Raw genomic sequence first — 72,089 nt, 5'->3', positions numbered from 1 at the left:
ATGTATAGAAAATTCCACTTGACAATGGTGTGTTACCCATTTCTTTGGGTGGTGCAAGGAATATGGTAGTCGATCTGCAACAACAACAATAGCAGCAACAACATCATCAACAACAACAACAACAACAGCAACCACAACAACATCAGCAACAACAACAACAACAACAACAACATCATCAACAATAGCAACAACGTCAAGGCATGAGTAGCCTTGAACAAAAAATGATGAGCATGCAACTTGGCATGCAAAGCCTGATAGAGAACCAACAGGGTATGTTTATGCAAACCCAAACTCTCTATGGTGCGGCCGTGGATAGGGGTGAGGTCACCTCCCGATAAATTACCCTTATTGGCCACCCCAACAAGGCCCGGTCCCTCAGTGGCAGGGATCGCAACCTACTTGGCCCTATTGGCAAGGGCCCTCCTCTCACGGTGTTTGTTGGGTAGACTACATGACGGAAACCGGGTACGATTATCGTGCCCCGGGGGGGAGCGATTTTAGGGGTGACCCCAACTATCCATATGTCGACCCTACCCACCCTTCCCCTCTTCAGCTTGTCGCCCCTTTCGTCCCGTTGCCTCAATGGCAACAAGACCTCTTCCAAGGTCACTATGGTTGGCCTCCGGGTTTCACCGGTGGTTGGGATCCACACGGCATCCCTCTGGACGGTTTCTCTTATGACACCGAAGATGATAGAGATGATGACGAAGCCGGCCCTAGTGGCCACTATTCCCCCTTTTTCTTTATTTCTCCCCTCCCAATGTTTTAATTTGGCGCACCGCGAACGGTGCATTGTTTTAGTGTGGGGGGGGTGTGTAAGAAGCAAAGGGATGTTTTTTGATAGTGTGTGGGAAGGCTTGTCATCATGCTAGTGTGGGGGGGGGACTTCATTTTAGGTAGTAGAGCTTACATGGTTCGGGTTGCTTTATCATTTTTTGATGTTGACTTATCTTCTTGATTGTGATGATGATGTCTCTGGGTGATTTTGATAAGCTTTTTCTAATGAATTTTCAAGTGTTTGTGTAGGTGATGGCGCTCCTATGAAGAAAAATCCAAACTCTTTATAATCCAAATTTCCCTTAATCCAAATTTTTTTTTTAAGATTGTTCTATTTTATTTCTATTTCTTCATTTTGTTTAAAGTTGTAGTTTCCTTCTTTGATTTTTAACTTTTTTATTTATTTTTGTTTTATCTCAATCGTTTCTTTCGTTTTGGCTCACTTTTCAAGCTTGGAAATGGAGATAAAGGAAGTTAAGGGGCAAATCGAGCCCCCTCGGTGAGATTGCATAATTTATCTTGTCTTCATTTCAAGCGGCGTTTGGTGAGACCTTTTCTCTCTTTTATTTTCTTTTTCTTTGGGAGTTTAGCTTAGGTTTAGCTTAGGAAATAGTTGAATGATTCGAGGATGTTTGCTTTTGGTTCTATGGAACCTGGGATCGTTGATGTTGTTACCGAACGATCACTTGTATGACGATTGGGATTTAATTGGATTATATGCCTCGTATGTGAACCTTTTTTATTTCTTCCTCTTTCTTTTGTTTTGTTTTCCCCTTTTTGTGTTACAAACATAATTATGACAATTTGAAATTATTTTTGATTTGTAGTTTGCTCACTCTTTTGGATTGATTTGCCTCTCTTGACGATGTGTCTTTGAATGCTTATCTTCCTAGTTGATGAGGGTTTACACAAATTGAGAATGCTTTGGGTTGAATTAGACACATTGTAAGTTAAGGTAGCCCAATTTAGAACTTTTGAGGACGTTTAAACCCCTAGTTCACGGGAAAGTGGTAAGATGGTGTTGCTCTCTATGGTGGATAGGATTCCCTTTGTTGGTATTTGCTATATTTCTTATCCCGTGTGAGTGTCATTTGTTTTAGCCTTCATCTTTCTTGTGAGCGGCATTTAGGATCCTTAACTATGCATATCTTAATCTTTGTGTTGGCGTCTAGCTCCCAAGATCGTGACCATATAACTCTAAAGGAGGAAGAGGGAATTTCTTCTCATTTTTCTTTGTTTTCTTTGTGTTTTGTTACAAATTTGGTTTTCATTTTTACATTCACCCACTTGCTAACCAATTTGAGCCTTATTTCCCCTTTCTTGACTTATCCATATTACAAACCTATCGGCCTATGTTCTACCAACCCTTGTAGTTAGTGAAGCATTGGCTTGTGAGGTTCGAGTTTGATAATGTTGAAATTGAGCAAGAAAGAATTGAAGTAATGTGGTGTGGTTTGTTTTGAAAGGTTGTAAGTTCGAGAATAGGTTCAATTCTTAGGATGTTCTTGAGAGATGGCCACTCTTATGCTTCACTTAGGAATTGCCACCAAAATTTTCAAATTGTTTCCCAACCTTAACCTCTAGCCATGACATTACAACCCTTGGATTTTAGAGGGGCGTGGTCAAAGAATGGTGGAGGGAGATAGATTTCAACCCTATGGAGAGAGTATGCATAGTTGAGATGTCGGGATGACCTTATGATTCCACATAAAAATTTCTTTTTCCGGTTCCCTCGAGGAATCATGAGGAGCTAGCTAGGGGATGAATTGAAGCTAGTGGAGAGAACGCGGACCGTTTTGGTTGGGGTTAGGGCGGAGAATGAAATCATTAGTTCTCTATGCTTAGCTTAGGTTTGTCTTTTTCAACCTTGAGCATCTTGGAATGTGTTTTCCCTCTTTGAATTGAGAAAGATAAGTATCTTTGGTGCATTTATTTGCGTGTGAGTCCAAATGGAGCATTTCATTACCTTGAGACTTGATTGGTTTTGCTAAAACCTTGTCATGTTATGTTTGTTGTGTTTGTCTTTTTGTTCTAGTTTTCCTTGCTTGAGGAAAAGTAAGACGCAAGTGTAGGGGATTTTGATGAGTGGCATTTATACCACTCTTTTATCCTTTTTCTCTAAGGATTCTCCCCTCATTTTCACTTGTTTGGCCCTTTTTCTAAGCATTTTTACCTAGTTTTGTTTCCTCTTTTCGTTTCTCCTTTATCTTCCATTTTCTTAGTCTTCTCGCCTTCTTTTTATTTTGATTTCCATGCTTTTGTTTTGTAGGTATTTTGTGCAGAAAGAAAAAGGATTTAAAGGAGCCAAGCAAACTGTTCTACGCGGGATGCTATGCGGCTATTGCGCAGGCGCACACCCTTGGCTGTGCGGGCGCGCAGCCCTGTCAGAACCCGCGCAGCCAGGCTGAAGAAACAAAGCCAAACTAGAGAGCTAGCACGACCTATTCTACGGCTTCCGTGCGGGCGCGCGACCTTCTGCGCGGGCGCGCAGGTTTACTGTGTGTGCGCGCTTGATTTTCCCGTATCCTCAAAGTTGCGGCCGCGCACTATGCTGAGAGGGCAAACACTTCTACTTTGTTGGTGCGCATGTGTCGTGTGCGGGCCCGCACCGCTGGGTTTCTGATTTCTTTGTGCCTTGTATCCCAAGTTTATTTCTTTTGGGTGAGCCACATATATATAGACGGGACTCTTTGTAATAGAGGACACTAAGTACTAAATCCATAGAACATTAGCCTAATCTAGAGAGAGAAAGTAGATTGTTATTCAAGCATCCTTTATTGTATTCAACTTTGCTCAAGTTTTAATCTTCAATCAATCAAGCAAGAATCCAAGTTTTCATCTTTCATTTATCCTTTCTTTAGTAATCTCTTCTCCTTTCTTTTAGATATATTTATTTGTTTTATTGTTACTTATTCTTCTTAATCTTATTAGTTCATCTAGTTGTTATTGATTTCATTAATTTTAATCATGTTTTGTTTTGAGTGTCTTGAGTTTATTTCTAGTTTTGATATCATGTTTAATCTCCCTTCTCTAGGCTAAACTTGTAGCTAGGGGAAGGGGGTGAAAGATATGAGTTGAAATTGGATGAATGATGATGGTTGGATTGAACTTATGCCGTAAATTGATGGAAGACATGATTTTTATTAGCTTGAGATTATTGTTGCAGTCTATTTGATGTTTTCTAATTTAAATGCATGAAAGTGAGTTGAACTAGATTAAGATCATCTCTATTTTATTGATTGCATGAGAATGAGTTATTAAAGTGGAGTTTTTATGGATTATGCTTCTTTATTCTCTTGATTTAATTGTAACTAATAGGATGCATGAGAATGATCCTTATTAGTGTAGACCTCTTTCATTGATTTTCCTAGACTATTGCATGAGAATGAATTGTGTAGGTAGAATCTTGTGTTCTTTGGCATGCGTTTCATGATAATCACCATTGTTGGACACCCCCGTATCCCTGGCGTCATTTTCCCTTGATTTTAATCATCATTTTCTTGCTTAGTTGTAGTTTTAGTGTTCTTACTCAACAAAACCAACAAAAAAAATCCCTTTTTCACTCTTGCATTAGTGATTATTGATGTTGAATTAGTGTGCTTCCCTAGTGGTTCGACCCTTTACTTGCCACTAACTAGTTTAGTGTAGGTTTAGGTATTATAAATGATTAATTTGATTAAGGTAGTAGCTTAACGACCTATCTTTCCGTTAATCATATAGTATCCTTGTGATTCCATAGGGATCAATTTTTTACCATACAATTTCATTAACTTAACCACAGCCGACACTTTACCAAAAAAGACATGTTTTTGAAACATGGAGCCATTATACCGTTGGAGGCTCAGATTTGAATCTTGGTATGAGATTTGCATTTATTTTCAGGACCCCTAAAAAGTTATGTAATCAAAAGATATCACCAAGTCCGAAGAGGGATATGTATAAGGAGGAAACTAATATTATTGGCTCATAATAATGTTCATATTTAAGAGGTATGTGCTAACAAATCAAAACTTGGTTTGGTGCATATAAATGTGAAGGGCATTCGTTGGCAGATTGTATTACTATTGTTGCCATTAATTTTAGCTTGAATTCTCAATTGCATGAGATAATTTATAATGTTCTCATTAATTTTATGCTTACAGTTTGCTGTAAAACTGCACTTGACACAACAATTTTGGTTCTGATTCATCTAGGATATGAATAATCAAGTAGTGAAGGAAATATTGTTGAGCGGCAATATAGCTCAGACTGCTTGTACACTTGTATATTGTGTGGTAGCTGCCCTGCTGTAGGAGATTGTATACAGATGGTTTTTCTTGACCTCTCTTTCATCCTGTATGGAATGGTATAAGGCAGTAATGATAAGTTCACTCATCTTCAGTGCATCACATCTCTCTGCTGAGAATTTCATCCAACTAGTTTTGGTGGGAATGGTGCTTGGGTGCTCTTATTGTTGGACCGGAGACTTGAGATCTTCCATTCTTTTGCACTATATGTAAAATGTTGTGACTGTTGATAACTATTTTAGATTGATTTTGAAAGAGAATTGAAGTTCCATTTTCACAACTCTTATATGAACTTTTGTCATTTTGCAATTTTGCTTGAGCACCTCTTTGGACGATTATTGTTTTTTTGTTTTTTTTTTTTAAACATTGACCTGAGCTTAATAAAACTATCAAACTAAACTTTATTGGGAGATTTCTCTGGAGTGTAACTAATTTTCATTTCAAATATTTGTTTGCATGATTTACTGTTATTTGGATTCTCCTTAACATAGAATAAAAATGCAGTATTCGTCGCGATCGCGGAAACGGTCAAAGTATCACGGTATCCGAATTGATGCGTTTGTCACAGGATAGGTCGCGGTTGTAACGGAAAAATTTTGTTTAAAAAAAAATATTTTATGATTTTATTTTATTTTATATATATATATTTTATAATTATTAATTAAATTTAAGGCAACTAAATTAGAATTTCACTAAAATAAATACGATTTATACGAAGTATTTATGCTCACACTATACATGGTACACAACTGTACAAGAGTAGTAAATTAAGGAGAGAGGAGAGGTCTAAAAAAGTATCACGTGGTGGTGTTCAATATTTTTGATAAAATACTGCCCCTTTATCCCCACCTATCCAAAAGAAGATTATTTAAATAAAAAAATCCCTTAAAAGCAAGTACTTCATTGGAAATTAACCAATTGTGAGTTAATATCGGTCAATGCGGGCGAAATTTAGTTCGTATCAGTTGAATTGGCCGAAAACTCGGCATTTTAATAAACACCGCATCAATCGGGTCCACAGAGACCCAGACTTATGTTGGAGTTTATAGGTACTACGCAGCGGAAAACATGAATCATATTCTATCTAGCATCTAATCACAAGATCGCATGCATAACACACAAGACACATAATAAATACCTTTAAAGCGTGAATTCCACATAGCAAATGATTGACAAATCAAGGAGAGAACAGAGCTCCAAGCGTTGCTCCTCTACTTAGTCCACGAGCTTCGAATGAGTCGTCCAACAATACTAGTTTGATCGAGTGATTGAGGAAAACCGCGATCACCACCTTTAATATACAAAGCCGACAACCACGAACTACCAAACTGGTGCCAAGGGAGGAGAGTGAGCCGTGAGAGAGAGGAGTATGAGTGGGGGTTGGTCTTGTATTTGCTAACTCGGGTTTTGATCTTACTAATCAAGTGAATTACTATGTCATGCAAACTCTAGGCACCTAGTCTATTTAAAATCACATTATAATTAGACTAGGGTTTAGAAGCCTAAAACCCTCCAATCCTCTTCTTATGGCCGGCCATACTAGGGGATGAGGCCCATCATGGGCCTCTTCCTCTCGTGATCGATCTAGTCCCTTTGTGTGACCTTATAGGATCCGCCCAATTGGGCTTTAGGCTATTTCACTAGCCCAAAGATTGTTAGTACCTCTAGTTATGATAAAACGACGACCCAGATTTCCAAACTTAATTATGTCAATAATTTGATCCATTTATATATCTAGTATTTGCACACGACAAAGACATAAATCCTTCAATCTCCCACTTGTTTGAGACAAGTGTGCAATATTCAAATTCCTTAAGTCAATATGTGTCGATTTGTTAATATGATTGTATCACATGTTGAGATCATATTAATCTACAAATCGTTTCTTGAAATCAGAGTTAGAATTACAAAACCAAATGATTATTGAGTAATGCATTTTAACGCGGCCACGTATTTTCTTAATTCTCCCTCTTCAAGCGGCCATGACATATTTCCTAATTTAATAGGTAGACTCAATTAAATCTTGTGGCAACAAGGCTCCCTTTCAACTTTTGAAATAACCAGGAAACACCCTTTATAATCTCCAGTTACGGGTAGCCGTTTGAGTGTACCACAATCATAACATCCATTATATGAAATCATTGTTCCACTCATGTCAAAGGAATCCACTAATATATTCGGAATTTCTATACTTGAATTTCAAAGTTGGTCATTAGTTCGATCATGAATCATTCATGCATATCCAAGTGATTGACCGAGCATCACTATGCCCCTATAGCCCATGAAACTGCGCTATCTAATCAATCTTACACGCTAATCCATTTATTGAAATTATATATGTCCACTTTAATGATTTCGAACTAGGAACTTAAATAATATATGAACTTTGTTCACCTATGGGGTTTCATTCACCAGGTCATCAACCTGATGAGCCCATCAATTCATAATAATTTTAGACATTTTATTTAATTTCCAAAACCATAATTAAATAAGAGAAATAATAATTTCTATTTTAAACATAATTCTTCAAATTGATGCATTCCTTATGTAATATGTATTCTCAAAATATATACAACTTAAATTACATAATTTGCTTCAATCCAAGTCTTTGATATGACTCTCATATCTTAGTCTATGAAGGGGGTTTAATAATTTCTCACTCATAATAAAACTTTACAGATCACGACATCCCGCTTGTCATTGATCTCATAAACGAGGTAATATCTCATATCTATTTGTTTGGATTTGTGATGTGACCCTGGCTCCTTTGTTTTTTACAAAGGTATCCTTTAGTCATAGGACAATTTAATCCAAACTTTCTCCTTAACTACTTTTACTGTAGCTATAAAACACATATTCTAATATTGCGTATGCAACAGCATTTTGCTTTGAACTCTTTAAGCTTACTGTCCTTCATCACCAGACATAAATGTGCATCTAGATCAACATCTAGAATCATCTTGCCTGCTTGAAAACTTGCATTCGAATAACCTTTTGACAACTTATTCACTTTTAACACCATATACCAGAAACATTCCTTTAATCCTTCTCAAGTACTCAAGGATTTTCTCTTTGCAACTTTCGGTATGCTTATTATGAATTTACTTTAAACCTACTACACATGCACAAGTCATATGTAACATCTTACTTTCTACATATCATGGCACATATAATGGACGTTTTGCAAAAGCATAAGGTACACTATCCAAACAACTTAACTCTACTAGCTTTTGAAAGGCACTAAGTTTTACTGAGCGTAATACCATGAAACATGGGAATATATCCTCTCATAGAGTCTTGCTTCATGAACTTGTTAAGATTCTTATCAACATAAGTCTCTCGATGTTGTCGAATCATTCTTCAAGATTCACTTCGTTGATCTTGATTCTCGATAAGTATTTAACATCTCCTAAGCCTCTCATATAGAAACAACTCCTTAACCACTACTTCACTTATTCAAGCATTGATATGTCATTTCATATGAACTGTATGTCATCTACATACGTGACCAAGAAGACCAATTTCTCCCACTAAACTTTTTGTCTCTACAAGATTCCTTATCGTTCTTTTAGGAAATAAAAATGTTTGATTGCCTAATCGAAATGAATGTTTTAACTCCCTTATGCTTACTTCAATCAATTAAATGAATTTCTAAAGTTTGCAAAACTTTCTAGGATTTCCGGATTTTAAAATTCTTAGGTTGTATCATATACATATCCTCCATCAAGAACATTTCAAGAAGGTGATAATTGATATCCAATGCTAAACTTCGTAATCGAGATCAACAATCACTAGAAGAATCCGAATAGGTTTACACAACTAATAGGTTTTACCTCATTTGTAAGACTATCATGGACTAACACCTCTTTAAAGACAGTCGAGTCCATTTTGGATTTCATGGCTTTACGCCATTTCCTGAGTTGATACTTATCCAAAGATTACCTGTAGGGCATGGATTCCAACCATTCCAATAGGAAAATTTTAGAATCCATCTTTTATAAGAATTTCAACAAACTGTTTGTTTTGATCCCAAGTAACCTACAATAGGTATGAGCAAAAATAAAATTATTTTCTTCAACTCTTTGAAGCCTTTCATTCAAGTGGGTCGATAGAAGCCTTGCTAGTGGAATTAGCTCGCTTCGACATATGGTTTATTAAATTAGCTGATTTCATATGCTTTCGTCTCTGATGTGGTGTTATTTACATCCATTTGTTGCTCGTCTAAGAATCTCATCTAGATATAACTGTACTCCCACTTGGCTTTGTAGGAAGAGATTTATTTATATAAAGACACTATCACAAACACTTTGTTATCTATGCGATTGTAGGAATAATACCTCTTAGTTTCCATGAAAAACTCGTGAATAACTATTTGTTTGATCTAGGGTGCATTATGTCATCTTTGTAAACATTGTACATTGATTTCATTACCCTTAATCCTGTTTTGAAAAGATAAGTTATAGAACATTTCCAAAATCATAACTCTTATGACATCTTTTCTACTGCTTTGGTTAAGTTTCATGTTTAGTATATTCGCAATTGTTGTTGTATCCTCAAAATGATATTTGTAAATCATTAAATCTTGGATCGAACAATGGCAAGAAAAGTTTGATTCCTTCTTTATACATTTTAATTGTAATGTTTTTGGATTGTGAATTAATTCAACAAGTCCCTTTTAGATGATCATTGATTTTGAGTTAAATATTTATCACAACAATCATATTGTGGTGTTCAATTGTTTATCTCAAACTGATTTTACATTTCATTTTTGAATTTTGAACATTTCAATGATCCCAAACTTTACTTCATTAAGTAATTATCAATATAGTTACTTAAATCGTAAGTAAAAGCAATGAAATAGTTAAATCTTTTTGCTAATTCTTGAACTTATCGGTTCACACACATCATATGTTTGTGTTCAAAAAGGTCATTTTAGCTCTTTTACCCTTTCAACTAAAAAGCAACTTGGTCATCTTACCTTATTAAGCATGACTTCTAATTCTCAAGTGATTCATAATCATATGAGAATCAGAGTCCATCCAATTGTTACTTTGGATCTGCAAAATCGTTATGTGACCTAACCTTACTTTGTTGTAAGTAAGTTTATTTTGAATCAACTAATATTACTTTTGTGATCTACTTATATCATTGTCATAAAACAAAATAACTCATATCTAGCAAAATGAAAATAATTTATTACCTTGGTCATGGATCAACACTTGTCCAAACCAAGTAAAAAAGAATCAGTATTTAAACTAACATTGTAAATTGTCTCATCAAAACTTGAAATTGTTCTAAAAACATGATAAACTGATTAGAAAATAAAACTATGAATCTATCTCTGGCCACTCAGAAACCGCTAGTACACCTTCAAGCTCCATTTCCTTTGCTAGCCTCACTTATTTGCAGTTCCTTTGCAACATTGGTAATGTTAAGCACTGCAACTTGGTATCACATACCTTAGTGAAAGTTAAAATGTTTATAACAAGAGTGTTAGGTAACTCTTACCGGTCACTTCATCCTAGTGAGGACATTCTTTTTCAAGCTCTGGCTTATTCTCCTTTCAGGTAATTCTCTGCGTGATTCTAGAGTAAATCAACTAGCTTGACTGCAGAATCATTATCATCTAATGAAAGTTTCTCAAGATCAAAACAATCACGTAGAGAATGCAGAATTATATCACGAACCTGATGGTCTTTGTATGGTCTCCCTAACATACTCATGCGGTTAAATAGTTTAACCATCATATCCACATGAATCTGTACTGAGTGGCTTGACAATAGTTTTCTCGAAATTATCTCGCCACCTTGATCTTATAGGTTTCAAACCTAATATTTCCAGTCCAGGAGTTGTCGTTCTTGGGAACCATATTAATGATTTCCTCGACGTTTCCATCCAATTTCCCATCAACATGGGAATTCAGTATTCCATTGCGAACATCACGTAAGCACTTGAATAATAGATAAGGTTCATAGTCCATGAATCTTCTAGCCCAATCCTCTAGAATAGAATACAACATTACATATGCGACTATTAGAATTTGATCATTTCTCAAATGCTTCTCAAAAGTCATGCCTGGACTAAATCTGCCCTCAATTGGTAAGTCTAAACGAAATTCGAGATTTTCGTTCCTTGGAACACTTCTAAGTTCGCTTTCCCATGAACTTGAGAAAATTAAGCATTGTTTTCATAGTTGGTAGTAAAGAATTACTATCATCATTGTTACGGCTACCCATCTATGTAAAAATAAAGCAAAGTTTAATAATTATGTTTAATTAAACATTAAAATACCATATACGAATTAAATGGGTAACTTTAAAGGACTTTATTCAATATTAGTTGATCCCAATTGAATTTTAAGTAAATCCAAGACCCTTTATTTGTGTAATAGTTGACCTAACTGAGGCCCTACCATCAAGCATTACATTTTCAAGGTGAGTAAACTCTTTACTGATTTCAACTGTTGTTACTTTTAGTTGAATAATTAACCATCATATACTTAATTATTACCCTTTGCTTCAAGGTTCTAAACGCTTTAGGTAACATTGTTGAGCATAACCAATTAAATATGTAGAACATGATCCACCCCACAATGTCTAAAATAACAAGTGACACTCTGCGGAGGCCGACCTATCACTCACTATCCAAGGATTGTTGGGTATCTAATTGGAAAAGCATTCTCAATATTAGTAGGACCTAGATTCATCATGTTGTGATTATTTAGTGAACTCTAGCGCATCATCAATCAACATAAATAAAATCTAATCATGCATAATCTACTAATGCAATAAAACATGACATAATAAGGCCCCTTAATCCTAAGAAAACTAGAAATGAAAAGCTCCAACTTGAATCATCATGGATCTCCATCCACCTTGCTCCTTTGTGCCTTTATTTCATGGGCTTCTTTGGACTAACACTATTTAATTAACTAATCTATTTACTTTAAATAAAAGTTACAAAAATACTTAATGGTACGCATACCGTATTTAGATTACAAAAATACATCACGATGCGCAGATCGTATTTTAGAATCTATGAATCATACTAGTCTATATATACATCAACATAATATAATATATTATATAAATGCCATATAATAAATCACTCAACATGCTTGTCTAAACTACAACATCAAATGTTCATAATTAAGGTAACGCATTTCCTAAAATATCTTATATTTTAAATCATAATTAGATAACATCATATATTATTCATGACTAATTGTAAAATATCATATACTTTAATTTATGCATGAGATAGAATCAAATCTTATTTTAATGCAGAAAGATAAATCATATTTAATCTTCCATGATTATCCTAACAACTTTAGGAGATTCTATCCTAATTATTAGCCAATCAAATAATTTTAAAATCATTTATATCCTTATCTAATTATGGGATAATCACATTATTTAAATCAATTATTATCCTTTTGGAATATGCTCTGAATATCCGAATCAATCTTATCCAAAATTAACCACTTTAACTATGGATAATTACCAATTTACTCCCTCCGTCCTAGTTTACTAGCAACATTTTGACTGAACACGCTTGCCGATGTAAATGTTTGACCGTTGATATCTTTTTTATTATATATTTATATAAGTTATGAAAAGTTTATATTAAGTAACTGTACATTAAAATAGACCCAAAAACATCTTACATGATTACATTGACTTTCATATAACAGTTAAAAAAGATGGTCAGAAGGAGATGTGTGAATAGTGCAAAAAGTCAAACTGTTGCAAGTAATTTGGGACGGAGGGAGTAACAACTTTAAATATGGACAACATCAAATATAACAAATTTTGAATATTTGATTTTATCCTAAATAAAAGATTTTGTCTAAAATAAACCAATTTTATCCCAAACTAATTTTGTAATTATCTTTAAATATTTTTCAAAACAGAAATTTTTTATTTGAAAACCGTGACTACATGGTGCGGGCCACCATGATTGGCTAGCTGAGGCTAGCCACAATGGCTGGCTGCTTCACAGCAGCCACTACCATAAGGCACCAGCACCCCGTAGCAGTGGCAGCCACGGCACAGTAGTGGAAAAAATCTCATTCGTAAAAGGCTATTTGTAACGGGCAAAGTTTTGCCCGTTACAATTAAGATATTTGTAACAGGCAAAATAGTGTCCGTTACGAATACTTATTTATTTGTAACGGGCCAAATAGTGCCTGTTATGAATACGTATGTATTTGTAACGGACAAATTAGTGCCCGTTACAAATAAATAAGTATTTGCAACGTACACTATTTTGCCTGTTACAAATTCTTGGCCCAACTTATAGAGGAGCCCATTAGGTTTTTTATTAGGGTTTCACGGCTTTCACCTCTTACCCTCATTTCACGCCCGTCATTCACTCCCTTTCTCTCTCCTCTCATTTCGGTCGTCATTCACCCCCTTTCCCTCCTCTCATTTCACGGCCGTCATTCATCTCTTTTCCTCATTTCGAACTCAGTCCTTCTCTCCTCTCCTCCATCAATCGTAGAGAAAAAATGGTTAAATTAGGGGTTTTTATTTGCTTTATAGATCCAAGGGTTTATTAACAGGGGTTGCGCCGGATCCTTCTCAAGGTCTTTCCTCAATGCAACCAGAAGAGACGGGTGTTTCAAATTTGCGCCACAAGTTCTGGGCAACGTTTTGTTGTTGTTCGTTGCGAAGAGATCACACTTTCTGGTGGTCTTGTTCGGTATAAGATTAAGTACCTTCGTAAGAGGATGAACACCAAACCTTCTCATGGTCCTATTCATTTCGTGCTCTGGATTTTCTGCTTTTCTCTGGATTTTTTTTTTTCGATCTATTTTATTTGGTATTTTATATGTTTGATTGATACATTATAATATAGGATTGCTTCTTTGTTTGAGAAATGTAATTTGTTTCATGAACTTTTTGCGATTTTTCACTTAATTTATTTATGCTTGAAAATTGGATGTGAATTTATTTAGCTAAGTGTGATATTTAGAGGATAGAGTACTTATTTATACCTGTTTTTGACTAAATCATAGTGAATTTAAAGATGAAGTTTAATAATTAGGAGAAAATAGAAACAAAGGAAATTTAAAAGATACATATGCTTGTCAATTTGAATCAGCTCAAGACTTCAAGTTTATTATTTAGTGAGCTCATCAGACATTCTTTATCATGAAAATGAAAGATGCAAAGCAACTCTGTGCTGAAGCATTATAACATTGCTTGCTTAATCTCACGCAACTAACCTGACAACTTTATGTATAAGATGTTGATTATTATAATCTTTCCAATAACTCGAGGCATCACTCGGACCCAAAAATCAGTCCCTATTATTAATTGTCATTTGTATAGTAAGTAAATGATACAGATACACAATTTGATAAATAAACTGTTGTATTTAATCTTTATAAGTATGTGCAATTTGTGCTTTAACATGACAACAATGGAATCACATATGTGTGCCTCATCACAGTCAGTTAATGTGGTGTTGTTATTGACTGGCGTTTTTGTTGAATTAATCTAGTTGGAATCTAAGAGCTATGGATGATTGATGTTTTGCTTGTGAATTTCAGAATCTCATGGAGGTAGCTTATCAGATAATGGTGTTTGATTGACTGAAAGGCTAAAGTCGTATCACCTAATCAAAAGTAATTACTAAATCCTCTAACTAATGCACATAGGGAAGTAGGGTCGAATCCACAGGGAAACTGGTTTTTTTATTCCTAATTAATTAAAGCAATAAAAATTATTAAGTAACAAAAAAATATTATGGTGAAAGGAAACTAAACTACGGAAAGTAAAAGAAGAGAAGAATAAGAATAGAAAAATCAATGAATAAAAGACCTAGGGCATAGGTTCACCAATAAATAACATTCCAGGATAAAACATAATAATCAAACATAAATGCATCAATTAATCAGATCATAAAGGGATTTCACTACGTATTACAATCACAGAATTAATCTACCGATATTAAATCTCATCTCTCGAATCTCGACTTAATATTTTACAAATTAACCTGCCTATTGAAACTAGACCTAAACATCAATTCTCATCTCTCGAATCTCGAATTAATATTGTAAAACTCATGCATAAAAGATCAGGCCTAATCTAGTCACAGAGCATTAAACAATCAATAGGAAATTAATCTAGCATTGATAATCAACAACAATAAATTACCCCTTCATATTATTTATGGATCTCCACAAACCCTAGAAAGGAAACTAGTTAGACATAATTAAATATAAACTAAACAAAATAATTAAAGGAGACATGATGAAAGAAATAAAGTAAATAACTGAGATTAAAGTAGAAGAAATCGTTACCAAAATATTCAGAATTAAGGAGTTATATTAAGAACAAAGTAGAAAACAAAAGTTGTAGAGAGAAGAAAGTCTAAGAGAAGTAGTACGAATCGAAAGCATTAAAATCGTATTTTTATCTAAAACAATTACTCCTAATTAAAACTAAAATAAATTGCCGAATCAGCACTCTAAATATCTCGCGCCCGATCGGGCCCGCCTTTTCTTCAATAGGAGCGTCTCTCGCGTCCAAACTCGGGTGCAAACTACTCTTCCTCGCCCGGCCGGGCGCGCCTTTAGGCGGTAGCTTTTTGGCCAGGCTCGGGCACTAGGGCTAGCTTGGACTTATTGATTGGGCTCCGATTCTTCGGCCCAATTCGGATTTCCTCTTCGGGTCTTGAATACTCGGTCCCAAATGCCTCGGAATCTCAAATGCTAAGCCCTAAATCACCGGTTCGATGACTCTTACCGGCCCTGGGCAATAAAAACTGGTCGTGCTCCTCCAATGCTCGTAGTCACTCCATAATATCTCGGGAAAATGCTCCAAAAGTGCAAATCCCTACAAAAGTCAACCAAAACTACGAAAACACCAACTAGTAATAAAAATGGCTCTTAAGAGCCAATAACACTACCAATTATGACCAAGGGACGGGGGTAAAATGCTATATAAAAATAGACATGTCATTGACTGACTGTTAAACCAGCAAGCAAGCTATCATATGGGAAATCAGCAATGATATTTCTATTTGGTAGGTAGGTACACCTCATCCAACCGTTTTTGATATTGTCTGGGCACTTCCTGATTATTGCTTTTTTGCTAGATGTTGGTGGCTGATTGGTGATTTATTTTTCTGATTCATGTGTCCATGCTTCCTTTATTTAATTTTTCACCAAATACCACTGAGTTTAAGCTTAATTCATCGTATACCACCAAAAACTTTCTAATACACCATATAATCTTTAGTTTTATGGAAATGTCACAACATGCCATTAATGACCAACGGAGGTTAACACCGTTAGTCATTAAGGTTAATAATGCCACGTGGCACTCAATAATTGGTCCAAATAAAAAAAGTTAAAACAAAAACAAAAATATGTAAAAAAAAAAATGAAAAAAACCCACCACCCACCCCCAACCCCCCAAGCCACCGCGAAACCCTAACCCTTACCCTAGGCCCACCTAAAACTGGCTGGCCGCCACCCTAAACCCTCGAAATCGGCCGGCTGGAACCCCCCAATACAAACAACCACCCTGACGATCTAAGTCCAACTTCGAAATCACCCCTTGACCCAAATCCTACCCCCGAAATCACCATAACCACCACCCTTAAAACACCAGACAACCTCGAAAAACCCCTCTAACCTTCGCAAATCACCGAAAACCTCCATCCCGGCCTCGATTAACCCCTCTAACCTTCGCAAAACGGCCGAAAACCTCCATCCCATCCCCGATTAACCCCTCTAACCTTCACCACGAAACTTGCCGAAAACCACCACCACGAAACCCCAAAACACAAAAATCGAAACCCTAGATTTTGGTTTTAGGGTTTCGGCATACGTGGTGGTTCAATGGGGTGGAGATGGCATCGGGACAAGGCAAATTCGTTCGCCGACGCGGGGGAGGGGGGTTTCGACGTCGGCCGGTGTGTAGGGGACGGTTTTTCGAGTGAGGTAGGGGGTTTTTGAGGTGATTCAATGGGGTTTTCGAGGGAGGCACGACAGTTCAGGGGAAGAGGAGAAGCGCCGGCGGAGGTCCTGGTCGGATTCCGCACCGGCGAGGGGGTTCGTTTGTGGTGGCTGACAGGGGGTGTCGTTGGTGGTGGCTCGCTGGGGGAACGTTGGTGGTGGTAGGTTTTTTTCTTTTTTTTTAAAAAATTTTTTCAATAATTAATTAAATAATTATTTTAAAATTAAATTATTTAGAAGGTCATATTATTTAATGTAGTGTGGTATGTCTATTTAATTTTCCCTGAAAAATGTCATATTATTTAATGTAGTGTGTTGCATTTGATTTATAAAAGGATTTGCTATAGATCCTGTGTTCCAAGTTTTCATCCAAATTACTCCAAGGATTGTATTTCTAGATCTTATTCATTCATATAAGATAAGAAGTATGCCACATATGCCTCATTAAAACTGGTAGATCTATCTTGGTACTCTACATTTCTACATAGTTCTCCGTGATTTTCTTACATGTTCAATTTGATTGGTTTGGTTCTATTACATACTTGAGATTTTTTCAAAGCATGCAAGAAAAGAGATTTCTTACTAATCAGTGGAATATATCTTATTAAGTAAGGTATAGAAACACAGATTTAAATGATCCGAGCTGAAAATCTCACTTAGACCTTCTGGGAACTCAACGATAACTGCATGCAAATCATGTTTAGCTGTGGCCATTTCATTGTAAAATCATATATAAAGGTATGGCATGCACTATTCCAGAACCATGGCTCCATAGTATGTTATTATAGGTCCAAATTAAAATGGCAAATCTAATACTTTACTAATTACTAAGACTTAAAGCTTTATACGAGGACACAAAATTCTTGGAAATTCCTTAGTGTCATAGTCCGGGTGTTTTTGTATCGGATCATGCAGAGAACTCTTGCCTTCAACACCCAGACCGTGAAAATTAGTGTCTTAGCCTAACAAAAAGTGTAATGTTTAGTTTTGACGATTCATGTCAAGCTTGGTTCTTAATTGGCAGGTCAAGGGGACAAGGAAGGAGATACTTCATAACAGGGACATTTTTAATCATACAATGTGATGGGTTTATGAGCAGTTCTAGAGATATAATGTTGTATTCAGTGTATGTGTTATATTTGAATTTATTTTTATCGGAATTAAAACCAATACATATTAAGTGTAAATATAAATTTATCATATTATTTGATATAAGCATGTGAAAGCTAGCTGTACAAAATGTGGTAGACATTTTTTTTAATTGGATCAAAACCTATTTGTAACGGGTAAATGTAATGCCCATTACGAATAACGGGGCTATTCGTAACGGACACTTGTTTTGCCAGTTACATATAACTAGTTATTCGTAACGGGCAATTGTTTTGCCCATTACAAATAACAACTTATTCGTAATGGGCACTTGTTTTTCCCGTTAAAAATAACTACTTATTTGTAACGGACACTGCCCGTTACAAATAACATTTTCAATCTGTAACTGCCGCAAACGTAACACCCGTTGCCCATTACGGATAGGCTGTTTTTGCCCGTTACGGATAGTGATTATTCCACTAGTGGCAGCAGCGTGCAACGCTTGCACAGCTGCTGCCTCAACCACCCTAGACCGCCACCCTCCCTTCCCCTCCCTCTTGGACAAACCACCAAGTCGGTAACCGCCGTGGTTGCGCCACCCAGTCGCGGCTACCGGCCTTAAAAAATATTTTTTTTTTGGTTTTTAATTTAATTAAAATAAATCAAAATTAAAATAAATTAGTCCAAAAATTAAAATTAAATGAACATTCAACTCTAAAATTAGGGTTCATCATAAAATTAATCCCAATTTTATTCTAACTCTTAAAATTAAATCGATGATCATACACATAACATTTTTATGTAAAATCAATCCGATTATCATGAAACATAAAACAATTTGAATTAAATCAAACTTAATCAAAAAAATAAAAATTAAAATCATAATTTAGGGCTATGAATTTTCGAAAAAATTCATAATTTAGGGTTCGGGGTTTGAAAATTTCGAACATTTTAGGGCTAAATTTTGGCCCTCTTCATGGGTAGTTGAACATATTTAAATCGCATTTAATCAATTCCAAAAGTTTAATCACATTAAATATAACAATTGAACCATAATTCAATTAATTTCTCCCTCTTAATTGATTATAAAATTAACATGGACTTCAAATTAATTGTATTAATATGATCAAGCGCGTTCATGCAAGAGGCTAAGTGATACCACCGTAGGATTTTATAGGTACTACGCAACGGAAAATAATAAATCATATTCAATCTAGCACCTAATCCCAAGATAGCATGCATAACACACAAGACAGATAATCATACCTTTGAAGCGTGAATTCCACGTAGCAAACACTTGACAAATTAAGCAGAGAATAGAGCCCCAAGCGTTGCTCCTCTACTTAGTCCACGAGCTTCAAACAAGCTGTCCAACAATACTAGATTGGTCGAGTGATTGAGAAATACCTCGATCACAACCTTTAATGGACTAAGCCGAGCACCATAATCCACTACCGCCACGAACCACCACACTGGCGCTGAGGGAGGAAAGAGAGCCGTGAGAGAGAGGAGTATGAGAGGGGGTTGGTCTTGTGTTTGCTAACTCGGGTTTTGATCTTACTGATCAACTGAATTACTGTGTCATGCAAACCCTAGGCACCTTTCTATTTATAATCACATTATAATTAGAATAGGGTTAGGAATCCCAAAACCCTTTAATCCTCTTCATATGGTCTGCCGTAGTAGGGGATGAGGCCCATCATAGGCTTCGTCCTCTCTTGCCCGATTAAAACCCTTTGTGTGACCTTATAGGATCCGTTTATCTAGCCCAAAGATCATTAATTACTCTAGCTATGATAAAACGACGATCCAAATGTCCGAACTTAATTATCTCCATAATTTGATCCATTTATATATCTAGTAATTACACACGACAAAGACATAAATCCTTTAACCCAGACCCGAATTTTTAAGGAGGACCCAGACCCAAACCCAGATCCATCGTGTCTAGCGGGTCTTGGGTCAAAAACAGGTCTAACTATGATTTTTATTAATATATATATACATATATACATACATATACATACATATATATACATCTATACATACATATACATACATACATATATATACATTTATATATGTATATATATATATATATATATATATATATACATATATATATGTATGTATATATATATATATATATATACATATATATATATATATGTATATATATATATATATATATATATATGATAAATTTATAATTATACTACTACTTCAGAATAGTAAAAAAAGCATTAAAAAAATGTGTTCATATTTTTTACACACTAATAATTTTTTCATTAACACGTAAAGAAAATGCAAGAAAATAAAAATCGTACTATGCAAAAACTAGATTGCATTGTAAATGATTAATGGAAGTTTGCATGTGCTAAGTTTGATTAAGCCTTGATGACTAAGCTTGATTGCATTGTAAATCCTTTTGACATGTCCATTTGATTTATAATTTGCAATTGTTGGACGGTTAGAATTGTGATTCTCCTAGTTTGTCTTTGATAATGGAGACGTAGCTTGATGATTAGGCGATAACTCTTCGATTCTTATTGATAGCTCTTACTACTAGTCCTTTTAACTATTGATTAGCTTGACTTTCCCCTAATGTGTGCAATTATCATGATACATGTTGATCCCTATTTCCTAGTGTTTTATTATTATTATTATTATTATTATTATTATTATTATTATTATTATTATTATTATTATTATTATTATTATTATTAATAAAATAAGGATACAAAGTTCTAAGAGAAAGAAGAAAAGCATGAAAATAAATAGCAAGTACACAAAATAAATATTACCTACAGAGGGATAAGCCGAGGCATAGCCACACCTCTATTATCCTTCTCTAAAAGACGACTAAGTTCTACCTGAACATTATATTATTATCATAGACTTCCAATTGAAAATCCTTAATGACTCCACGATTTACTAACCAATCCGTCGCTCTATTCCCTTCTCTGAAAATGTGAGCTACAGTCACTTGCCAACGATCAACGCAAATAAGATTTAAGCATTGTTGTATATCATGAACACATTCACCTCTTCTAGCGTCTTTGTTCTGCATTTCTTGGACCACAACCAAATCATCAAATTGAATTTCTAGCTTCTCAATTTGGAGGGTTAGGGCCAGCTCTAAACCTCTTACCAAGGAAAAAACCTCCGCTCTATAAGCAGAGCAATACCCATAGCTTGCTAGAAAAAGCCATCACAAAGCTACTAGCATAGTCTTTAATAATTCCACAAACCCCAGCTAGCCCAAGGCTGCCCTTAGCCGCACCATCGCAATTTAGAACATACTACCCAAAAGAAGGAGCATGCCAATTGATGTTGGCAGGTATCTTATATTTGTTTTGTGCTAATTCATCAACTGAAGCATCCCAAATTGCTCTCCTCGCTTCATCATACATGACTTGAAGAAAAGATCCAAAATCTAAAGGGATTTTATTCCTTTGATTGTACACAAAACAATTTCTCTAACGCCAAATCCACCAAATCGTGACTCCAAAATAAATAGGTCAAGATTCTTTACCTTCAATGTCGTCATCTCTTGCACTTTTAGTAATCAACTCTTTAAAATTTCCTCGAAAGAACCGGTGCATTATCGATTCATCCATCGTTTTTCTCCACACCATTTTTGCAGCTAGGAAGTCACGAATTATGTGCAATGTGCTTTCTTCAAAAGCCCCACAAATGTAGCTGACAGGGTAAAGTCGTATCCCCTAATCAAAAATAAATACCTAAATCCTCTAACTAAAGTAGATAGGGAAGTAGGGTCGATCTCCATAGGGAAACAAGTCTTTTTACTCCTAATTAATTATTATAATCTAAATTATCTAAGTAACCAATATTTATGTTTGAGTATGAAACTAAACTACAAAGAATAGGAATAGGGAGAAAACAATATATAAAAGGATCTAGGGCATAGGTTCACCAATAAATAATACTCCAGGGTAAAACATAGTAATCAATCATTGACATTGCATAAATAACATGATTAACAGGCTCTCGCAATTTATTAATCAACATAGATCTAACAGGCTCTCGCAATTTACTAGATCTAAGTTCTTATTGAAAATAGCCTTTAATATCAAATTAACATCTGCTCGATTCATCAATTCAATATTGCTATACTTTTACAAGCCGCAATTGTAAAACATTAAAACAATTCAACAAGAAATTATCATGCAATATCAAAAATCAATAGTAGTCAATCATCAATGCATCAATTAACCAGATTGTAAAGGGCTTTCGCTACGTATTACAATCACACAATTAATTTACCGGTATTAAATCTCATCTCTCGAATCTTGACTTAACCATTTATAAATTAACCTGCCTATTGAAACTAGACCTAAACATCAATTCTCATCCCTCGAATCTTGAATCAATATTGTCAAACTCATGCATAAAAGATAGGCCTAATCTAGTCACAGAGCATTAAATCAATCAATAGGAAATTAATCTAGCATTGATAATTAACAACGACAATTTACCCCTTCATATTATTTATTAGATCCCCATAAACCCTAGAAATTAAACTACTCTCAAATCATCATGACTAAACTAATCAAATAAATAAATAAAAGCATAATCAAGGGAGTAAATAAAATAACTGAAATTAAAGGGGAAGAAATTGTTACCAAAAAGTAATCTGGAATTAATGGAAGAATTAAGAACAAAAGTTTAGAGAGAGAATTCTAAGAGAATAGTTAAGAGAGTAAAGAAAGAGTAAAGAGGAGAAGAAGATATCCTAAAAACGTATTACGGAGGAGTATTTATACTCCGTACAAAAATCCTAAACTAAAAAAAATTAAAACTACGTTAAACATCAACTAATAAAACACGCGCCCCATCAGGCGAGGCACCGCCCGATTGGGCGCGCCTTTTTTATCATAGTACAAATCTCGCGCCCGGCCGGGCGCGTCACCGGGCGCCAGACTAAGCTTCTCCCGCCCAGCCGGGCGCGCCTCTGGGCGCCAGCCTTTTTGGTCGGGCGACTCATTTGGGCCACTATTTGGACTTCGATTGGGCTCCAATTCTTCGGGCCAATCTGGGTTTTCTCTTTGGGTCTTGAATACTCGGTCCAAATGCCCCGGTATCACCTATACCGAGCCCTTAATCACCGGTTCGATGGCTCTAACCGGCCCTGGGCTATAAACTCTGGTCGTGCTTCTCCAATGTTCGTGATTGCTCCAAAATATCTCGGGAAAATACTCCAAAAGCATAAATCCCTACAAAAGTCAACCAAATCTACGAAAACACTAGAAAACACCAATTAGTAATAAAAGTGGCTCTAAAGAGCCAAAAACACTACTAATTACGACCAAGGGACGGGGGTAAAATACTATATAAAATAGACACATCAAACTCCCCCAAGCCAAACCTTTGCTGGTCCCTAAACAAAGATCTCATCAATGAATCAATAAATATACTTCACCCCAAAAAGTAAAAATCAAGCGCAAACGATTCATGATAAATCAAATAAACATGCTTCAGAGTCAACCAATCAAATCCATTTAATTACCAATCTTCCCTAACAATTTCCAAACAGAGCAAACCACAAGAGCATATAGAATTCAAGACTAGTGCTCACACACTCAACTCTCATTTATGTGGCGAGTAAAAGATGTACTCGATCGCTCTCCATCCAACCCCTTTATGTGAACAATGCCCTCCCAACTCACACTCTCGTGTGTATAAAAAACATTGAGCGCTCATCCTACTAGTCGACTCGAAATATGTCAAATCATAACTTGCATTGATAAACAACACTTTCACATTCATACAACTCTATGCACAACGGTCGGAAGGTCTTTAAAGCTTGTAATGTAAGGCTAGGGTAAAGGGTAGGAATCATTTGGGAACAAGTGAGAGAAAAACTATGCTTAAGGGAGCAAATCCTAGTAAAACCAAAGTCAAAAATAAATAATGACTAATCATCTCCAACATACTCAACTCCAACAAAAATTCACCAAATACAACTCCAAACAATATAAATAATCCCAACTCTTACAATTTCACTCATAAGATATAATAATGAAGAAGTGGAGTGAATAAACAAACTTTATTTTCCAAACTTGAATTTTTCATTGAAGCTCTATTATTTTTTTCCTTTCCTTTTGACTAACCTCCAACTAGAACATTTGAACACTGAACACTTTTTTTTTTTTTCTTTTGATTGAAGTTCACTTAATTTTTTTTCACATTTTTTTTCTTTGAACTTCTATTTTTTTCATAACATCATGCTTTATTTTTCCAAGAAAATATAACTCTCAAACTCATTAAAAAAAAACATGATTAACAACAAAACAACTTCTCAAATCCCACCCAAATTGTGCAAATAATAAGCACACTACAAACTCCCTCACCTCACTCACTAATAGCTTTCCCAAGCCAAGCTTGGGACTAGTAACCAATGGGGAAAAATAGGCTTGTAATGTGGCTAATAAACAACAAAAAGTCAAGGCAACAACATGGGTAGCAAGAAGGGAAACAAATGTATCTACAATCATCTGGAGGCTACCTAAAAGAACAATGCCTTCGTCCTCCATAATGTGCATAATAATGAATCATATAAACATTACTAATAGTTGCAAACCAATACTCAAATTCATTGACATACCAGGAACTATTACACATTTCCTAACCAAATCAACTAGTCAAGCACTATATTCACAAGTAGTTGGACAAAATTGACGCATGTTAAGGTTTCAAGGAAATCAAACATCAAATCATGATCAACTAATCCACAATGCTTATCATCAAATACCAGGAATCAAAACAATTTTCTCAAGTAAGGGGCACAGGGAACCATAATTTATAATTCATTGGAACGTATTTTTGGATTTTTTTATTTTTCAAATTTTTTATTTTTTTATTTTTCTATATAAAGAAACCAATAAAACTAACCTAGAAAGCAAGAAAACTAACCTAATAAAACACACCAGAAATAAAAGAAAAGTGAAAAAGAAATATACCAAACCAAAATCTCCCCCAAGCCAGAATCAGACAATGTCCTCATTGGCTCGGAAACTAGCCCAGCATAGCTAGTCCTCGTCATCCTCATCCATCGAGCCGAAACCCGCACCTCCACTGCCACCTGCACCACCTGCACCACCTGCACCAGAAGAGCTACCACCAAAATAATCAGCGTGAAAAAGCCCCCCCGCCGGTCCCTAGAAAGGAATGTCTTGCCCGTACCCGAAGAAAGAAGAATAGTTAGTGTAAATACTACGGGCAGTGGGATCCCTATCGTATCCCTGGGGTGGTGGCTGAAACCAGTCAGGGTGAATAGCGTCGTCGGGAATGTTGCCCCGACGAGCATAATCATCGTACATAGGGTAGAGAGCTCTACCCTGGTTCCTCTCTAGATACCTTAACCTTTAGTCCAAGGAACCTGAAGTGGTACTGGTTGTGGCATGCCTACTCAAATGGTGAAATATAAACCTACCAATGTTCAATTTTCCGTACCCGTACACAAAATGTCCTATGACAGCTAGTTCGTTAGTTTGAGCGTTATGAGGCTCGGCCCTACCTAAAAAACACAAACCGGCAAATCTTTGCCAGATTTTTGGGACAGGGTGGTGAATAGGTTTGGTACTAGCATGTTGGGGGTCGGGGGTAGGTAAACCAGTCAAAGCATAATATAAGTCACCCATTTTATAGTCTGCATGCCACTGGTGAGATAATTCAGAATTTAATTAAAAATTTTTACAAAATTCTACAAAAGTTAAACTAATATTTCTATTATTTAACCTGAAAAATAAATTAGGCCCATTTCTACTACTAACAACATGAAAAGTGGACAGGAATTCACAAGTAAGTTCTCGTTATGTAGGGTAGTGCATGTCAACAAATTTTCTCATGCTAATGTCATTCAAAAATCGTTTAACAAAATCATACAAACCAAATTATTCTAGGGTAGGGCGGTGTAACCACCGAGAAGGAATTACCTCACAACCGACCAAATGCTCTAGCCGTTCCTTTTGTTCCCGACTCACAATCCGGATCGTCGGCCAATACGGGAGTTGTAAGTCCGGGTCGTATTCCTCCCTCGAACTGGAGCTCCTACAAAAAATGGACCTAGCCCTCTTTGATGCCATGTTCAAAAAATGGGTTTGAAAATTTATTGAATTAAAACTGAAAAAAATTTTATATGAAAGTGAAGAGGATGAAGAGAGGATCACAAATATGTAAAGAGTTTTGAATTTGGGTTTGTAATGGAGGATAAATCTTAGAGACAAGTTAGAGAAAATTTGAGTTTTAGATAGAGAAAGTAATGGAAGAAAGAAGAAATGGAGAAAGAAAGAAGAAAAGAAGGAAGAAGAAGACGCGGAACAACTCGCGCCCGGTCGGGCGGTGGGTCGCCCGGTCGGGCGATCTGGGATATTTCCTATGCTGGTTCTCGCGCCCGGTCGGGCGGACTTTGCCGGGTCGGGCGATCTGATGTGTTTAAATTCGTAACCTTTCGCGCCCGGTCGGGCGATCTATCGTCCTGATATTCTTCTAGCCCTCGCGCCCGGTCGGACGCCATTCGCCCGGTCGGGCAATTTTTAAGTCATTATTTTCGCCCTTCTCGCGCCCGATCGGGCGAGGCTAGCCCGATCGGGCGAGGCTAGCCCGATCGGGCGAGGCTAGCCCGATCGGGCGGACAATTAAGTTCGTAAACGTCAAGTTTCGTGCCCGATCAGGCGCCACTCGCCTAGTCCGGCGAAATTTCTTATTTTTAGATCATTGCTCTCGCGCCCGATCGGGCGAGCTTCGCCCGGTCGGGCCCGAGACTAAATCGGCGAAATATTAATTTTCTTCTCTTCTCGAAAATTTGGCTAACTCTTTTTCTTCAAACCTGTACAAACACTCATAGAACTCGTTAAATTCCCTCATTTCTCCTCTCATAAGAAAAAGAAAAGAAAAACTCGTTTAAAAAGCATTAAAAATACGGTTTGCCTCCCGCAAAGCGCTGGTTTATCTAGGTCCCGCACGACCTTCTTACCAACTACAATTTCTAGGACCCTTGGCCTAACGATTGATCGGGCGGTTTCTCACCCGGTCTAGCGGTGTTCAGGCTGCGATTCAGCTTTCTGACATACCCTGTTGGACGCCAAATCACCTTATCTGGTGGATCCTCCTTGACTTGGACTGGGGGATCTTCAATGCTACGCACTAAAAATCCTTCTTCGATCGGATGTGGTTTCAAAGTGTCATTGCGTTCAACACTTGCAAATCGATCTGGCGGAACACTTACCATAGGCTCGATTTGTACAACTTGCTCGATCGGTTCCACTTGTTCATCCTCGAAACCAAGACCAACATTGTAGAGTGCTCTTTCTATTGCATCGACTTCCTTCTGCCATTTGTCTATCTCATATGAAAAGGATGCAACACAAGATACCGCCTCCAAGGGATCTTTTTCAAGAGCTTAGGACTTGTTAGAATAATTTACAACCACATTAACACTGAAACATTTCTCCTCAGTCATGGAGCTTTTAGGGGCATTATTCAGATTAAAAACAACTTTATCATCCCCTACTGATAGTGTTAACTTACCACTTCTTACATCTATGACTGCTCTTGCAGTGTTAAGGAATGGTCTACCCAAAATAATTGGGGTTTGCGTATCCTCAGCCATATCAAGAACAACAAAATCTACAGGTATATAAAATTTACCTACTCTAACGGGGACATCCTCTAAAACACCTAGGGGGTATTTGAAAGAACGGTCGGCCATTTGCAGAGTTATATTGGTAGCTTTTAACTTACCCATATTCAACTTAGAACACACAGATAATGGCATGACGCTAACACTAGCACCCAAATCACATAATGCATTATCAATCAAGAGATTGCCAATATGACAAGGGATAGAAAAACTAGCCGGATCTTTGAATTTAGGTGGAGACTTATTCTGAAGTACGGCACTACACTCTGCAGTGAAAGCTACTATCTCTACCTCACTAATAGACTTTTTTCTCGTCAATATTTCTTTCATAAATTTTGCATATGAGGGGATTTGCGTGATCAATTCAGTAAAGGGAACTGTTACCTTCAAATCTTTTGCCACCTCTAGGAACTTACCAAACTGCTTATCCAAGTTTGTCTTCAATTGATGATTGGGGAAAGGAAGTTTGATAATTGGCTTTGGAGCATTATTATTCTTGTCTGGAGTATCCACCTTCTCTTGAGTTGTACCCTGCAATGTAGAATTAGACATGTTAGTATTATCCTTTAGCCCTGCAGGGCTATCAACTACATTGTTTGGTTTAACGGAATCAAGATTAGCATTATTTAATAAAACAGGTTCATCAACTCTGGGCTTAGAGGGCCCTTCATAGTTTTAACCACTCCTTAGAGTAATTGCAAATGCTTGATCCGTAGGCCTATTCGGCTGTGCTGGTAGAGCTCCCTGTTGGCGGGCTTGTAGAGTAGCGGAGAGTTGCGCAATTTGATTATCCATAATTTTATTATGCGCTAGAATTTGATCAATTGTCGCGTCTCTGCTCTCCATGTGCTTTTGCATATTAGCCAACATTGCTCTAATTTCCACCAGAGAAGGGTCAGAAGATGGGGAGGGTTGTTGTGGCTGGTTCTTCTGGCTAGCATTGGGATGATAATATTTTTGCTGCTGTGGCGCCTGTGGTTCTTTTGGTGGTGGATTTTGAACATTAGTGCTCCGGTAGGAAAGGTACGGATGATTCCGATACCCAGGATTGTAGGTGTTAGAGTATGGGTTATTCTGCCTATAAGCTTGGAAGGCATTAACTTGCTCCACGGAACTCCTGCAATCTTACTCCCAATGACCTACAATACCACAATTTTCACAGAAAACCTCATTAGAATTATTATTAATTGCAGAAACATTAGCTACATTAGCAGTGCTCAGATTATCTAATTTTTGGCAAATAGAGGTTAGTTGAGCTTGCAAAAAGGATACAGAGTCGACACTATGCTTCCCCTTGTTAGCAAATCCTCTGGGATTCCCATATTGGGAATTGTGTATCGCCATATCTTCAATAACCTGACCTGCATCATCAACATTAAGATTCATGAATCTCCCACTAGCTGCAGAGTCTAAAATTATTCTAGAGGAATTTCCAATGTCGTTATAAAAGGCTTGGATTAACTGCCATTGTGCTAAATTATGGTGAGGGCATTCTCTTTGTAAGTCCTTGAACCTCTCCCAAGCCTCATATAAAGATTCATCGGCTTCTTGGGCAAAGTTCTGAATCGCACTCCGTAGTACTGCTGTTCTCTCTGCAGGATAATACTTGTTATAGAAATTCAAAACAAGAGTTTCCCAGTAAGTTATACCAAGTGTAGTTCTATTTAAGCCATTAAACCACAATATAGCTTTTCTAGTTAAAGAGAAGGGAAAAAGAATCTCCCTGATTTGGTCTTGAGTAACCCCGGCTTGCCTGATGGTGTTGCAATATTGATAATAGTCGGCAATGTGAAGATTTGGGTCTTCACCCTTGGCTCCACTGAATTGCTTCCTCTCTATCATCGTTATAAATTGAGGTTTGATTTCGAATTGAACCCCATCAAGAGCCGGAGTAGGGGTGAGATGTCGAAAATCCGTAAGCTTTGGTTGTGAATAATCACTAAGCTTCTTTGGAGCCGTCATCTCTGATTCTACGTCTGATGATACCTCTAAATCGCTAGAATCAGTTGGAGGATCGCGGTGATTATTGTTATTATCACCAGAATCCGCCAGGATTTACTTGTAGAAATTTTTCTGTCTATGGAAGGAACGTTCGATCTCAGGATCGAATGGGATGTAACCTGATCTGGAACACCTGGGCATAAACAAAAACTAGAAGCAAATATGAGATTTGTCTCAGAGAACTATCGCTCTGTGAGACAAAAAGGGAAATAATCTAGACTACAAAAACAATCAGAAATAAAAATAAGACCGTTTCCCCGGCAACGGCGCCAAATTTTGACAGGGTAAAGTCGTATCCCCTAATCAAAAGTAAATACCTAAATCCTCTAACTAAAGTAGATAAGGAAGTAGGGTCGATCTCCACAGGGAAACAAGTCTTTTTACTCCTAATTAATTATTATAATCTAAATTATGTAAGTAACCAATATTTATGTTTGAGTATGAAACTAAACTACAAAGAATAGGAATAGGGAGAAAACAATATATAAAAGGATCAAGGGCATAGGTTCACCAATAAATAATATTCCAGGGTAAAACATAGTAATCAATCATTGACATTGCATAAATAACATGATTAACAGGCTCTCGCAATTTATTAATCAACATAGATCTAACAGGCTCTCACAATTTACTAGATCTAAGTTCTTATTGAAAATAGCCTTTAATATCAAATTAACATCTGCTCGATTCATCAATTCAATATTGCTATACTTTTACAAGCCGCAATTGTAAAACATTAAAACAATTCAACAAGAAATTATCATGCAATATCAAAAATCAATAGTAGTCAATCATCAATGCATCAATTAACCAGATTGTAAAGGGCTTTCGCTACGTATTACAATCACACAATTAATTTACCGGTATTAAATCTCATCTCTCGAATCTTGACTTAACCATTTATAAATTAACCTGCCTATTGAAACTAGACCTAAACATCAATTCTCATTCCTCGAATCTTGAATCAATATTGTCAAACTCATGCATAAAAGATAGGCCTAATCTAGTCACAGAGAATTAAATCAATCAATAGGAAATTAATCTAGCATTGATAATTAACAACGACAATTTACCCCTTCATATTATTTATTAGATCCCCATAAACCCTAGAAATTAAACTACTCACAAATCATCATGACTAAACTAATCAAATAAATAAATAAAAGCATAATCAAGGGAGTAAATAAAATAACTGAAATTAAAGGGGAAGAAATTGTTACCAAAAAGTAATCTGGAATTAATGGAAGAATTAAGAACAAAAGTTTAGAGAGAGAATTCTAAGAGAATAATTAAGAAAGTAAAGAAAGAGTAAAGAGGAGAAGAAGAGATCCTAAAAACGTATTACGGAGGATTATTTATACTCCGTACAAAAATCCTAAACTAAAACAAATTAAAACTACGTTAAACATCAACTAATAAAACACGCGCCCGATCGGGCGCGCCTTTTTTATCATAGTACAAATCTCGCGCCCGGCCGGGCGCGTCACCGGGAGCCAGACTAAGCTTCTCCCGCCCAGCCGGGCGCGCCTCCGGGCGCCAGCCTTTTTGGCCGGGCGGCTCATTTGGGCCACTGTTTGGACTTCGATTGGGCTCCAATTCTTCGGGCCAATCTAGGTTTCCTCTTTGGGTCTTGAATACTCGGTCCAAATGCCCCGGTATCACCTATACCGAGCCCTTAATCACCGGTTCGATGGCTCTAACCGGCCCTGGGCTATAAACTCTGGTCGTGCTTCACCAATGTTCGTGATTGCTCCAAAATATCTCGGGAAAATACTCCAAAAGCATAAATCCCTGCAAAAGTCAACTAAATCTACGAAAACACTAGAAAACACCAATTAGTAATAAAAGTGGCTCTAAAGAGCCAAAAATACTACTAATTACGACCAAGGGACGGGGGTAAAATACTATATAAAATAGACACATCAGTAGCACTTGGGGCTATCCGTCATCTTTAGCTTTAAAAGGTTCAAATTTCCTAGCACTCTATCATGACAAGCCAGCCACATGAAGGCTTTAATACATTGTTACACGGGTAAATTCCTAACAAAGGGGAAACTAGGTCGTTAACTAATCCTCCCTAAGCTAAACACAATTTATAATCACTTAACAAACCTAAATACAAGTATAGAGGTAAGTCAAGTATCGAAACCCTAGAAACGGTTATTTTCAAATGCTTTCAATTGTGCGCCTTGGCTAGGTCGAAATTAAGGGTGAAGAATACAATAACTAAGACTAATGAACTAACAAAACAAAGAATCAAACAAATAAAACACTAAGGAGTAGGGATCAACAATTGATCATGACAATTGCAACGACTTAGGAAGAACATGCCAATTAGTGGTTGTGAAGACTAATAATAAGAGCTATCAATTGGAATCACTGAGCTATCTCCTAATCGTTAAGCTAGTAGTCTCGCCGAATAACAAACTGGGAGAATAACAATCCAAACCAATGGACAATTGCAATTCCTAAAACAAAGGGTCGTGTCAATAGAAATCACAATGCAATCTAGCATAATTCTCAAGGCCTAATCAAATTACACACATGCAAATTTACACTAATCACTTTAATCTCAACAATCAATCAGCATAGTTCCTAAATTAACAAAAATAAATCAATCATAGAAGTTTCACCCAATCCCTAGTCAAACAACTACTTAAGAATCATCATCTAATGAACAAGCAACTAAGAAATTAAGAATCAACAAAATGTAAAGAACAATTACACTAGTCAAGAATCAAACATAAAAATCAAATCAAACAAACATGAAATTAAACAAAGCAATAAAATGAGATAGAGTTAGAAATCCTCATTAATTGATTATGGAGATCTTTAATACAATTGTCACCTTGAATCTTCAATATCTCAAATCCCCAGTGAAATCTCCAACTTTCTCTCTGTAAATCTACTTCTAAATTAACCCTAAAACTAGAGGGGGAAACTCTCAACTAAGCTAAAATTATTATCAAAATTATTTCAAAAACTTCCTACAAAAGTTGGGTTGAAAAACCATTTATAAGAGGCGTGAGAACGAAACTGAACAAAAACGAAAACCCGAACTGGCGCGCCCTTGCACGAATCTGCAAGCCCAAGCGTGTGGCCTCGCGCATTTGGGTTTCTTCGACTTCTTCCTAGCCTCGTGCACTCGCAAATTGGTTTTCGTGAGTGCACGCAATATGTTCATGATAGTCACTAAGCATGGAAGATTCAAACAGAGGAAAGGGTGGGTTCAACATCGCGATTTCATGAGAGTGCAGCTTGAGAGCGCAAGAGCTAGAACTTGGAGCATCCACTTTATTGCATCATGTGCTTTCCCAATGTTGTGAGCTTGCTCCAAAAGCATCTTTTAACTTAGAAAACTAACAATATCAAGACCCGAACCTCATACAATACCTACAACCATAAAAAGAGAAGAAACAAAGGAGAAAATACTAGATTCCTAGCCTTCTCTCTTAGCGGAGTCACTTCACCAGCCATTGTATCCCTCTTTGAGCGAGCCTGCTGAATCTCCTTATCCTTTTGAATAAGGGCCAAACCTTGATTCTAATACTCCTTCTCCACCGTAAGCAAGGCATTGGACAAGTCACCAACAGACTTAACGAGCTGCAAACAAGAAAGAAGACGAAAATAAGCTAAGGTAAAAGCCAAAAAGCGAGAAAAATAATCCAAGCCACAAATAAAAGAATAAGCTAGAGAAGGAAACTAAAACTATAAAAAAAAAATAAAAAGAAAGGTTAAGAGCAAAGGCTGACCTTCTACAGATCATGGCACGCAGTGGCCACAGGGAGACTGATTGAGCTACTGGTAGAATCAGCGGGGAGACAAACCCCCTAAGTAAGGCGGTATCCCATAGTGCCGCCATCTTGAGGTTTGTCAACAAACAAGGACTCATAAACCCTAACATTCATTAATGGACGGAATGGAGCATTCTCAGCTCCAGTAAGGAACAATAGGGGTCAGAGCATAACATTAATGGCACTTTAGAGAACCCTATGGGTCCAGTAGGACGAAAGGTGCTTCAAGCAGAGAGTGATCTGAGGTCGCGGAAGGCATATTCTCAAAAGCATCACCTAAGAACTGGTGAACACAATGGTTAAGCTCGCTGGAGTTTTGAGTGCCAACCTTCCTACCATCATTCTCACCCGGAAGCCCAGTGTTGGAAAAATGAGAGGCAAAAGGATCAAGGGCAGAAAAAGTCAAAGCCTTGTTAGTAGTGGGCCATTCGGTGTCAACAATGGGAGAGGTCATAGGATCATCCTCTAAATCTATGCCTAATTGATCCTGCTTGTGGGTAATCCCGGGTTGAGAATGCCCGCCCCTGTTAGCACTCCACAAGTGACCTCCCAGCCCTGAAGGGTGAGGTGGAATTATGAGAAGCTCCATAATAGTTTCATCGGGGAGCTAAAAATCAAAGGCATCAGTAGAAGGACAAGTAGTGTCCTTAGTAACAACAGTAGCATCGGCATCAATACAAAAGAGCAGAACATGCTCATAAAAAGTTATTTGCTTCATACCCGCAGCAGCAGTAGTCTCAACCTCCTTAGAGGGAAACTTAAAAACACAATCCGCAAAATTGTCAACATTATTTTTTGAACTATTTAAAGCGTGATTAAGTGGCTCCTTTGGTATAGAAGTCTGAGGTGCCACTTGGCCGAAAGTCGCAGCAGGCTGCTTCTCAGGAGAAGCACCCTACACCACTAACGCCTCAGACCTTGAAGCAACTTCCTTGGGTGCTGCATGAATCTCATGCCGAATCCTTATAGTGGAAGAGGAAGGCTCAGCCTCAGCACGGCTAGACCCTGCATGGTCAGCAACTATCACAATACCAAAGACAACCCGCAGTTCAACTGGAGCCAAGCGCACCTCCTTCTTCAGAGAGCCAACATAAACCTATAAGGTCTCAAAAAGATCTCGGGGATTATAAGGAGTGGCACTAAGGGGGTCCTTCCAGTTGGAAGCCAACCCAAGAATTTGCCTTTCTAGCTTATCGTAACCTGAAAATCAAGTGGCCAAGAAACAAAAAGCATAACGTAATAAGGTAGAAATAAGAAAACAAGAAGAGTACTCATAAAATGCGCAAAAAAGAAAAACAAAACTTAGCATAGTCATGTGTAGAGCATAAACGCATCAAAGACTTCTATCTCTTGAACAAGCTCAGCTGGGGAAACAGTAACCCTATCCATGTGATGGGTGTCATAAATGGCACTTATTTGATGAGCATTAAGGTTTTTTTTAACTTCTTTTCATAGCTTTTCCTCTTAATAAATTCTTAGTTTTATGATTTTCCTCTTTATTTTACCTTTTCTCTTTTATTTTATGGTTTTCTACATTTTGATTGTTTTTCTAGTCTTTTCTCCTTTATTTTCTCTCTTTTTGTGGTTATAGGTATTTTACAAGGTTCGGGTGTTGATATGGATGGATTACAAAGGTGGAAGATGCTTTTGGAGCAAGCTCGGTAATAGGAAAGATCAAGATGCAAGGAAGTGGGTTCTCCAAGTTCTAGCTCTTGTGCACTCAAGCCGTGCTCTCATGAAGATGGGTGTTGAACCCACTGTCAAGTGCATTTTGGGACTGCCACTCTTGGTGTCCATCATTATTCGGTGTGCTCATTCGAATCCATTATCGAACGCACGAACCCTCGAGAAGAACCAAAGAAACCGAGGGGAACGCGGGTGAGCAGCACAGTGGTGCAAGCACACAACACAGTGGCACTGGCGCACCCCTCTAGGTCCCCGTTTTGCTCGTCTTTTTTTTGCGCCTCTTATAAATACCTATTTGTAACCCAATTTTTTTAGGTAATTAAAGATTGAAATTAGATCATAATTTTACCTTAGTTGAGGGCTTCAATGGTGATTGAAATTAGAAAGCGAGGAATTTCAATGGTGATTGAGGGATTGAAGATTCAATGGTAAAAAAAGTGTTGAAGATCTTCTCTATTATAAATGAGCATCTCTAACTCTATCTCATTTTATTGTTTGGTTTAATATTCAAGTTTGTTTGGATTGATTTTGATGTTTGATGCTTGATTAGTGTAGTTGTTCTTCATATATTTTTTATTCTTGATTGCCTTAGTTGTTTGTTGATTAGAGGATGATGTTAGAGTAGTTTTTTAGCTAGGGATTGGGTGAAACTTGTATGAATAATTGATTGTGCTTAATTTGGGAATTCTGTTGATTGATTGTTGAGATTAAAGTGATTAATGGAAATTGCACATGTGTGTAATTAAATAGGCCTTGATAATTACGCTAGATTGCATTGTGAGTCTACATTGATATGGACCATTGATTTTTAGCCTACAATTATCGATTGAGTTTGATTTGAGAAGTTCCTGGTTACTGTCTCTCGTAGTTGGCGCTAGTTAGACCTCTAGGAGATAGCTTGTGGATCTCTTTTAATTGCTCTTACCATTAGTTTTTGCAACCATTCCTACAATTGTCATGATTACTTCTTGATCCCCGTTCCTAGTGCGTTATTTGTTTGGTTCTTCGTTTTGTTAGTTGGTTAGTGTTTACCATTTATCATTAGACTTCGACCTAGCTTAGGTGCATAATTAAGAGCGCTTGAACATTACCATTCCTTTGGATTCAACCCTTTACTTGCCTAGTTTCCTCTATACTTGAATTTAGGTTTCTTAAGTGTTATAAATTTGGTTTGACCGAGGGAGAATTAGTTTCAATGACCTAGTTCACCCATAGTCAAAATGGCGTCGTTCCCGAGGGATTGGAACGTTGTCTATGTTTGAGATTTAATTTTTTTTGCTTGAGTCTAGGTCTTTGTATATACTTTTCTTTTAGGAAAAATTGCTACCATTAATCTGAAATTTGCCTCGTTCGCCCAAATTAATCCCAACTTTCGTTTATTATCTGTCACTCCCAACTTCAGGGGGTATTAAATTCTATTGCACCCAACAGGTAATCTAACCTGATATTGTAGGTTACGTAGACACGTGTCCACACGTGATAGGTCCAAAAAAAAAAAAATAAAAAAAAAATTACAAAAAAATAACAAAAAAAAACTAAAACCAAAATACCAGCCACCCTCTCCCCACCCCCTAACTCACCGGAACCCTAACCCAAGCCTCCAAACTCGCCAGAAACCGGCCCACAAATCCCCTTAAACCACCAAAAAAAATTGGTCGTTCTCTCCCTATTTACCCCCGCAGCACCACGACAACCACTGCGCACCAGCGACGCACCACCACACAACCGTACCACGACCAAGCATCTCACTTCCCCAGTTCCCCCGCTATTTTCACCCTCTTTACCGCCGTTTTCTCCCCTTCCCTGCCAGATTTCGCCTACCAATCCCTTTTCCCGTCGAATTCCACCCCTTTTCTCGTCGAATTCATCCCCCTTCCGTTCCCCGATTTCCTTTCCTCGGTTTTGGTGCGCGAGAGGAGAGACATGGGGCTGTGGTTGTGGTCGTGGTCGTGGAGAGTGAAGGAGCATGGGAGGGTGGGTGGTGGTCGTGGCGCCGACACCAGGGCGAGAAAGGGGGTCTGGGCGGTGGTCGGTGCTCTAGGGGAAGGTGTTTGTGGCTGTGGGTGGATGGGTGGGGCGGGTTGTTGCTGTCATGGGGAAAGTTTTGGTTTTTTTTTAATCTTTAATTTTTTTTTTATTTTAAGCAATCATTATGTGACACGTGTGAAACTAATCACAAGTCAACAAAATTTACCTCTTCAACTTGGTGCAATAGAAATTAATACCCTCTAAATTGGGAGTGATAGATAATAAACGAAAGTTGGATTAATTTAGGCGGACGAGGCAAAGTTCAGAATAATGGGAGCAATTTTGCCTTTCTTTTATTTGATTTTTGTTACTTTTTTGAAAAAAAAAATGGCATGGCTATCATTTCCTCGATATGACAATGAGCCTTTTTGTGAATATTTTCATAGACTTAAGGAATTTCTAGATTATAATTTTTTTAATCTTTGGGAAGCTTATGAGATTTGTTATTTTGGTTTGAATGTGCAAACTAGGAACGAAGTTGAAAGCATGCATAAGTGTGAATGTAGAGCAGTGTCAATTGATGATTCTTGGGATTTCTATGTTTGGTTTGGTAGGGATGCTTATAATAGGAGTAGTCATGATTCTAATGTTGATGTGCATTGTCTTGATTCTTCTAATTTTAGCATGATTTTCCATGATTTGTCCATAATCCCATTGGTGAACCTAGAACAAATGCTTCCAATTCTATTTCCCCTTTTGTTCATGATGATGTGGTGCATGCTCAAGTTGATGCTAATGGTGTGTTTCAATTTTCTCCATTATTTATCATGTCTCCTTGTGATGTGCTTTGTTCACTTAATAATGAATCTCATGTGTTTGATTGTGCCCCCCCACTCCCCAATATGATGAGTATGCTCAAGATTTTAATGTTGATTCTTCCAATCATGGTTGTACTTCTTCTTCTCTTTTTGAGCCTAAACCTTCGACACCTTCTCAATCTCTTGTTGATATATTTGAGTCTCAAATTAGGTGCATTGATCTTAGTAACGAGCTTGGTCCTAGTAAGGGGTCGATTCTTAATTCTATGAGAAGCCAATTAGAGATAATGAAAAAGAATGAGCGTATTGAGGAGTAAAAGAGAAGAAGAGATGAGTTAGAAAGCTAATGGTCATCCTTGATTCTTATTTGCAAAAAATCCCTATCTAATGTGTGTTTTGAGGATGATGATGATGATTTTAAACAACCAAGAGAGTGTGAGGATCCCTTTTGTGAGCATTTGAGTGATGGTGAAGGAGTTGTGTATGAATAGAGTGTCAATATCGAAAACCCCAACCCTCCTTCCCATCTTCAAGAGTCTCATGTGTATGTTTGTGACCCTTCAATCTATAAGTATAAAGACTCTTTCGAGGAAATGTCCCATTTGTTTTTTGAGAGTCATATGAGGACTTATAGATTTTTAGATGATTTCATTAAGAACGCTTCTTGGGACTTAGATGAGTTTGAGATGAATCTACCTCCATTCATGCATAGTTTTGAGGCCTTGGGTTTTGAGATAGTTAAATGAAAGGTTGTTTATTGTGGTGGAAAGGAGCTTGGGGTTGATCCCCTTGGAGTTTTTGAACTTGAGAATGGTGTAGGTTGTGAGAGTTCATCATTTGAGGACTCTATGATTGATTTTCATGCCCTCTTTGGCGATGTGAGACCTTGTGTAGAGGGAGTAGCTACCCCTTTTCCCATTTCTCATACCTCTTTTTCTTAAAGGTTTGACCACATCCCTTCTTGCCCTATTTTTATCCCTTTCAATCTCAAAGAGCCTATTGGGGAGCCCTTTTTTATGGGAGATTTTCATGTCCCTCATTCATCATTGTTGTGGAAGAAAGGAAATATGCCAACCAAATCTTTAGTGAGGAGGAATTGCCTTTTTATTTTTCTTTCCATTATTCTTTCCCCCCTTCTACTTCTTATTTGCTTGAATTTTATTTTGATCCCTCTTCTTCTTTCTTTTGGCATCTCCCATCTCACTTGCGTGCAATAATCTTGTTGCACGTTCTTATCCCGTCATTTGCCTATCATTTATCTTATGAAATGATTAGTAGTGCATTTGGCAAGCTCTTGCGTGCGTTGAATTATTATTTTCTTGAGCGGTCAAGCTTGGACCTTATGCAAGCCTTTCTCGGGAAGTAACCCGTGTTTTATTGCTTTCATTTTCTTTTCTTTTTAGAGTAGATTTTCTCTAATACGAATGTTTGTGTGCCTTTTTCTAGGTACAAGACTTGATATACTATGGTTCATTGCTTTAGATCAAGAATCGAGGAAGTAAACTCCACAAATGCTAGCATATGGAAAACAAGACTCAATTCTAGACGAATTTGGCTTTGAAAGGTTAAATTTGGTCATTTGCGGGTATTCACACCCACCTAACATCCGGTAATATCTTTCATTGCTCTTTCTCTAATGGTTAATGCCGTGTTGGACATGTGTTAGCATTGTTGGGTTGTTCTCTTTGTTTACCTCCTCCCATACATGGATCCTTTGATCTATGTTTGAGCATGTTATTTCATTCAAGCTTGGGGGAGGGTATTCTATCATGTTTGGTGGAATTTTGATTCATATATGCCACTCACATTTGTATATGCATTCCCATGTTCTATATCTCGAAAAACTCCTAATATATTTTTGTTTCTTTCAAGAGAAATTCGTAATGTGCTTTATTCTGTTCTTGCTTTGGACATAAAACTTTTTAACATTAACTCACTTTCGTAGGAATCACGGTCAATTTTAACCTCCTCCCATACTTTTTAACCTCCTCCCATACTTTTTGACCGTGATTCCTATGAAAGTGAGTTAATGTTAAAAAGTATTATGTCCAAAGCAAGAACATAATAAAGACACATTACGAATTTCTCTTGAAAGAAACAAAAACCTTTTTGGAGTTTTTCGAGATATAGAACATGGGAATGCATATACAAATGTGAGTGGCATATATGAATCAAAATTCCACCAAACATGATAGAATACCCTCCCCCAAGCTTGAATGAAACAACACGCTCAAACATAGATCAAAGGATCCATGTATGGGAGGAGGAAAACAAAGAGAACAACCCAACAATGCGAACACATATCCAACACGGCATTAACCATTAGAGAAAGAACAATGAAAGATATTACCGGATGTTAGGTGGGTGTAAATACCCGCAAATGACCCAATTCAACCTTTCAAAGCCAAATTCATCTAGAATTGAGTCTTGTTTTCCATATGCTAGCATTTGTGGAGTTTACTTCCTCGATTCTTGATCTAAAGCAATGCACCATAGTATATCAAGTCTTGTACCTAGAAAAAGGCACACAAACATTCGTATTAGTGAAAATCTACTCTAAAAAGAAAAGAAAATGAAAGCAATAAAACACGGGTTACTTCCCGAGAAAGGCTTACATAAGGTCCAAGCTTGACCGCTCTAGAAAATAATAATTCAAAGCACTCAACAGCTTGCCAAATGTACTACTAATCATTTCATAAGATAAACGATAGGCAAATGATGGGATAAGAACGTGCAACAAGATTATTGCACGCAAGTGAGAAGGGAGACGCCAAAAGAAAGAAGAAGAGGGATCAAAAGAAAATTCAAGCAAATAAGAAGTAGAAGGGGGGAAAGAAGAATGGAAAGAAAAAGAAAAAGGCAATTCCTTCTCACTAAATATTTGGTTGCCATATTTCCTCCCTTCCTCAACAATGATGAATGAGGGACATGAAAATCTCCCATAAAAAAGGGCTCCCTAATAGGCTCTTTGAGATAGGAAGGGAGAAAAATAGGGCAAGAAGGGATGTGGTCAAACCTTTGAGAAAAAGAGGTATGAGAAATGGGAAAAGGGATAGCAACTCCCTCAACACAAGGTCTCACATCACCAAAGAGGGCATGAAAATCAATCATAGAGTCCTCAAATGATGAACTCTCACAATCTACACCATTCTCAAGCTCAAAAACTCCAAGGGGATCAACCCCAAGCTCGTTTCCACCAAAATAAACAACCTTTCCTTCAACTATCTTAAAACACAAGGCCTCAAAACCATACATGAATGGAGGTAGATTCATCTCAAACTCATCTAAGTCCCAAGAAGCGTTCTCAATGAAATAATCTAAAAATCTATAAGTCCTCATATGACTCTCAATAAACAAATGGGACATTTCCTCGAAAGAGTCTTTATACTCATAGATTGAAGGGTCACAAACATACACTTGATATTCATGAAGATGGGAAGGAGGGTTGGGGTTTTCGACATTGACACTCTATTCATACACAACTCCTTCACCATCACTCAAATGCTCACAAAAAGGATCCTCACACTCTCTTGGTTGTTTAAAATTATCATCATCATCCTCAAAACACACATTAGATATAGATTTTTTGCAAACAAGCATCAAGGATGACAATTGGCTTTCTGAAGAGTGACATTTGTATCACTCTTAGGGAGTAGTTTTAGAGTCATTTTCGTGTTTATTTATCTTATTTTCCCTTTCTTTCTCTTGTTTTCTCTTTCATAACATTTCTTGTTTATTTGGTAATTTTGTCGTGTTTTAGTTCTTTTCGTAGTTTTTATTAGAATTAGTTTATTTTCGTATTTTATTTGTTTTCGATTTATTTTATTTCGCTCCTTTCCTTTGTTACTTTCACAGTTTTAATTAGTTTTAAGTTTATTTTATTTAATTGTATAGTTTTATGTCTTCATTAGTTTTAGTTTTAGTTTTAGTTTTATTTCTCTTATTTCTATTTTACTTTTATTTATTTTTATTAGTTTAGTGTTACTTCTCTTTTTTTTATTTTATTTTATTTATTTCCATTTTATTTATTTTATTTTATTTGTCTCGGTTTCACCCTCGGGTTTGTTTGTGTGTAGGCTCGAGTTCAAAGTCTAAGCCGAGGCTTTTCAATTGCCACCCAACATCAAGCCCCTGTTGCCTCCTATCCGTCTCCCACCTTCCTTATCCTCCACCACACGAAAACAAACCAAAACCCTCTGCTCTCACCACCTCACACGACCACAACCAGACCCCCACATCTCACAACCAGCGCTCACCCTTCACCAATAACCCCTCACTTCTAGTCGCCAACAACAACAGCAATCACCACCGCAACAGCTACTATAGCATCAGCCCGCAGCAGTTGTTGCGCTTCCCACGCCTGCCACTATCTCCACCGCTGCAACTCTCACCACCAAAAGAGCAGCGGCGCATCTCCACTAGCCCAAACCGCAGCAACCAACTTCACCACCGCCCTAATTTAAACCCACAATCAGCCGCACTCGCAACAATCACCAGCAGCAGCTCTTTGCGCCACATCAAACCACTAATTCGCACAAGTAACGACCAAAAATCAGAGCAAATGGCAAATTAATCAAGTTCGAGCAAACCGTTGAGAGTTCGGTCGAAGCACGAGTTAGAGACTTTCAAGTTCTGTAAATTGAAGAGGTGTGGTCGAATACACCCACGGTTTGACCGAACCAACCCCGTAGTTCGGCCGCACCAACTCATGGTTCGACCGAACCACTTCACGAGCCTCGCACATGATATTTAATGAGGATCGAACGATTGAATCTTGGTGATGGCCGTTGATCTTTGATTTGCGATGATGATGTGTAGTGATGATGGATTTTGATGAATGGTGAAGATGATAATTGAAGCAGCCAATTTTGAAGAAGAGAGTCTGGTTGTGTTTTGTGGGAATCGATTTTGGTTTGTTTTCTTTTTAATTTTATTTCTTTCTTTTCTTTTCCCTTTTTTCTTATTGCTTTCTTTTACTTTTATATTAGTTTTCTTATTTTACTTTTCCTTTTTAATTTAATTTCTTTTCTTTTCTTTTATTTTTCTATTTTTCCTAGCTTAGTATAAATACCCATTTTGGGGGTAATTAGAAGGGAGGAAAAAATTAATCAATAACCATCTATTCCATTCTCTAATTAGTTTTAGGAGAGCTTCTCTCTCTAGGTTTAGTTTAGAATTAGGATAGTTTAGAGAGAGAAAGTGAGGGTTTCACCATTGTTGAGCTTGGATATTGAAGAAGAAGATTGACTATCTTGTTTGTAGATTTTCACATTCAATCAATGAGAATCTCTAACTCTCTCTGCTCTATTTTTATTTGCTTTATTTTGATTATTATTTTAGTTATTGGTATTGCTTGTTAATCATGTTTATCCTTGATTTTTTGTTAATTAATCTTGATATTAGCATGATTAGTAAGTAATTTCCCCATTAAGGGGATGGTTGTTGTGTAGTTGGATCTGGATCATGTTCTAGGGTTTAGAATTGATTTATTTGTGATTAAAGTCCTTATATGCTTGATATTCTTTAATCTTCTTGCAAGTGCACATTGTTGTTTGATTAAAGGTGAATCTTTGCTAACAAGAAACGGAAGTTGACTTAGTTAAGGTTCATTACTATCGATTGTTATTTAATAGTACCTCCTAGTATATGATTCTAATGTGGAAACATAGAGGCTATGTTAGGAAAAGCCAATTGACCCCAGAAGGCGGCTAGATTGGATCCTTTATTTCGATATTCGAGCATGTATAGTTCATAATTAATTCAATTTCTATGCCTTTGTTTATGTTCAAGTGAATGCTATACCTAAACCATTTCCCTTAGTGTTTTATTTCTTGTTTTAGCATATTTAGACTTTAGTTTATTTATCTCCTATTCCGGACTAGCTTAATTGTCGATAACATTTAGTGGTGTTTATCCGTTCTCTGTGGTTCGACCCCTATGCTTGCCTTATACTCGTATTAGGTTTGTTTAGGTTGTATAAATTGTATTTGATCTAGGGATAGACAATTGACGATGCGTTTATTCCCTTGTCAAATTGGCGCCGTTGCCGAGGAACAACTTCTATTACCATTGTGTTATCTTATTGAGACTAGTCCATTTTTTATAATTTTCTTTTGATTTGTTGGTTTTTATTTGTGTTGCTTTATTGGAAAAAATGGCTTATATTTCTATTCCTCAATTTGATAATGAACCGTTTTGGGTGTATTTCAATAGACTTGAGGATTTCCAAGATGGTTTTAAAGGTTTAACCAAGGTTGATTATTGTGAAATCATCAATTTGGGATTAAATGAGAATTTTAGAGGAGTAGTTGAAAATATGTTAAATGGTAAATTTCAAGACATGTCTTCGGATGAAGCTTGGGATTTCTATTCATGGTTAGCTAGGGATAATTATGATTGGGAGAGGGCCAATCATAAGACTTTATGTTCGGGATTCTCATGCTTTTAATGTTGATGCTAATTGTCATGATTTGTCTAATATGAATCCCCATGATGTGCTTGATGCTCCCCATAGTGACCATGTAATGCATGATTTCAACTCCCCTCCCTGTATAGCTCAATGTAATGAGGTAAATTCTAATGATGATGAAGTGCATGTTCTTTCTCATATTGCATCCGATTTTTGCATGAATTCTAAAGGTGTGCCCCATAGTCCCCTAGGTGATTCCAATGAGCAAGCTTTTGACTCGTCTATCCATGATGGTTTGGACTCATTTGAGATTATGGCCCAAATATTTCTTGAGTTTCAAACGGTAGCCCATAACCTTATGAGAGAGTTCATTGATAATGCTTCATTAGAAAGAGATGAGTTTGAGAGAAATTTGCCCCCATTCACTCTTGATTTTGAGATGGTAGGCCTTGATAAATTTAAGGGAGATGTTGTTCAAGGTTGTGAAGAGGAGGTTGAGGTTGAATTGCTTGGAGTTTTTGAGCTTGAGGGAGATGTAGAACGTGAGGGTTCTTCATTTGAGGATTCCATGATTGATTTTCATTCCCTCATTAGTGATGTGAGATCTTTTGATGAGGGATTAGCTACCCCTTTTTGCCTTTCTCATACACCTTTTTCCCAAAGGTTTAACCATATCTCCTATTATCCTATGTTCCTCCCTTCTTTTCTCAAAGAACCTCTTAGGGATCCTCTTCTTATTCATGATTCCGAAGCCCCCAATTATTTCATTGTTGATGAGGAAAAGAGTTATAATGCCGACCAAAAAGATTTTTGTGAGGATTTTTCTTTTTCTTCTTCTACTTTTTCTTCTTATTTTCTTGATTTTTCTTTTGATTCTTTTACTTTTTCTTTTCTCCCTTCTCTCAAGCATAAAGTCTCCTTGTACTTTATGTTTGCTTGTCATATGAGCATCGTGTATGCTCTATTTCTTGATATGTTTGCCTGTGCATATGACAAGCTTTTGTGTTCTTTGTCGGATTAATTAGATTGGTCATGCTTGGACGTTAAGCAAGCCTTTCTCGGGAAGTAACCCGTGTTTTATTGCTTTCTTTTTCTCTCTTTTGTGTTTCTCATTTTTGTTTACTCTCTTGCTATGTGTATAGGTACTCGATGCATATACTCATGTGCAAGGATTTTGGATTGAGCTCCTTGAGAAGAAGCACACCAATGATTGCTTGCATTTGGAAAAGCAACAAAGATGAGGAATTAGATTAAATTGTGGACAATGTGCTCAATTGCGGGTTTCAATACCCACCTCACATTTGGTTTACTCTTTCCTTATTCCCTCATCTTTGCTTTATTATATGCATTTGGATTGAATGAATTATGAATTGTTGTGTGAATGTGTTTTCTTTCTTCCCCTCACACCCACCCTTTGTGCCTTTATTTTGAGCATTGAGGACAATGCTCCATTCTAGCTTGGGGGAGTAGCTATTCGCTAGCTTGGGTGGTTATCTATATCTCTTCGTTGTTTCTTAATCCATAGTCTCATGATTGCTTGATTTATTTCTCTCATACTTGCCAAAGTCTATTATTGAGATTGGTTTTCTATGTTTGGATGGCCATGAGCGCCTTATAGAGTTGACTTTTGGTATTTGTAGCTTTGATTGATCATGCTTTCATCTTGCACAATTGTATATGCATTCTTGAGTATTGTTGGTTTTGTGAATATTTGTGTGTATAGTGTCTTTCCATGGCATTCAAGGCAAAGTTTCAAAATGTTTTGTTTTAAACTTGGAAATAATTGGGCTTTAGCACCTAGAATACCCTCTTTGCTAGTTGTTAGAGGTTTTCATGCACTTGAATGTCGAGGTTGGTTCACACATATAGCGTTGCCAAGGTAGTAGAACTTAAGGGCTTTGCGACCTTAGCTCACTTGGTTTGTGGTAAGATGGTTGTCGCTCTCTAGCTAGTTGAAGCTTTAAAGGTGATTTTTGCTACTCCACTACCGTCATTCTTGTAAGGATGTGTCTATATTGTTCTAGCCTTCTACATTTCTTGCATGTGTGGCGTTTGGATCCTTGGCATTGCTAGCTTATATCGAGAATTTGTCTTAATCTACCCAAGATCGAGACCGAACCAACCTAGGGGAAGACGAAGGCAATTAGGATCTTTGTTTTGTTTTATTATTTTCTATTCTTTTATTTTTATTTTGCATTTGCTCATTTAGTAACCCAATTTGAGCCATTTTCCCTTCTTTGGCATAACCACACTACAAACCAATGGACCTTTGCTTTATTTTCAACTTTATTAGTTTTTGTGAAGCATTCTTGGGACTTGATTTGTATTTTTGGTTAATGAAAGTGAGAAAAAGAGAATGAAAAAGAAGTGAAAAACTCAAATTTTGGTACTTGTGTTTATATTTGTTATGTGGAATGGTTTGAGCAAATGAGAAGAAAATAAAGGAAATAAAAGAAAAAGTCGCTCAAAGTTAAAAGAGGCGAGAGCAAAGAATAAAAAGAAATGAAAAAAAAAGGTGAGAAAATACAAAAATATTTGTTGTTTGGTTGAAAAAGAATAAGCTTGGGGGAGGAGTTGCTAGAATTTTTTATTTGAAAGTTGGTAGTTTATTGAGTTTGAATTGAGGAATGATCAACCTTGCTTCACTTCTAAGTTTACCACCAATTCCCAAATTTATTTCCACACCCTTCACCCTAGCCTAAACGTTTCAACCCTTTTAAGACCTTTTGACCTTAGTAAGGTTTAGTTACTACCGGTGGAGGGTAATCAAGCCAAGCCTATTGAGCGAGCTATCGATGCCAAGATGTCGGGTAGCCTAAATGTTTATCATTGCTTATTTCTTCTGGTTCCTTCGAGGAATCTCGAGATATCACCTTAAAAGTGGAAGCAAAACTAGAGAGGATGCGGAAGTTTGGTTGGAGATAAGGAGGAATGTAAGTCCCTCTAAGTTTTCTACCCTTTGCATGCTTTATGTGTGCATCAACCTTAGATATTCTTTTGCTTGGCTACCTTTAATGTCTAGAAAGGATTGTATTCTTGTGCATTTAGCCCATTGTTTGTGTTTGGTTTGAAATATCAAAACTCGAGTTTTCTTGATTTCACCTTTGCCTTGAATGTTATGTGTTGCCAAGAGTTGTGGGTTAAACCTCTTAGGAAACCCTCACGAGAGCTTACTCGTCCTGTTTGGCGACATAGGGGTTTAAAGGGCTTGATGCATACGCTAAATGCATCCGTGATTCCTACGGCAGTGAGTTACCGTACATTCTTTCTCTTTAATTCTATTTTATTTCTTTTGCTTTCAATAATTCCTTCTTGTTCTCTTTTGCCTTAGCTTTGCTCGAGGACGAGTAAAGGTTTAGCTTGGGGGAATTTGATAAGTTACATTTGTGTCACTCTTAAGGAGTAGTTTTAGAGTCATTTTCGTGTTTGTTTTATCTTATTTTCCCTTTCGTTCTCTTGTTTTCTCTTTAATAACATTTCTTGTTTATTTGGTAATTTTGTCGTGTTTTAGTTCTTTTCGTAGTTTTTATTATAATTAGTTTATTTTCGTATTTTATTTGTTTTCGATTTATTTTATTTCGCTCCTTTCCTTTGTTACTTTCATAGTTTTAATTAGTTTTAAGTTTATTTTATTTAATTGTGTAGTTATATGACTTTATTAGTTTTAGTTTTATTTTTCTTATTTCTATTTTACTTTTATTTATTTTTATTAGTTTAGTGTTACTTCTCTTTTTCTATTTTATTTTATTTATTTCCATTTTATTTATTTTATTTTATTTGTCTCGGTTTCACCCTCGGGTTTGTTTGTGTATAGGCTCGAGTTCAAAGTCCAAGCCGAGGCTTTTCAATTGCCACCCAACATCAAGCCCCTGCTGCCTCCTATCTGTCACCCCACCTTCCTTAACCTCCACCACACCAAAACAAACCAAAACCCCCTGCTCTCACCACCGCACACGACCACAACCAGACCCCCACATCTCACAACCAGCGCTCACCCTTCACCAATAACTCCTCACTTCCAGTCGCCAACAACTACAGCAATCACCACCGCAACAGCTACTATAGCAGCAGCCCGCAGCAGTTGTTGCGCCTCCCACGCCTGCCACCATCTCTACCGCTGCAACTCTCACCACCAAAAGAGCAGCGGCGCATCTCCACTAGCCCAAACCGCAGCAACCAACTTCACCACCGCACCAATTTACACCCACAATCAGCCGCACTCGCAACAATCAACAGCAGCAAAACTTTGCGCCACATCAAACCACCAATTTGCACAAGCAACGGCCAAAAATCAGAGCAAATGGCAAATTAATCAAGTTCGAGCAAACCGTTGAGAGTTCGGTCGAAGCAAAAGTCAGACACTTTCAAGTTCTGTAAATTAAAGAGTTGTGGTCGAACACACCTACGGTTCGACCGAACCAACCCCGTAGTTTGGCTACACAAACCCATGGTTCGACCGAACCACTCCACGAGCCTCACACATGATATTTAATGAGGATCGAACGATTGAAGCTTGGTGATGGCCGTTGATCTTTGATTTGCGATGATGATGTGCGGTGATGATGGATTTTGATGAATGGTGAAGATGATAATTGAAGCAGCCAATTTCGAAGAAGAGAGTCTGGTTGTGTTTTGTGGGAATCGATTTTGGTTTAGTTTCTTTTTAATTTTATTTCTTTCTTTTCTTTTACCTTTTTTCTTATTTCTTTCTTTTACTTTTATATTAGTTTTCTTATTTTACTTTTCCTTTTTAATTTATTTTATTTTCTTTTCTTTTATTTTTCTATTTTTCCTAGCTTAGTATAAATACCCATTTTGGGGGTAATTAGAAGGGAGGAAAAAATTATTCAATAACCATCTATTCCATTCTCTAATTAGTTTTAGGAGAGCTTCTCTCTCTAGGTTTAGGTTAGAATTAGGATAGTTTAGAGAGAGAAAGTGAGGGTTTCACCATTGTTGAGCTTGGATATTGAAGAAGAAGATTGACTATCTTGTTTGTAGATTTTCACATTCAATCAATGAGAATCTCTAACTCTCTTTGCTCTATTTTTATTTGCTTTATTTTGATTATTATTTTAGTTGTTGGTATTGCTTGTTAATCATGTTTATCCTTGATTGTTTGTTAATTAATCTTGATATTAGCATGATTAGTGAGTAATTTCCCCATTCAGGGGATGGTTGTGGTGTAGTTGGATCTTGAGCATGTTCTAGGGTTTAGAATTGATTTTTTGTGATTAAAGTCTTTATATGCTTGATATTCTTTAATCTTCTTGCAAGTGCACATTGTTGGTTGATTAAAGGTGAATCTTTGCTAACAAGAAACGGAAGTTGACTTAGTTACCTCCTAGTATATGGTTCTAATGTGGAAACATAGAGGCTATGTTAGGAAAAGCCAATTGACCCCGGAAGGCGGCTAGATTGGATCCTTTATTTCGATATTCGTGCATGTTTAGTTCATAATTAATTCAATTTCTATGCCTTTATTTATGTTCAAGTGAATGCTATACCTAAACCATTTCCCTTAGTGTTTTATTTCTTTTTTTAGCATATTTAGACTTTAGTTTATTTATCTCCTATTCCAGACTAGCTTAATTGCCGATAACATTTGGTGGTGTTTATCCGTTCTTTGTGGTTCGACCCCTATGCTTGCCTTATACTCGTATTAGGTTTGTTTAGGTTGTATAAATTGTATTTGATCTAGGGATAGACAATTGACGACGCGTTTATTCCCTTGTCACTTTCTAACTCATCTCTTCTTATCTTTTCCTCCTCAATACGCTCATTCTTTTTCATCATCTCTAATTGGCTTCTCATAGAATTAAGAATCGACTCCTTACTAGGAACAAGCTCATTACTAAGATCAATGCACCTAATTTGAGATTCAAATATATCAACAAGATATTGAGAAGGTGTCAAAGGTTGAGGCTCAAAAAGAGAAGAAGAAGTACAACCAAGATTGGAAGAATCAACATTAAAATCTTGAGCATACTCATCATATTGGGGAGTGGGGGGCACAATCAAACACATGAGATTCGTTACTAAGGGAACGAAGCACATCACAAGGAGACATGGTAAATAATGGAGAAAATTGAAACACACCTTTAACATCAACTGGAGCATGCACCACATCATCATGAACAAAAGGGGAAATAGAATTGGAAGCATTTATTCTAGGTTCACCAATGGGATCATGGACAAATCATAGAAAATCATGCTAAAATTAGAAGAATCAAGACAATGCACATCAACATTAGAATCATGACTACTCCTATTATAAGCATCCTTACCAAACCAAACATAGAAATCTCAAGCATCATCAATTGACAATGCTCTACATTCACCATTATGCATACTTTCAACTTCGTTCCTAATTTGCACATTCAAACTAAAATAACAAATCTCATAAGCTTCCCAAAGATTAAAAAATTTATAATCTAGAAATTCCTCAAGTCTATGAAAATATTCAAAAAAAGGCTCATTGTCATATCGAGGAAATGATAGTCATGCCATTTTTTATTTCAAAAAAGTAACAAAAATCAAATAAAAGAAAGGAAAAAATTGCTCCCATTAATCTGAACTTTGCCTCGTCCGCCCAAATTAATCCCAACTTTCGTTTATTATCTATCACTCCCAATTTAGAGGGTATTAATTTCTATTGCACCCAAATGACTTGAAACCAGTTGAAGAGGTAAATTTTGTTGACTTGTGATTAGTTGCACACGTGTCACATAATGATTGATTAAAATAAAAATAAATTAAAGATTAAAAAAAACCAAAACCTTCCCCATGACAGCAACAACCCGCCCCACCCACCCACCCACAGCCACAAACACCTTCCCCTAGAGCACCGATCACCGCCTAGACCCCCTTTCTTGCCGTGGTGTCGGCGCCACGACCACCACCCACCCTCCCATGCTCCTTCACTCTCCACGACCACAACCACAGCCCCATGTCTCTCCTCTCGCGCACCAAAACCGAGGAAAGGAAATCGGGGAACGGAAAGAGGGCAGAATTCGACGAGGAAAGGGGTGGAATTCGACGGGAAAAGGATAGGTAGGCGGAATTCGGCAGGGAAGGGGAGAAAACGGCGGTTAAGAGGGTGAAAATAGCTGGGGAACTTGGGAAGTGAGATGCGTGGTCGTGGTACGGTTGTGTTGTGGTGCATGGCTGGTGCGCAGTGGTTGTCGTGGTGCTACGGGGGTAAATGGGGAGAGAACGACCAGTTGTTTTTGGTGGTTTAAGGGGATTTGTGGGCCTGTTTCTGGCGAGTTTGGAGGCTGGGGTTAGGGTTCCGGTGAGTTAGGAGGTGGGGAGAGGGTGGCTGGTATTTTGGTTTTAGTTTTTTTTTTTTGTTATTTTTTTGTAATTTTGTTTCTTTTTTTGTTTGGACCTATCACGTGTGGACACGTGTCTAGGTAACCTACAATATCAGGTTAGATTACTTGTTGGGTGCAATAGAATTTAATACCCCCTGAAGTTGGGAGTGATAGATAATAAACGAAAGTTGGGATTAATTTAGGCGAACGAGGCAAATTTTAGATTATTGGTAGCAATTTTTCTTACAAGAAAAGTATATACAAAGACCTAGACTCAAGCAAAAAAAAATAAATCTCAAACATAGACACCGTTCTGATCCCTCGGGAACGGCGCCATTTTGACGAGGGGTGAACTAGGTCGTTGAAACTAATCCTCCTTCGGTCAAACCAAATTTATAACACTTAGGAAACCTAAATACAAGTATAGAGGCAACTAGGCAAGTAAAGGGTTGAATCCAAAGGAATGGTAATGTTCAAGCGCTCTTAATTATGCACCTAAGCTAGGTCGAAGTCTAATGATAAATGGTAAACACTAACCAACTAACAAAACGAAGACAAATAAAGCACTAGGAAGGGGGATCAAGAAGTAATCATGACAATTGTAGCAATGGTTGCAAAAACTAATGTTAAGAGAAATTAAAAGAGCTCGACAAGCTATCTCTTAGAGGTCTAACTATCGCCAACTACGAGAGACAGTAACTAGGAACTTCACAAATCAAACTCAATCGATAATTGTAAGATAAAAATCAATGGTCCATATCAATGTAGACTTACAATGCAATCTAGCGTAATTATCAAGGCCTATTTAATTACACACATGTGCAATTTCCATTAATCACTTTAATCTCAACAATCAATCAACACAATTCCCAAATTAAGCACAATCAATTATTCATACAAGTTTCACCCAATCCCTAGCTAAACAACTACTCTAACATCATCATCTAATCAACAAACAACTAAGGCAATCAAGAATAAATGAATATATGAAGAACAACTACACTAATCAAGGATCAAACATCAAAATCAATCCAAACAAACTTGAATATTAAACCAAACAATAAAATGAGATAGAGTTAGAGATGCTCATTGATAATAGAGAAGATCTTGAACAAAATTTTTACCATTGAATCTTCAATCTCTCAATCACCATTGAAATTCCTCGCTTTCTCTCTCTAAAATCTACTCCTAAACTAACCCTTAATCTAGAGAGAGAAGCCCTCAACTAAGGTAAAATTATGATCTAATTTCAATCTTTAATTACCTACAAAAATAGGGTTACAAATAGGTATTTATAAGAGGCGCAAAACAAAGACGAGCAAAACAGGGACCCATAGGGGTGCGCATGTGCCACTGTGCTGTGTGCTTGCACCACTATGCTGCTCACCCGCGTTCCTCTCGGTTTCTTCGGTTCTTCTCGAGGGTTCGTGGGTTTGCTAATGGATTCGAATGAGCACACCGAATAATGATGATGGACACCAAGAGTGGCAGTCCCTAAAAGCACTTGACAGTGGGTTCAACACCCATCTTCATGAGAGCACGACTTGAGTGCACAAGAGCTAGAACTTGGAGAACCCACTTCCTTGCATCTTGAGCTTTCCTATTGCCGAGCTTGCTCCAAAAGCATCTTCCACCTTAGTAATCCATCCATATCAAGACCCGAACCTTGTAAAATACCTATAACCACAAAAAGAGAGCAAATAAAGGAGAAAAGACTAGAAAAACAATCAAAATGCAGTAAACCATAAAATTAAAGAGAAAAGGTAAAATAAAGAGGAAAATCATAAAACTAAGCATTTATTAAGAGGGAAAGCTAAGAAAAGAAGGTAAAAACAACCTTAATGCTCATCAAATGGGTTACTGTTTCCCCAGCTGAGCTTGTTCGAGAGATAGAAGCCTTTGATGCTTTGTAGGGAGAAAGAACGGGTGATACAAAGTTTCCCAAGATTTGGCTACCTAACTCTCTTCACATTATAGGCAATGAAAAGCTCTCTACCATGCGTTTATGCTCTACACATGAGTATGCTAAGTTTTGTTTTTCTTTTTTGCGCATTTTATGAGTACTCTTCTTCTTTTCTTATTTCTACCATATTACGTTACGCTTTTTGTTTCTTGGCCACTTGATTTTCAGGTTATGATAAGCTGGAAAGGCACATTCTTGGGTTGGCTGCCAACTGGAAGGATCCCCTTAGTGCCACTCCTTATAATCCCCGAGAGCTTTTTGAGACCTTACAGGTTTATGTTGGCTCTCTGAAGAAGGAGGTGCGCTTGGCTCCAGTTGAACTGCGGTTTGTCTTTGGTATTGTGGTAGTTGCTGACCATGCAAGGTCTAGCCGTGCTGAGGCTGAGCCTTCCTCTTCCACTATAGGGAGTCGGCGTGAGATTCGTGCAGCACCCATGGAAGTTGCTTCAAGGTTTGAGGCGTTAGTTGCGTAGGGTGCTTCTCCTGAGAAGCAGCCTGCTGCGACTTTCGGCCAAGTGGCACCTCAGACTTCTATGGAAAAGGAGCCACTTAATCAAGCTTTAAATAGTTCAAAAAATAATGGTGACAATTTTGCGAATTATGTTCTTAAGTTTCCCTTTAAGGAGGTTGAGAATACTACCGCTGCGGGTATGAAGCAAATAACTTTTTATGAGCATGTTTCGCTCTTTTGTATTGATGTCGATGCTATTGTTGTTACTAAGGACACTACTTTTCCTTCTACTGATGCCTTTGATTTTAAGCTCCCCGATGAAACTATTATGGAGCTTCTCAGAATTCCACCTCGCCCTTCAGGGCTACGAGGTCACTTGTGGATTGCTAACAGGGGCGGGCATTCTCAACTAGGGATTACCCACAAGCAAGATCAACTAGGCATAGATTTAGAGGATGATCCTATGACCTCTCCCATTGTTGACACCGATTGGCCCACTACTAACAAGGCTTTGACTTTTTCTGCCCTTGATCCTTTTGCCTCTTATTTTGCCAACACTGGGCTTCCGGGTGAGAATGCTGGTAGGGAGGTTGGCACTCAAAACTCCAGCGAGCTTAACCGTTGCGTTCACCAGTTCTTAGGTGATGCTTTTGAGAATATGTCTTCCGCGACCTTAGATCACTCTCTGCTTGAAGCACCTTTCAACCTACTGGACCCATAGAGTTCTCTAAAGTGCCATTGATGTTATGCTCTGACCCCTATTGTTCCCTGCTGGAGCTGAGAATGCTCCATTCCGTCCATTAATGAATGTTAGGGTTGATGAGTCCTTGTTTGTTGACAAACCTCAAGATGGCGGCACTTTGGGATACCGTCTTACTTAGGGGGTTTGTCTCCCCGCTGATTCTACCAGTAGCTCATTCAGTCTCCCTGTGGCCACTGCGTGCCATGATCTGCAGAAGGTCAGCCTTTGCTCTTTACCTTTCTTTTTATTTATTTTTTTTAGTTTTACTTTCCTTCTCTAGCTTATTCTTTTATTTGTTGCTTGGATTATTTTTCTCGCTTTTTGGCTTTTACCTTAGTTTATTTCTGTCTTCTTTCTTGTTTGCAGCTCGTTAAGTCTGTTTGTGACTTGTCCAATGCCTTTCTTACGGTGAAGAAGGAGTATTAGAATCATGGTTTGGCCCTTATTCAAAAGGATAAGGAGATTCAGCAGGCTCGCTCAAAGAGGGATACAATGGCTGGTGAAGTGACTCCGCTAAGAGAAAAGGCTAGGAATCTAGTATTTTCTCCTTTGTTTCTTCTCTTTTTATGGTTGTAGGTATTGTATGAGGTTCGGGTCTTGATATTGTTAGTTTTCTAAGTTGAAAGATGCTTTTGGAGCAAGCTCATATTATTGGGAAAGAACATGGTGCAATAAAGTGGATGCTCCAAGTTCTAGCTCTTGCGCTCTCAAGCCGCGCTCTCATGAAATCGCGATGTTGAACCCACCCTCAACTCTGTTTGAATCTGCCATGCTTAGTGACTATCATTAACATATTGCGTGCACTCACGAAGACCAATTTGCGAGCGCACAAGGCTAGGAAGAAGTCGAAGAAACCCAAAAGCGCGTGGCCACACGCTTGGGCGTGCAGATCCGTGCGAGGGCTCGCCACTTCGGGTTTTCGTTTTTGTTCAATTTCGTTCTTATGCCTCTTATAAAGGGTTTTTCAACCCTACTTTTGTAAGAAGTTTTTGACATAATTTTGATAATAATTTTAGCTTAGTTGAGAGTTTCCCCCTCTAGTTTTAGGGTTAATTTAGGAGTAGATTTACAGAGAGAAAGTTGGAGATTTCTTTGGGGATTTGAGATATAGAAGATTCAAGGTGACAATTGTATTAAAGATCTCCATAATCAATCAATGAGGATTTCTAACTCTATCTCATTTTATTGCTTTGTTTAATTTCATGTTTATTTGATTTGATTTTGATGTTTGATTCTTGATTAGTGTAATTGTTCTTTACATTTTGTTGATTCTTAATTTCTTAGTTGCTTGTTCATTAGATGAAGATTCTTAAGTAGTTGTTTGACGAGGGATTGGGTGAAACTTCTATGATTGATTGATTTTGGTTAATTTAGGAACTAGCTGATTGATTGTTGAGATTAAAGTGATTAGTGTAAATTTGCATGAGTGTAATTTTATTAGGCCTTGAGAATTAGTCTAGATTGCATTGTGATTTATAATGACACGACCCATTGTTTTAGGAATTGCAATTGTCCATTGGTTTGGATTGTTATTCTCCCAGTTTGTTATTCGGCGAGACTACTAGCTTAATGATTAGGAAATAGCTCAGTGATTCCAATTGATAGATCTTATTATTAGTCTTCACAACCACTGATTGGCATGTTCTTCCTAAGTTATTGCAATTGTCATGATTAATTGTTGATCCCTACTCCCTAGTGTTTTAATTGTTTCATTCTTTGTTTTTTTAGTTCATTATTCTTAGTTATTGTATTCTTCACCCTTAATTTCAACCTAGCCTATGCGCACAATTGAAAGCATTTGAAAAAAACGGTTTCTAGGGTTTCGATACTTGACTTACCTCTATACTTATATTTAGGTTTGTTAAGTGATTATAAATTGTGTTTGGCTTAGGGAGGATTAGTTAAGGACCTAGTTTCCACTTTTTTAGGAATTTACCCGTGTAACAATGTATTAGAGCCTTTATGTGGCTGGCTTGTCATGATAAAGTGCTAGGAAATTTGAACCTTTTCAAGCGAAAGATGACGGATAGCCCCAAGTGCTAAATTTGTGGGGCTTTTGAAGAAAGCACATTGCACATAATTCGTGACTTCCTAGCTGCAAAAATGGTGTGGAGAAAAACGATGGATGACTCGATAATGCATCGGTTCTTTCGAGGAAATGTCAAAGAGTTGATTACTGAAAGTGCAAGAGATGACGACATTGCAGGTAAAGAATCTTGACCTATTTATTTTGGAGTCACGATATGGTGGATTTGGCGTTACAGAAATTGTTTTGTGTACAATCGAATGAATAAAATCCCTTTAGATTTTGGAGGTTTTCTTCAAGTCATGTATGATGAAGCGAGGAGAACAATTTGGGATGCTTCAGTTGATGAATTAGCACAAAACAAAGATAAGATACCTGCCAACATTAATTGGCATGCTCCTTCTTTTGGGTAGTATGTTCTAAATTGCGATGGTGCGGCTAAGGGCAGCCTTGGGCTAGCTGGGGGTTGTGGAATTATTAAAGACTATGCTGGTAGCTTTGTGATGGCTTTTGTAGCAAGCTATGGGTATTGCTCTGCTTATAGAGAGGAGGTTTTTCCCTTGGTAAGAGGTTTAGAGCTGGCCCTAACCCTCCAAATTGAGTAGCTAGAAATTCAATTGGATGATTTGGTAGTGGTCCAAGAAATGCAGAAGAAAGACGCTAGAAGAGGTGAATGTGTTCATGATATACAACAATGCTTAAATCTTATTTGCGTTGATCGTTGGCAAATTACTGTAGCTCACATTTTCAGAGAAGAGAATAGAGCGGCGGATTGGTTAGCAAATCGTGGAGTCATTAAGGATTCTCAATTGGAAGTCTATGATAATAATATAATGTTCAGGTAGAACTTAGTCGTATTTTAGAGGAGGATAATAGAGGTGTGGCTATGTCTCGGCTTATCCCTCTGTAAGTAATATTTATTTTGTGTGCTTGCTATTTATTTTCATGCTTTTCTTTTTTATCTTGGAACTTTGTATCCTCATAATAATAATAATAATAATAATAATAATAATAATAATAATAATAATAATAAAACACTAGGAAATAGGGATCAACATGTATCATGATAATTGCACACATTTGGGGAAAGTCAAGCTAATCAATAGTTGAAAGGACTAGTAGTAAGAGCTATCAATAAGAATCGAAGAGTTATCGCCTAATCATCAAGCTACGTCTCCATTATGAAAGACAAACTAGAAGAATCACAATTCTAACTATCCAACAATTGCAAATTATAAATCAAATGGACATGTCAAAATGATTTACAATGCAATCAAGCTTAGTCATCAAGGCTTAATCAAACTTAGCACATACAAACTAACATTTATAATTTACAATGCAATCTAGTTTTTGCATAGTACGATTTTTTATTTTCTTGCATTGTCTTTACGTGTTAATGAACACATTTTAATGCGTCTTTTACTATTTTGAAGTAGTAGTATAATTATAAATTTATTTTATATATGTATATATATATATATATATATATATATATATATATATATATATATATAATGTGTATATATATATATGTCTGTATATATATACAGACATATATATATATACACATTATATACATATGTATATATATATGTATGTATATATATATGTATATACATATATGTATATGTATATATATATATACATATATACATACATATATGTATATACATATATATATATATATAAATGGGATCTAATTGTGGCGATGAAATAGATGAATTGGTTTTGGATGTCAGAAAACAAAGAAGTTGTATATATATATATATATATATATATATATATATATATATATATAAATGGGATCTAATTGTGGCGATGAAATAGATGAATTGGTTTTGGATGTCAGAAAAAAAAGAAGTTGTATATGCTACACCTTTATCAGAATTTTCTTTGTATTTTTATTTCCTTGAACTAAGCAATCATTAAATTTTGAAGAAAAAAACAATGATCTTTCGCAGTTTTATAAGTTTGCATTGGCTTACAATATACAATTTACATTTAACTATGTTAATATTTCAGCTGAATATTTAAAATTTCTTAAAAAAGATATGTTAGCAGTCCTGTTTTTGCAAGGTGGAATGCTTGATTTGGTTATGAGTTAACGGTGGCTGGAAACACTTGAGCTTTTATTGCCTTTATGTTTAAGGTGGTGAAGCTTATGTTTCGTTATTATTTTATTCCCATTACATAGCTTGTGCATTATGGCTGTTAGGATGGTGGTGATATAGATTAAGCACCTTCATCAAAACATGAGCTAGTCTTCCTTGAAATGCAAATGGGACGTGACAGAACAGGTACAAAAACTTGGTCCTGACTAGAATTGCAGGATTCTAAATTTTTATCCCTTTTAAGGTTATTTATCCATTAAAAATACGACTAACATAAATGGATTGGTTAGTAAGCTGATTAAGTAGTAAGTAATAGTATATATTATCATATATGAGGACATTATTGCAAATTTTGTTTGATTGATTGAGCATTTGGTCTGCAGTTAACTGGAAAAGCATGTACTGTTTATCCTGGTAAGATTCTACCTATGAGTTTATGGAGTACAATAGAGACTTCAACCTAATCTATTTGACGGTGATTTCAACCTAATAAAAATGAAATAAGACAATATTTATAAAGTTATGAGGATCCATGAAATTTGTGATTTTGTTCAATGTAATATTTAGACAGGATGTGCACCCAACTCTTGTTGGTTAGGGAATTTCATTAGTTTTTGGTGTTACTAACAACTTTATATCTTCTTAAGAAACCAATATCAACAAGTATTATAGTGAGCCTGTCATACATTAGGCCATGCCTTTTCGATTATACATTTGAAGCAAATCTTTTAGTGAGCTTATTGTTGCTACAGGATACCATGTCGTTGTCGCTTTACCGCGATGCTGCTACTGTTGCTGTCTGTCTCCCCACGCCACGCTAAAACAATAATTCCTTCCCATGACTCCAGAAAAATCAGAGGGTGTGCCATGAATTCATGGCCAACAATGAGTTATCGGTCATAGTCTTAACCTCTACTTTAAGCCTCCTTTGCAAGCTGATTGATCAAGGAGAAACTAAATTGGAAATTGATTGAAGATTGTTTGTGAAGAAATGAAAATCCAAAACTTCATTAGTTCTTGTAAATAAAAAAAAATTAAAAAAAAACACTTCATTAGTTGTAATATTATAACTAATTACTTAGAAACATTGTTGTGCTAGCTAGTTTTGCTCTTGTACAAATATTTGAGTATAAGGGAAGATGCTAATTAATGTATATACAATAAACTGAGATTTTTTTTATAATTTTTTAATTTCGGAATTTTTTGTAGCACAATGATATTTATAAGCTATCTTCAATTACCTTCCCTACTATTATAAAAAATTCTCGAAGCATTTAATAGTATAGAACATTTTTCTCGAAGCATTTTATAGTATAGAAAAATTTTTTAATGACGTGGTCGTTAAAAAGCGTCGCTAACTTTGAAAATATATACTACTAAAGAAGTCGATAAATTATGTATTAGGAGTTAAGGACAGTAAAAAGCGTCGAAAACTTCATAATCATAGACATGAAAAAGCGTCACAAACTTTTAGAAATTGCGCGAAAAATCCAAACATGGATTCTTAGTATAAAAATTTGGACGTAAATAAGCGTCGAAATTCTCGACGCTTTTCAGTGTCCTACAAATTTCTCGACTCACGAAAAGCGTCGAGAAATAAAATTTCGACGCTTTTTTGCGTCGATAATAGGCGTTAAAAGCGTCGAAAATAGACGGAAATTATTGTAGGGGGTGTTATCTTTGGAAGATGGGATAGGGGGGAATGTTCCTTCACTCTCCATGGAAAATTGTGAATTTTGGAATGTAAGGGGACTAAATAAGGCTAGTAAAATCTGTGATGTCTTGTGGTTCTTAAGACAACATAGTATTGGCTTGTTTGGTCTCCTTGAAACTAAGGTGAAAGCTAAGAAGTTTGCAAAGGTTTTCACCAACTTTGGGAGTGAGTGGGCCATTATTACGAATCATAATAAGCACCCTAATGGAAGAATTTGGTTCATTTAGTTTCTTGAGGTCTTTGATGTTGATAATATTGTTGTGGAAACTCAAGTAATTCATGCTCTTGTTAAGCATAAAGCTTCTGGTCATAGATTTTGGGTTTCCATGGTGTATGGTATGAATATGGGAACTTAGAGGAAGGATTAGTGGGATTGTCTGATTGGTCTTAGCAGGAACATACAAGATCCTTGGATTATTGGAGGTGATTTTAACAATGTTCTGAATATGGATGAGAGAGTTGGATCACCTGTTAGTTTTGTTGAAGTGGATCAATTCAGGCAGTGTGTTAGGGATACTGGGTTATGTGACTTCAAGACAGCTGGTTCCTTCTTTACCTGGAGTAATAAGCAAGAGGGGGGAAGTAGGGTCTGTTCTAGGATTAATAGGGTTCTTGTTAATGATGAATTTCTTAACAAGTATCAGCATATTGTGGATACTTTTTTGCCTGAAGGGCTTATGGATCATTGTCCTTGTGTTGTGCAAATGCATGGTGGTAAGGATGGAATTAAAAGCCTTTTAAGTTTTTTAATTCTTGGACTGACGCCCCTAATTTTCTTGAGGTGGAAAAAAGATGTTTGGAATTACTAAGTTCAAGGAACTCCAATGTTTCAGATTGTTAAAAAATTGAGCAATATGAAGAAGAATTTGAAAGAGAAAATGGATAATTTTTCCTGTATTGAAACTAAGGAAGCGTTAGCTGCTGTAACTTTAAAAGACATTCAGCAAAAGTTAGATATGGATCCAATGAATGAGGATCTTATTGCTCTAGAGATTGAAGCTAGAAAGGCTTTCAAGGTTGCTCATGATGCTAGATATAGTTATTTGAAGCAGAAAGCTAAACTTCATTGGCTTAAAGATGGAGATATTAACTCTGCTTACTTTCATGCATGTAAGCATTAAAGGAGAAGGCTATTGAATAGAATTTGTAGCATTATGAAAAGGGATGGTGAGCTTGTTAGAGATCCAGATAGGATAGCAAATGCTTTTGTTCAGTACTATCAAGGTCTATTAGGGACTCAGTCTGCTGCTAGAAGGCATATTAGTCAGTCTGTAATTCAGGAAGGGCCTATTTTGGATGTCTCTCATAAGGAGCATCTTTGCAGATCCTTTACAAGCAAGGATGTGAAACAAGCTTTGTGGCATATTAAAGATGACAAAGCTCTAGGTCCTGATGGTTTCTCTAGCAAATTTTTCAAATCTGCTTGGAGTATGGTGGGTGAGAGTGTCACTGATGCTGTCTTGGATTTTTTAAATAATGGTTGTTTGCTTAAACAGTTAAATGCTACCATGATCACTTTGATTCCTAAGATTGTCAGGGCAAATCAGGTCATTCAATTTAGACCAATTGCCTGCTGCAATGTTGCGTACAAGATGATTTCTAAGATGTTATGTGAGAGATTGAAGGAAGTTCTATCTAGCTTGATAAATGAGGTTCAGGGAGCTTTTGTTCAAGGCAGATCAATACTTGACAATATCCTTGTCTGTCAGGATATGCTTAGTCATTAAAACAACAAAAGATTCTCTCTTAGGTTCACTATTAAGGTGGACTTGAAAAAGATTATGATTTTGTTCACTGGAGCTTTATTCAGGATATGATGCATGGATTGGGATTCCCAGATCAATTTATAAATCGGATAAGGCAATGTGTGAGTACACCTGCTTTCTCTCTTATGATAAATGGAGGTGTGAATGGCTTTTTTTAAAGGGAAAAGGGGTGTAAGACAAGTTGATCCTTTATCTCCCTTGCCATTTGTGATTGTGATGGAATATCTAACTAGGTTACTTAAGAAGATTGGAAAGAAAAAAGATTTCAAGTTCCATTACTGGTGCAAGAACATGAAGCTGAATCATCTTGTTTTTGCTGATGATCTTATGTTGTTTGCACATGGTGATAGTGATTATGTAGATTTGTTGTTTAGGGATTTGAAATTTTTTTAGTATTGTTCTGGTCTTGAGGCAAATAATGACAAGACAACAATTTATTTTGGTAATGTCAAGGAAGAGGAAAGGCAGAAAATTTTGGACAGGACAGGTTTTACTATAGGAGAAGCGCCATTCAGATATTTAGGCATCCCTCTCAATTCTAAATATCTAAGGAATGCTAATTTTGATGGTATTATTGATAAGATGCTTGCTAGGATTACTTAGTGGTCTAGTAGAAACCTGTTCTATGCAGCTAGGGTAACTCTTGTAAATTCAGTTTTGATGAGTTTACATACTTATTGGGCTCAATGTGTCCTGTTGCCAAAAGGTGTTATTAATAGAATTACTCAATTGTGCAGAGCTTTTCTTTAGACAGGTTGAGCTACCATGAATAAAATTCCTCCCATTGCTTGGGATTGGATCTGTAGAAAGAAGAATGCTTTGGGTTTGGGTGTTAGGGACTGTGATAAATGGAATAAAGCTGCCCTAGGTGCTTATGTATGGAAAATAGCAAAGAAAACTGATACTCTTTGGGTAAAATGGGTTCATTAAGTTTTTATTAAAGGTAGAGATTGGTGGGATTATGAGCCCAAGCCTAGTGCTGGGTGGGGCTGGAAAACATTTGCAGACTGAAGAATGAACTTAGATTGGGTTTCTTTGAGAATAATTGGATGAGCAAAAAATACAGAATTGCTGACTGTTATGGATGATTGAGAGGTGCTTATGATAAAGTAGATTGGGCAAAATGGGTTTGGAATAAGCTGAATGTTCCAAAACATTGCTTTAGAGCCATGATGGTTGCTCAAGAAAAACTCAGAACTAGAGATAAATTGAAGAAATTTGGTTGCTATTTAGATAGTGCTTGCTTACTTTGTGGTGAAAAAGAGGAACGCCATTCTCTTCTGTTTTTTGAATGCAGCTATAGTAAGAAACGTCTGCAAATTTTGGCTACTTGGCATAGAATTGTGGAAGTCAACTTTGATCTCAGAAGACCTTTGAAGCATTGGCAGAGGAAGATGCTGAATACTGTAATAAGATAAACTGCCAAAACTATGCTTATAGCAACATTCTATCACATCTGGGTAGCTAGGAATCATTCTTTCTGGAAGACTACTGTTATTCATCCTAGAGTCCTTTTATAAGGTACAGGAAGAGAGCTTGTCAATAGAATTCAACAAACAATAAATGATAAGTGGGGTAGGGATAATTGTAAATGCTTGTATAGCATAAGAAGCCATATAGGGTAATTCTTTATTGCTTGTTGTTCAGTTTTACTCTGTAGCCTTCCTAGAAGGAAGTAGTTTACTTATGTGAGCTTGGTTTTCTTTCCCCTAGGGTGAAACCCTCCTAGAAGGTGGAATCTTAGGGGATAGGATCCTAGGGGGCTGTGTGGCCAATTTTGGTCTAGTGTAGGGTGGAGCTAGCCTGGCCTGTCAGGCTTTTTTTTCTGTATACTTGTAAATCTGTTTTGTTAGCAATACAATTACTTACTTACCAAAAAAAATATAAAAAATAAAATGAAAGTCAAACACATTCAAACAAAGCTTTTTGAATAAAATGTAAGTAAAAAACATTCAAACAGAGCTTTTTGAATCAATTGAAAGTAAAACACTTTCAAACATAACTTTTTGAATCAAATGAAAGTCAAACACATTCAAACAAAGCTTTTTGAATCAAATGAAAGTAAAACACATTCAAACATAGCTTTTTAAATTGAATGAAAGTCAAACACATTAAAACAAAGCTTTTTGAATAAAATCAAAGTAAAACTCATTCAAAGAAAGCTTTTTTAATCGAATGAAAGTCAAATGAATTCAACGAAGCTAATTAAATCAAATGAAAGTCAAACACATTTGAAAAAACCTTTTTTAATAAAATGAAAGTGAAACACATTCAAACAAAGCTTTTTGAATCAAATGAAGGGCAAACACATTCAAACAAAGCTTTTTGAATCGAATGAAAGTCAAATATATTCAACGAAGCTAATTGAATCAAATGAAAATAAAACACAATTAACCAAAACGTTTTTAATCAAATGAAAGTCAAACACATTCTAACAAAGCTTTTTGAATCAAATGAAAGTCAAACACATTCAAACAAAGCTTTTTGAATAGAATTAAAGTGAAACACATTCAAACAAACCTTTTTGAGTCACATAAAGGACAAACACATACAAACAAAGCTTTTTAAATTAATAAATGAAATTTAATTGCATACTACGTAGCTAATTAAATCAAATGAAAATGAAAAACATTCAAACAAATCTTTTTGAATTAAATGAAATTCAAACACATTCAAACAAAGCTTTTGGAATTAAATGTAAATCAAATACATTCAACGAAGTTAATTTAATCAAATGAAAGTAAAAGACATTCAAAAAAGCTTTTTTAATCAAATGAAAGTCAAACACATTCAAACAAAGCTTTTTGAATCAAATGGAAGCTTTACACATTCAAAAAAATATTTTTGAATCAAATGAAAGTCAAACACTTTCAAATAAAGCTTTTAAAGAAAAATGAAGGACAAACACATTCGAATAATGTTTTTTGAATAGAATGAAAGTCAAATGCATTCAACAAAGGTAATTAAATTAAATAAAAAATCAAACACATTCTAATTAAGCTTTTTGAATCAAATGAAAGTTCAACACATTCAAATAAAGCTTTTCGAACCAAATGAAAGTCAAACACTTTCAAACAAAGATTTTTGAATCAAATGAATGAAAAACACATTCAAACAAAGCTTTTTGAAACAAATGAATGTCAAGTGAATTCAATGAAGCAAATTAAATCAATTGAAAGTCAAACACATTCAAATAATGCTTTTTAAATTGAATCCAATGAGAGTCAAATACATTCAAACAAAGCTTTTTAAATCAAAATAAAGCCATACACATTACAACAAAGCTTTTTGAATCGAATGTAGGACAAACACATTAAAACAAAGCTAATTGAATAAAATGAAAGTCAAATGATTTCAACAAAGCTTTTTGAGTCAAATGAAAGTGAAACACATTCAAACTAAGCTTTTTGAATTGAATGAAAGAAAAACATATATAACGAAGCTTTTTGAATCAAATAAAAGTCAAATGCATTCAACGAAGCTAATTCAATCAAATGAAAGTTAAACACATTCAAACAAAACTTTTTGAAACAAATGAAAGTAAATCACATTCAAACATAGCTTTTTTCAGTCAAATGAAATTCAAACACATACAAACAAAGCTTTTTTAATCAAATGAAGGACAAACACATTCAAACAAAGCTTTTTTAATCGAATGAAAGTCAAATGCATTCTACGAAGCTAAATAAATCAAATAAAAGTCAAACTTATTCAAACAATGCTTTTTGAATCAAATAAAAGTCAAACACATTCAAAAAAAGCTTTTTGAATGTGATTCGGGTTGCCGTTGGTACTACTCCCTTTAATTATTTGGGGTTCCTCTTTCTTCAAAAATGTTGACTATTGCTCAATGAAAACCTCTTGTTGATAAAGTGACTTCCAGGATTAATGGTTGGTCTGCTAGTCATCTCTCTTATGCTGGTAGACTCCAGTTAGTGAAGAGTGTTCTGTTTGGTATACAAACATATTGGGCTCAAATATTTATTCTTCCTAAAAAGATTCTAAAAGAAATTGAAGCAAGGTTTAGAGCTTTCTTATGGACTGGGAAAGCTAACCCCTCCAAGAAATCCCTTGTTTCTTGGTCTTAAGACTCTCTTCCCATAGTTAGTGGAGGTTGGAACCTTCTTTCTCTCCCTGAATGGAATACTGCTGCTATTTCTAGATTACTTTGGTATCTTGCTCATAAAGCTGACAACTTATGGGTGAAATGGGTGCATATTTATTACTTCAAAGGCAAACCCTGGTGGAACAAACCTGCTCCTGGGAAATGTTCTTGGATTCTTAACAGAATTTTGAAATGTATAACTGTAATTGATGATATTGGGAGTTGGGATGCTGTCAAACAGGGTGATAAAATCAAAATTAAGAAGATTTATTTGAAGATTATGGCTCAAGCTCCCAAGGTTCCTTAGAGAAGACTGTTCATTAACAACTCTGCTACCCCTAAGAGCTTGTTCATTCTGTGGCTTGCTGTTAGGAACAGATTGCTTACAAAAGACTAGCTGGTACAATGGAATATGCAATGTTATCCTACCTGTTTTCTTTGCAATTTGCATCTTGAGTCTATTCGACATTTAGTATTAGAATACATATTTGCTAAGGACATTTGGGTAAGGATATTGGTTATTTTTTTATACAACAAATCTATTTTGCCATTTGATGCTGAAATCATGTGGGTTGCTAAAATCTGCAGGAAAGACAGAGCTAAAAACAGACTGTTGGGGATGTGTTTTGCTGAAGCGGTTTACCACATTTGGTTGCAAAGGAATTCTTTGGTCTTTACAAGAAGCTGCAAGTCTTGTGAAGCTGTTTTTAGAGACATCTTATTTGCTGTTCCTTGCAGGTATCCTGTTCCTGGCAAAAACTAGTTGATTTTGTATTTTTGCTGTGTTTTCTTGGCAGTTTTGTTTTTCAGGCTTCTTTTAGCCTGTTTTCTTGTAGTGGTCAATCTTGTTTGTTCTACTACTTCTAGGTGCTTTTGTCTGGTCCTTTTTTCCAAATGCCTTCCTAGAAGGTGGCTAGAAACCTGAGTCCAGTTTTTGCTCTTGGGTCTCCCTAGTACCCTTAGTAGAAGGTGCCTAGGTTGGCTCTTGGGATTTTGATGGTTATGTGGCCTTTTAAGGTCTTGTGGTGTCTGTGTATTGTTATAGCTTAACCTCTGTAAGTTGTAACTGTTTATCTATTGGTAATAAATTCTTTATTTTTTTAAAAAAAAAAATAAAAAATAGCTTTTTGAATCAGATGAAAGTATTACACATTCAAACAAAGCATTTTCAATCGAATGAAATTCAAACACATTCAAACAAAGTTTTTTTAATCAAATGGAGGACAAACACATTCAAACAAAGCTTTTTGAATCAAATGAAAGTCAAACACATTCAAACAAAGCTTTTTAAAACGAATGAAATCCAAATGCGTTCAACGAAGCTAATTAAATCAAATGAAAGTCAAACACATTCAAACAAAGCTTTTTGAATCAAATGAAAGTAAAAAAACTTTCAAACAATGATTTTTGAATCGAAAGAAAGTCAAATACATTCAACGAAGCTAATTAAATCAAATGAAAGTAAAATACATTCAAACAAAGATTTTAAATCAAATGAATGACAAACGCATTCAAAAAAAGCTTTTTTAACCAAATGAAAGCCTAACACATTCAAACAAATATTTTTGAATCAAATGAAAATCAAACACTTTAACACAAAGCTTTTTGTGTCAAATGAAGGACAAACACATTCAAATAATTTTTTCTAAATCCAATAAAAGTCTAATGAATTCAACGAAGCTAATTAAGTTAAATAAAAAGTCAAACACATTCAAACAAAGCTTTTATAATAAAATGAAAGTAAAATACATTTAAACCAAGTCTTTTGAAATTAAATTTAAGTAAAACACATTCAAATAAAGATTTTTGAATCAAATGAAAGTAAAACCCATTCAAGAAAAACTTATTTAATCGAATAAAATTCAAACACATTTAAACAAACTTTTTGAATCAAATGAAAGTCAAACACATTCAAACTAAGCTTTTTGAATCAAACGAATGTCAAACACATTCAAACAAAGCTTTTTGAATTAAATAAAAGTCAAACACATTTTTAAAAAAGCTTTTATGAATCAAATGAATGTAAAATACATTCAAACAAAGCTTTTGAATTCAATGAAAGTCAAACACATTCAAGCAAAGCTTTTTGAATCAAATAAAGGACAGATACATTCAAACAAAGCTTTTTGAATCGAATGAAAGTCAAATGCATTCAACGAAGCTAATTAAATCAATTAAAAGTTGAACACATTCAAACAAAGCTTTTGGATTCAAATGAAAGTAAAACACATTCAAACAAAGTTTTTGAAATCGAATGAGATGTAAATGCGTTCAACAAAGCTTATAAATCAAATGAAAGACTAACACATTCAAACAAAACTTTTTGAATCAAATGAAGGACAAACACATTCAAACAAAGCTTTTTGAATCGAATGAAAGTCCAATTTATTCAGTGAAGCTATTTCATTCAAATAAAAGTCAAACACATTCAAACAATGCGTTTTGATTCAAATGAAAGTAAAAATCATTCAAACAAATATTTTTGAATACAACGAAAGTCAAACACATTTAAACAAAGCTTTTTGAATCAAACGAAAGCCATACACGTTCAAAGGAAGCATTGTGAATCGAATGTAGGACAAACACATTAAAACAAAGCTAATTGAATAAAATAAAAGTCAAATGATTTCAATAAAGATTTTTGAGTTAAATGAAAGTGAAACATATTCGAATAAAGCTTTTTGAATCAAATGAAAGTCAAACACAATCAAACAAAACTTTTTGAGTCAAATGAAAGTAAAACACTTTCAAACATTTTTTTTGAATCGAATGAAAGTCAAACACATTCAAATAACGCTTTTTTAATCAAATGAAAGACAAACACATTCAAACAAGCTTTTTTAATCGAATGAAAGTCAAATGCATTCAAAGAAGCTAAATAAATCAAATAAAAGACAAACACATTCAAATAAAAATTTTTGGAATCAAATGAAAGTCAAACACATTCAAACAAAGCTTTTTGAATCAAATGAAAGTCAAACACATTCAAATAAAGCTTTTTGAATCTAATGAAAGTCAAACACAATCAAACAAAGCGCTTTGAATCAATGAAAACAAAACACATTAAAACAAAGATTTTTTATTCAAAAGAAAGTCAAACACATTCAAACAAAGCTATTTGAATCAGATGAAAGTCAAACACATTCAAACAAAGCTTATTAAATCAAATTAAAGTCAAACACATTAAAAAAAAGCATTTAGAATTAAATGAAATTTAAACACATTCAAACAAAGGTTTTTGAATTGAATGACAGTCAAATGCATTGAACGAATCAAATTATATCAAATAAAAGTCAAATATATTCGAACATAGCTTTTTGAATCAAATGAAATTCAAACACATTCAAAGCTTTTTGAACCAAATGAAAGTCAAACACATTAAATCAAAACTTTTTGAATCAAATGAAAGAAAAACACATTCAAACAAATATTTTTGAATCGAATAAATGATAAACACATTCCAACAAAGCTTTTTGAATAAAATGTAGAACCAACACATTCAAACAAAGCTAATTGAATAAAATGAAAGTCAAATGCATTTAACAAAGCTTTTTGAATCAAATTAAAGTTAAACACATTCAAACAAAGCTTTTCGAATCGACTGAAAGTAAAACTCATTCACGAAGCTTTTTCAATCGAAAAAAAGTTAATTGCACTCAAAAAAGCTAATTAAATAAAATGAAATTCAAACACATTAAAACTAAGCTTTTTGAATTAAATGAATTCAAACACATTCAAACAGAGCTAATTAAATCAAATGAAAGAAAAACAGATTCAAACATAACGTTTTGAATCACATGAAAGTCGAACACATTCAAACAAAGCTTTTTGAATCAATTGAAAGTAAAACACATTCAAACATTGCTTGTTAAATTGAATGAAAGTCAGACACATTCAAACAAAGCTTTTTGAATCAAATGAAGGACAAACACATTCAAACAAAGCTTTTTGAATCGAATGAAAGTAAAATGCATTCAATGAAGCTAAATAAATCAAATGAAAGTCAATCACATTCAAACAAATATTTTTGAATCAAATGAAAGTCAAACTTGCCCTATGCCGGGAGGCTTCAGTTGGTGAAGAGTGTGTTGTTCGTTATTCAGACATATTGGGCTCAAATTTTTATCTTGCCAAAGAAAATTCTGAAAGAGATCGAGGCTAGATTCAGGTGCTTTCTCTGGACTGGTTCCTCTGCCCCTGCTAAGAAGTCTTTGGTTGCTTGGAATTATGTCTGTCTCCCTAGAGTCTGTGGTGGCTGGAACTTGCTCTCTCTTCCTGAGTGGAATAAAGCAGCTGTCACCAAGTTACTTTGGGATATTACTCACAAGGCTGATAATCTTTGGGTTAAGTGGGTCCATATTTATTATTTTAAGCATAAAGATTGTTGGACCACTCCTACCCCTGCTAAATGCTCTTGGTTCTTGAAGAAGATTCTGAGTTGTAGAGATGTTGTGAATGATCAAGGGGGATGGGATGGTTTCATACAAGGCAACAAGATGAAAATCAAGAAGCTTTATGCTGCTATCAGGCCTCAAGTCCCTAAGGTTCCTTGGAAGAGAGTCATTTGTCATAACTTAACAACTCCTAAAAGTGTTTTTATCTTGTGGCTAGCTTTGTGGAATAGTCTTGTAACTAAGGATAGGTTGCTTCAATGGCACATTTCTTGTGATCCAAGGTGCTTCTTGTGCTTGAATAGCAATGAAAGTGTTCAACAGTTATTATTTGATTGTGAGTACTCTAGACAGGTTTGGAACAAGGTGTTGGGTATCTTACATGTTTCCAAGCCTGTTCAGCAGTTTAGTGATGAGATTGAATGGTTGAAGAAAATCTGTAGAAGTTCCAGATTGAAAAACAAAGTGGTCCATGTAGCCTTCACTGAAACAGTATATGGTATTTGGCTTCAGAGGAATGCAATTTTGTTTATTGGTTGTTGCAAACGTGTTGATGTTCTAGTTAGGGATATTGTCTTTAATTCAGCCTGTAGAATCCCAGCGGGAAGCAAATACTTGATTGCTTAATTGGTTTTCAGGGAGCTGCTTTGCTGTTCTGGTTTTCTGATGGTGTTGTTGGATTTTGATTCCTAATTCCTAACTACTGATTTTTGGTTTCTGGTTTTTGGTTTTTGTTGTTGTTGTTTTGTTTTTGTTGCTCTTGTTGATTTCTGTACTGCTGCTGGTCTTTGTTTTTGTTTCTATTATTTGTTGTTGTTGCTGAAATCAGCTGCTGTTGCTGAATTTGTTGCTGTTGCTGACTGCTCTGATGTGCTGTCTGCTCTGTTGTTGTTCTGGTCAGCAGCTGCTGTTGCTGAGTACTGTGCTGTTGTTGCTTAAATCAGCAGTTGCTGCTGAGTTATGTTGATTTTTTGTTCAGCAGCTGTTGTTGCTGAGTACTATGTTGTTGTTGCTGTTGCTGGCTGCTATGATGTGTTGTTG

At 36.2% G+C, this 72,089-nt stretch overlaps 1 protein-coding gene and 1 non-coding gene across 2 annotated transcripts; both read left to right on the top strand.

The window, feature by feature from the left end:
- The first annotated feature begins 29,261 nt into the window (after positions 1–29,261).
- On the top strand, positions 29,262–29,368 carry LOC145560953 (small nucleolar RNA R71). The gene has a single exon (XR_014093543.1). It is a non-coding gene; the product is annotated as a small nucleolar RNA R71 (small nucleolar RNA).
- Positions 29,369–61,232: 31,864 nt separating this feature from the next.
- On the top strand, positions 61,233–61,907 carry LOC145557549 (uncharacterized). Its single transcript, XM_081618724.1, has 2 exons — positions 61,233–61,481; positions 61,620–61,907. Exons 1-2 carry the CDS (start codon positions 61,233–61,235, stop codon positions 61,905–61,907), a joined length of 537 nt encoding a protein of 178 aa, XP_081474850.1.
- The last annotated feature ends 10,182 nt before the right edge of the window (positions 61,908–72,089 follow it).

Source organism: Chenopodium album, chromosome 9 (assembly GCF_948465745.1).
Source record: "Chenopodium album chromosome 9, dcCheAlbu1.1, whole genome shotgun sequence".
Taxonomy (NCBI): Eukaryota; Viridiplantae; Streptophyta; class Magnoliopsida; order Caryophyllales; family Amaranthaceae; genus Chenopodium; species Chenopodium album.
This window is presented reverse-complemented; position numbering and strand designations above follow the sequence as displayed.

Coding starts and splice junctions, on each gene's coding strand:
- LOC145557549 (XM_081618724.1), top strand. CDS start 61,233: ATGGATGAGAGAGTTGGATCACCTGTTAGTTTTGTTGAAGTGGATCAA. Junction 61,482..61,619: donor TTATGGATCATTGTCCTTGT/GTTGTGCAAATG, acceptor CCAATGTTTCAG/ATTGTTAAAAAATTGAGCAA.